The sequence below is a fragment of the Pezoporus flaviventris genome, unplaced genomic scaffold (genome assembly GCF_033815535.1).
Source record: "Pezoporus flaviventris isolate CSIRO_AGI_PZ_B2104156 unplaced genomic scaffold, CSIRO_AGI_Pfla_v1 ptg000101l, whole genome shotgun sequence".
NCBI lineage: Eukaryota > Metazoa > Chordata > Aves > Psittaciformes > Psittacidae > Pezoporus > Pezoporus flaviventris.
In genome coordinates this window covers 254,623-326,438 of record NW_026892649.1, presented here as the reverse complement: position 1 = coordinate 326,438, position 71,816 = coordinate 254,623, and positions in this window count along the sequence as shown.

The window sequence follows — 71,816 nt, the reverse complement described above, 5'->3', positions numbered from 1 at the left end:
GCGAGTGGCACTGCTGCTGGCCCGGCTCTTTTGGCCACTGGGGGTGTTACAGCTCCCAGATGACCTCTGGCTCTGGCAGCCTCTGCCCCTCTCCCACTGAACGGCCCCAGGGGACACAGCAGCGCAGCTCCTGGGAGTTGGTAAACCCCAAACGGGTGGGGATGGGCCACAGATGGAAAACAATTTGGATTTGGGGAGGATCCCCATCCCCTCTGGACTCCCCAGCCGGCTCCAGAGCACCCAAACATGGGGAGGGGCACCAGCAGAGAGGGGAAGAGAAGGGAGCGGAGGGAGTGCCAGGGCTGGAACAAAGGCTGGAATAAAGCCAGGAAGGAAAGGCTGCAGAGATGCAGAGACGTCCATCCAGCCTTGGGGGGGAACTCTTCCAGTAGGAAGAGTTTGCTTCACCCCCATGCCACCCTGGGCGCTGCCACCCAGCACGGTTTCTGCCTCTGAGGAGGGAAGAGGAGAAGGAAGCACAGTGCTGGGCGCCCAGGGCAACAGAGCTGCCAGGGCAGCACCCGGGGGCCTGTAGAGCCAGGGCCCTGGACTTGGAGTCCAGCTCTGTCAGAGGTGCGCCAAGCAGTGCCCCGGGGACAATGAAAGCCTAGGCAGGAAGCGTGCCTGGGCAGAGGGAAGCTATGGGGGGCAGCTTTTTTGTTGGGTAGCTTGGCTCTGCCAAAGCTCTGCTCAGGTTCCTGAGCCATTGCTTCAACACTTGCTGGTTAGAACGGCAGCGGGGAGTTGGGGGGACGTGGGGACATGTCTGAAAGTCCTCTCCAGATACGGGGAAGGGGGTGGGGGGGAAACAATGCCTGCCACTGGGGGCCTGAGAGCGGGCTGTGCAGGAGGAGGGAAGGAAGCCCGAAACTGCTGGCTCTTGGGCACCCACACCCTGCCCAGGCTCTGTGCGCTGGTGGCAGCGATGCTTCCCAAGCCCAGGCAGGCTGAACAGCAGCACCTGACATAGAGACAGTCTGTTAATCCTCTGTGTGCCATTTGTTCCCCAAAAGCCCTGATCCTGTGGGGCTCTGACTTGGCCTACATAGAAGATACTCTACTGGCATGGCTTCCTTGAGGACAGTGTCCAGACAGAGCTCTCCCCTTCTGCAAACTGCAGAGAAACAGCATCACAGCACTGCTACAAGTCCTTGGGACAGGCAGAAGTGATTAAATCAACTCCAGGTGGTGAAAGTCATAGAGAAAGGAAAAACCTTCCTGGGGCAGGACTGCAACTGCACAAGACACAGCTTCGTCTCCCCTGTGAGAGGAGCAGCTTCATTTCATTTTCTTTCTTTTTTCCTCTCTTAAAGGACACAGAAGTTGTTCCAGCTGCTATGTCTCGAACTGGGGCACCAACAGAGGCACCTTCCAAGGGAAGGCCCTGTGTTGAAGCACCCTCAGGAAGGATGAAGTGTGTGTGAAGGGGAGGGTGTAGGGTAGGAGGATGCTTCATCCTCAGCTGGAAACTTGGGCAACAACACCAGACGCTTTCTGGGATGTTCAAGTGTTTAATAAGAGATAGAGGAAGGTTTCTGGGTGATAAGTGGAGCCTTCTGATCCCGCAGGGTCAGCGAGTGGCCTGCTGCTGGCCCGGCTCTTTTGGCCACTGCTGGTGTTGCTTTCGAGCATCACTGGCAGAGCAGCTTCTTGGCGGGCGCAGAGGAGTTCTTGGATCTGATGGGCTTCCTCTTGTGAGGGCACTGGGTTTGGTATATTCAACCCAGTATACCATTTCACTTCTTGGTAGCAAGGGCATATTGCCATCTTCCTTTCAATTTTGTGTCCACCAGGACCCGCACATCCTATTCTGCAAAGCTGCTTTCCAAACAGTTATTACCCAACATTTCCTGGTTCGTGAAGCCATCTCTAGTGGGAGCAGAGCTGGGAAACAGGGCAAGTGCCCTGTGCCTCCATCGCCTCCCAACAGAAAAGCTGTGGATCCATAGCACAGGGCTGGTGCACCCCGGGTGCTGCTGGCACTGGCAGTCCAGAAAGACCTTCCTCTCGGGCGCTGAGTGATGCTGCTGCACGGGCTCCTCTGAGACCTCCTCAGAGTCGTCTCCCACAGCAAGTGCCCTGTGGAAGTCACTGGGTGGAATAGAAGCAGTGCCAGCAGCAACGTCACAGGGCGTGGCTGGGGGACGTCACAGGGCGTGGCTGGGGACTGTCACCATGGGCTCTGCACCGTATTTGCCGCTGCTTCGTCCTCACCTGGAAACTTGGACAACAACGCCAGAAGCTTCCTGGGATGTTCAAGTGTTTAATAAGATCTAGAGGAAGGTTTCTGGGTGATAAGTGGAGCCTTCTGATCCAGCAGGGTCAGCGAGTGGCCCTGCTGCTGGCCTGCCTCCTTTGGCCATTGCTGGTGTCACCTTCGAGCATCACAGCCAGTGACGTTTTGCCGCTGATGGCCCAAAAAGCCACTTGGTGTCGGCGTGGTCCTCCTCCTTGGGGAAGAACAAAAACCAAACAGGACAGGTTTAGTCACATTTACATGCATCACAATTTAGGAGCAGGGAGCTGCTGTAAGAGCTCAGATAGAAAACCAAAGTGGTATTCCATTAAAGAGCATATTAATGTTTGTGGGGTTTCTGTAATTTAGACTCCACCAGACACACACACTCACACAGCTCAGTGAGTAAAGGAGCCAGCAGCAAAGCCCTCCTGCGGGTGGTGGGGACACTGCGGGCGGGGAGGGGCAGATCCCTGATGACCCCTGGCTCTGGCAGCCTCTGCCCCTCTCCCACTGAACGGCCCCAGGGGACACAGCAGCGCAGCTCCTGGGAGTTGGTAAACCCCAAATGGGTGGGGATGGACCAAAGATGGAAAACAATCTGGATTTGGGGAGGATCCCCATCCTCTCTGGACTCCCCAGCCGGCTCCAGAGCACCCAAACATGGGGAGGGGCACCAGCAGAGAGGGGAAGAGAAGGGAGCGGAGGGAGTGCCAGGGCTGGAACAAAGGTTTGAACCTTAGGAAAAACAGCAAAATAAAGCCAGGAAGGTGAGGCTGCAGCGACGTCCATCCAGCCTTGGGGGTGGAACTCTTCCAGTAGGAAGAGTTTGCTTCACCCCATGCCACCCTGGGCGCTGCCACCCAGCACGGTTTCTTGCTGCCAGCAGAGAAGGGGCCTGACCTCATCACTCTGGTCCTGCCTCGAGCCTGCTCTGGACCAGAGCCCCACAGGTGGGGGGGCCAGCAGCACTGGCCGTTACTTATCATGGGAAAGATGGATGCGTGCCTTTAGCCGCTTGTGCGTTCCTTGGGTCCTGGATCTTGCCTGCATTGAAGAGGCAGGGGTGGATGAACCTGGAAGCACAAAGTTTTGCTCAGGTCTCTGCAGCCGCACTCTCAGCTGGCACCGGGGCTACCACAATCCCTATCCCAGGGGGAATGGAAGGTTTTATATCCCCAGAGCCAGGCAGCCACCACCCGAGCCGGCTGCTACAGCACAGCCTGGCCCTTCCGCCATCCCCCAGCCCAAGGGGACAACACGACAGCTCTTCGAGGCTGAAGCACCAACTCCCTCACTACCAGGGGAAGCAACACCTTCTCCAAGGCCTGAGGGGCGCTGGCCAAAGAAGGGTGCGGGAGTTCCTGGAAAGCAACACGCCACTGTAAGCCGGGCTCAGCAAAGGAGGAAGAGCCTGGCTTTAGGGAGCTGGAGGCACTCGCAGGAGCCGATGCATCCACTGCATCCAGAGGGGGCAAGGAGCAACATTTCAGATTCCCCTCCAACCCCAGGGGCTGGGGACTGGGGCAGCGAGTGAGGGAAGCAACTTGCCTTCGCATGGCAAGGCTCTGCACAGTCCCAGCACCAGCCCCTCAGGGCTGCCGAGCCCAGGCAGCACAGCCAGGTCTGGCAGGAAAGCAGCTGCCTAAATCTAACCCTGCCCTTCACCCCCGCAGAAGCCCCGTCCGCCCCGACTCACCTCCCAGCACGGGCGTGCTGCCACTTCTGGGCTGGCTGGTGTCAGTGAGACAGCAGGTGCTGGAATTGGCAGGCCCAGAAACCACCGATGTTGTGGTCGCGGACGCTGCCCCTGTGCGGCTGGTGCCCGAGGAGCCCTGGGCGTTGGCTGTGCCCAGGGACATACCTTCCCCACTGGTGCTGGGGACCTCATCTGCTGGGAGGGAGCAGGAAATCAGGACCCACAACTTGCTGTATGGGACTACCCCTCAGCAGAGCCTCCCAACAGGAACAGCTCACAGATCTGGCCCTGGGGATCCTTGCCCATCACCCTGGCGACTGTGGGGCACGAGCTCTCCCACCAGAGTCTTCACCAGGCTCTGAGTTTCAGACCCAAGGACCAGGAAGCACTGGCACAGGAGGTTCCTTAGCCTGCCCTGCACGGACACCCCACTGCCCTGCCAGCCCGCACCATGGCCGTCTCCTCCTTGCCGTGCCTTCACATTCCCACTCTGCCCTTACCCGTCTTATGCAACCGCTGCTGCGCTGCCTTCCTCTTCGCCTCTTATGATCTCTGCCATGATGGGGTAGCCGGAATCAGGCCCAGGAGGCTGCCAAGAGAGCAGTAGCTTAGTTCCTTCTCAGGGAAGCCGGCAGAGCCACTCTGAAGGAGGTGTGAAAGCAGGCTGGTGCCAGAGCCGGGAAGCCGTACCTGCTCTGGCAGCGGGCAGCACAGTCACGCACAGCCCACCACACACTGGGGCAGGGGAGAGCATCACTTCCCACTCAGCCGAGGATGAGACCTCCTGCCCCAAGGCAGGCAGGTCAGCCTGCCCCCAGCCCTGCACAAATTGCACTGGGCACATTCCGTCCCCAGACGACGGCAAAAGAGGCTGCGAGACAGCGACGTACCAGCACCAGTGGTTCATTACCCCAGGGCACCAGCAGGCAGATGCTCCTCCTGTGTGGCCTTCCGTTTCCCTGCGATGGTGGTGGGCTCGGGGTCTGGTGCCGCTTCTCCTCAGCCCTCTCGACAGCTACAGGAGGAGACAAGTCAGGAGCAGATCCCAGCAGGGGCGTTTGGCCTATACCAAGGGGGTTGTCCCTTCTCACTACTCTCTGGATCCCCTTCTTGGAGGGCAGAACCGGGGACACGGATTTCAGCCGCGGACAAGGCTGCGATGCCCTGGGGCAGCAGCTGGCCACCAGAGATCCACGGGGAAGCTGTCACAAGAGCCTGCTGGGGCTCCAAGGGCCAGCGGCCCCATCCCACCTCCACAGACACTCCTTGCCCACTGCCCACCCGAACCACAGACCACACAAACTGCCAGACGTGGCCACATCTTGCACTGTGCCACAGGACCCTAGCCACAATGGGCACACGGGAGAAAACGCCACTGCCTCAGCACCAGCACGTTCCTAGTTTCCAGGGACACCTCAAGCTCATCCCACCTGCAGACCTGAGCTACCTCGTGTCCCACAGCTGGCCGGCACCAGTGGCCCACCCAACCCTGGCACAGAGCTGGGCCCCACCTGCACTCATCTTCCTCCATCTGCACGGCCCTGGTCACTGTCACTGGCTCACGGCTCCATCGTCGCACCTCTCGTTCCCTGTGCAAGCAGGAGAGAGCCAGTTAGGGTCGCTGCTCCTCACAGGGACCCACCCTGTCCTGCTGTTCCACAGCACCGCAGGGGAACAAGGCTGCACCCTGCGCTCTGGCCCAGGAACCAAACACGGGGAAGGCAGATGTGAACACAGACCGTTTATTTGACGCGGGGGACATAAAAAGTGGGAAGGTGAGCGAGGGAAGATTGCACCTTCGCAGCAAAGCGATACTAAAATGGTAGTAAAATCCCAAGATGACAACTGCAGTAGAAGAGAGCAGCGACAAGACAGCAACAACAGCCTAACAAGAAGAGAACAGCAGAAGAACACTACCAAAACCAGAGCGTACCGAGGGCAGAGATGCACAACCATTCATCCAGCCTTGCCTGTGCAACTGTTCCAGGAGGAAGAATTGGATTCCCCCCGTTCCATCTCGGGCGCTGCCTCCCAGCAGGGTTTCTTGCCCCCATCAGTCCGGGCCCGCCTCCCACCGTCTCCCCGCACCTCGGGCCTTGCCTCGGCTCCACAACCGCTCCCACACGGCGCTGCCCCCGGCACAGCCACGTCTTCACACCGGATCCCCCACGGGCCTCCCAGCACAGACCGGAGCCGCACCCGGCCCTGACAGCGCCAGCTGTCACTCACTCGGTCACTCACTCACTCACTCACTCGGTCACTCACTCACTCCCGCTGCGCCTCCCCAGGACTTGGCTGCGCCTTGGGAGCGGCGATCTCGAAGCGCTTCCCGCCGCGCCGCGCTCGCACCACAGCCCCCTCAGGGAGGGGGATCCCGGCCGTGCGGGCTAAAATGGCCGCGGCCGCGGCTGCCACACAAGTGGGCGGGTGGGCGGGCAGCTGCGCTCCGAGCCGCCCCGCGCTGTTTGTCCATTGGCCCGGAGCGCTGAGCGCTGTGCTGTCATTGGCTGACTCCTCCGTGTCCGTCCCTGCGCATTGCCCGCCTCCCGTTCGCTTGGCAAAGTCCCTCCGGAGGGAAAGAGCGCGCTGTGGCCGGGGCCGGCGTCCCCTGGGCCGAGCGAGGCGGGAGCTCTCCGGCGGTGCGGGCCGCGGGAGCGGGTGTTGCGCTGTGGCCGGAGCGGAGGGGGGCGGGTGTCGGGTGTCGGGTGTCGGGTGTCGGGTGTCGGGTGTCCGGTGTCCGTGCGAGGGAGCGGGGCCGTGTCCGTGCGGGAACGGCGGAGCCGGGGTTGGCCGGGCAGGAGCTCGGGCGTGTATGGAAGGGAAGTGCAGCGGGGAGGATGTCGTGGGGGGTGCTGGCCGGGTGCGGGGTCAGAGGCGTGAGGTGTTTTCGGGGCAAGGGGACGAGAGGTTTGTGTGAGGATGTGCCGTGGTTCCGTGGGTCGGGCGATCTCGGAGCAGGAGTCAATGGTGCGTGCGGAGGGGCAGGGGTAGGGCAGGCCCAGGGGTGAGGGGCGGGGGGGCGGCTGCATGGGCGGTGAGGCCCGGGGGAGGTGGGGGTGTTCCATGGGGAATTGCAGGGGTTGCCCGGGGAGGGGGGGCGGAGCGGGGTTCCCGGGGTGCTGCAGGTTCCCGGAGCGCCCCTGGAGGGGTTCGCTGGGGCTGCCGCAGAGCCGCAGCGCTCCCAGCTCTGCTCTTTGGGAGGTTCAGTGTTGCTGGTGAAGGGCTTCCCGTCAAGGTTGTGACCTGAATCGAGGTTTCGGTGTGGCCTTGAAACTGGATCAGAGCTCTCGTAAGCAGAGTGGCAGCTCATGTGTACGAGCAAGGGTTGTGCTCAGCAGCAAGCCCTTGGAGGTGATTTGGCCCTTGCCACGGAGCTTTGTAGCTCGAGAGATTTGCGCGTGTTGGATCTGTGCAAAAGTAAGGAACTTCTTCCTTCTGTCCAATCTCAACTTCCCCTGTTTAAGTTTTAAGCCGTTACCCCTTGTCCTATCACTCCAGTCACAGTATCACACAGTATCACAGTATGTTAGAGATTGGAAGGGACCTCGAAAGATCATCTAGTCCAATCCCCCTGCCGGATCAGGAACACCTAGATAATGTTACACAGGAATGCGTCCAGGCGGGTTTTGAATGTCTCCAGGGAAGGAGACTCCACAACCTCCCTGGGCAGCCTGTTCCAGTGTTCCGTCACCCTCATTGAGAAGAAGTTTCTTCTCAAGTTTAAGTGGAACCTCTTGTGTTCCAGTTTGTACCCATTACCCCTTGTCTTATAATTGTTTGCCACTGAGTAGAGCCTGGCTCCGTCCTCGTGACACTCCCCCTTTATATATTTATAGACACTGATAAGGTCACCCCTCAGTCTCCTCCAAACTATAGAGACCCAGCTCCCTCAGTCTTTCCTCATAAGGGAGATGTTCCACTCCCTTAATCATCTTTGTTGCCCTGCGCTGGACTCTCTCCAGCAGCTCCCTGTCCTTCTTGAACTGAGGGGCCCAGAACTGGACACAATACTCCAGATGCGGTCTCACCAGGGCAGAGTAGAGGGGAAGGAGGACCTCTCTCGACCTACTAACCACCGCCCTTCTAATACACCCCAGGATGCCATTGGCCTTCTTAGCCACAAGGGCACAGTGTTGGCTCATGGTCATCCTGTTGTCCACTAGGACCCCCAGGTCCCTCTCCCCTACACTGCTCTCTAACAGGTCGTTCCCCAACCTATACTGGAACCTGGGGTTGTTCCTGCCCAGATGCAGGACTCTACACTTTCCCTTGTTATATTTCATCAAGTTACTCCCTGCCCAACTCTCCAGCCTATCCAGGTCTCGCTGGATGGCAGCACAGCCTTCTGGCGTATCAGCCACTCCTCCCAGCTTAGTGTCATCAGCAAACTTGCTGATAGTACACTCAATTCCCTCATCTAAATCATTGATGAATATATTAAATAATACCGGTCCCAGTACTGACCCTTGAGGCACTCCACTAGTTACAGGCCTCCAACTAGACTCAGCCCCATAGACTACAACTCTCTGGCTTCTCTCCTTCAGCCAGTTCGCAGTCCACCTCACTACCTGATCATCCAGTCCGCACTTCCTCATTTTAGCCGTGAGGATGCTGTGGGAGACTGTGTCAAATGCTTTGCTGAGGTCAAGGTAGACCACATCCACCGCTCTGCCATCATCCATCCACCGTGTTATTTCCTCATAAAAGGCTAAGAGATTGGTCAAACATGATTTCCCCCTGGTGAAGCCATGTTGACTGCCCCTCATAACCTTCTTATCCTTGATATGCCTTAAGATGGTACCAAGGATAAGGTGTTCCATCACTTTCCCAGGGATGGAGGTGAGGCTGACCGGTCTGTAGTTACCCGGGTCCTCCTTCTTGCCCTTTTTGAAGACTGGAGTGACATTTGCTTTCCTCCAGTCCTCAGGCACCTCTCCCGTTTCCCAAGACTTGGTAAAGATGATGGAGAGTGGTCTAGCAATGACTTCCGCCAGTTCCCTCAGCACCCGCGGGTGCATCCCATCTGGACCCATGGATTTATGGATGTCCAGATTGCTCAACTGGTCTCTAACCCATTCCTCATCGACTAAGGCAAACCGCTCCGTCGACCTGACTTCATCTAAGGTCTCAGGGGTACAGGGCTCTTCAGGACTGCCCGCAGCAGAGTCCCCCTCCAGCATCCTTGTAGGCCCCCTGGAGACTGGAGGCTCCCTTGTAGCCTGGAAAGACAGCTCAATCTAGACTTGTTTCCAGGGAATGAAATGGCTTTATTAACCTTTGTATTTCTAAACTGCAGGCATGAGTACTAGTGATGGTAATACCCTAGTTTTCTGTTGCTGGGCTGGGAAGCAACCAAATGGTCGTATTCTCTGGACATAGTTTTGAGATTAATGTTCTTGGTTTCCCAAAGGAAAATGTAATGATGCTGAGAGTCACATTTGCAATGTAAAGAAAAAGGGGGGTGTGTGTGTGAGAGAGACAGAGAGCAAGACTGAGATGGGGTTTACAGGAAACAATACATGGTCAAGAAGTTTGTTTCCTTCTGTGTGCTGTCATGGTTTAAACCCAGTCAGGTAACTTGTTCACTCACTCCCAGTGAGTGGTGCCGAGCTGACAACAATCAAGGTCCGTGTCCGTCTCCCCCCCCCCCCGCACCGGGGCTCTCCCCTTCCCCGCTCCCGGAGGAACGGGGAGGAGGATCGAGAGAGTGCAACTCCTACGGGTTGAGACAAGAACAGTCCAGCAACAAATCACCACCGCTACTATCAGCTAAAACAATGATAAGGGAAAATAACAAGGGAAGAGAATGCGATACCACCGGCCAAGAAAACGAGTTCCACCCGGAAGCTCCTGTCCTTCCGGGTAACTCCCAGTTACCCCCCACCCCGGGCATGACGTGCTGTGGTATGGAATACCTCCCCGGCTAGCCCGGGTCAGGCGCCCCGTCTCTGCTTCCTCACAGCTTCCCCTCCTCCCTGGCAGAGCATGAGCCTCACAGAGTCCTTGGTCAGGGTAAACATCACTTAGCAACAACCGACAACATCGGCTTCACCAACGCTGTTCTCAAACTAGAAGTCAAAACACAGCACTGCACCAGTTAACACAAAGGAAAAAACATGACTGCTACTGCTGAACCCAGGACAGTGCATTTGCCAGGGGGGGATGTTTCCTCATCCCCTTTGGCACTCTCCCCTGAAAAGGCATTCAATGGCCCTGGGAGTGTCCATCACCTCCTTTGTGAGCCTGTGAGGGCTGTGGAAGACCAAACAATGCTGACACTGGGTGAAGAAACTTCTGGTGAAGTCCTATTTGAAATGAGGCAGTGAGTGTTAAGATACAAGGTGCTTAAGGTATAAGGCTTACAGAAAAAGGGTTGTCTGCAATTTTGAGTTGCAGGCAGAAACTTGTTGGAGTGCCCAAGAATTGTTAGCTGTATTTTAAGCTACCTGCATGAGGCTGGGGTACTTAATGGTCAGATTTAAAATCAACTAAAATTGATACAGGGGTTTAGAGCTCTCCAAAAACTTCCTGGAACTTTTTAAGGTGTGGAAGATTCCTATAGGAGCACTGTGCTTTCATCTGCAGCAGCTCATTTGGCTGGGCTGGGCTGGGCTTTGACCTCTGCTGCTGTGGTTCAGAAAAAAACCTTCCTTAAATGTGGATTTGTCAGAGGGACACTTGTCCCTTTCCTTCAAATCTTTCTTCTCTAAATCTTGTCCATTGAAAAGGATTATAATTCATAAATAACATTACAAGAGCTCTTGAGGCTTGCCTTTTCTGGGTAGGACTTGGGAGTCCATGCTAAATAAGGGCGGAAGAAAGCAAAGTTCCTTTAAAGTTAAGCTCAGGCTGGACCTTGTGTTTGGCTGCAGTGGTGTTCTGTGAGACAAGCCCCGCAGGCTGGGCCTGCAGCTGCAGCAGCTCTCCAGGTTCTTGCTTGCAGTGGTCAGTGCAGTTTGGACTCACCTTGTCCAGTGTCCCCCTGCTCTGTGTGAAGAGCAGCTTTGGAGAGTGGGAGCTGCTTTTTCTTTCCTGTTACAAGGTGAGCCAGAGTTTTGCTTCCTTTGCTGATACTTGTGTTGCCAAAGCAGGCCCAGTCTTCACCTGTCCTTGTTTGTGTGTCAGAGGTGCTCTTCTGACATCCCTCTCTTGCTGTTGGGTTGCAGAGGCTTGGCATGGGATGGGGACTGGATTTTGGCAGGTGCTGTGGATGTGCAGGTGAGATGCAATCTTTCCAAAAAGCTCTCTCAACAGAAGAGAGTGGCACTAAGAGAACAGAAGTAGCATTCTCTCAGCTCTACAGAAAGAGCTGGATCCTATAAAATGTCATGAAACTGTTTCTGTTTTGCATGGAGTGCTAACATGTGTTCCAAACCATCTGGATTTTTTTTCAATGTAATTGTGAAAACCATTTTCTTGTAACAATGCAGTGAAGCTTTTGCACAAGGAAATGATGTTCCTCTTTGCCACTGGCAGAGCCTTTGCCAGTGTCTGGTGGCAGCCTGGGGCTGGATCTGTGCTCCCTGTGTAGGGCTCAGTTGGGCTGGTCCCTGTGAGCCATCAGCAGTGGCCAAACAAGGATGGGTTGGTAGGTTTTAAAGGAAGAGAACTGTTATGTCTCATCTGCTGTGAACAAACATGCAGGAGAAGCCTAGGTGTGAAGCACAAGGCTTTGCTGGCAAAGCAGTTGGTGTGGTTGTGTGCATGGAACTGGGCTGTGTCTCCCTTCAGAGGGTGAAGTGCCGAATTCCTCCATACTTTCTGGCCTGTGCTTTTGGCAAGTGGGTCTTTGGGTCGCTGCTTAAATCACATTTACCTGGATTTTAGTTGTGATTACCATAGCAGGGAAGAAAGCAGTAAAAGTGTGACTGTATGGCCCAATGTTCAACTGTAAGGGAGTGCCTTTTGGGCGGAGACAGGCGCATCCTTAGTTCTCTTTTCTTGCTGTTGGGGTGTTTGCTGGTTCACAGATGACTCAATCCAAGGTTCCAGTGTTTGTCTTTGTGCTCACTTGCAAATGCTCCAAGCCATTCTTCGTGTGACTGAGAGCAGTGAGAGTATCCTGTGCTGTGTAAGACTGGCAGGGCCTTTCATCTGCAGGCTGAGCAAACTGCAGCGCTGTCAGCATCTCTTCAGCTGGGTTGTGGCAGGCAGACTTTGTAGCTGGAGCAGGAAGATGCCCACGTGCACTAGCAGGCTTCTCCTCTTGCGTTGTGTTCAGGAGTAGCTGCGTGGAAGTCTGCTCCCTGTCCCGGTTTCTCCTGTATGTTTTAGTGCTGTAGAAAGCTGTTTTGCAAGGAGCCAAGTGCTGTTCCTGTGGGCAGCCTGATGTCTAATCCAGTTTTCTGAACAAGCCAGGTGGTTCTTGCCTGTGGTGCCAGTGACAGATGAGCCTGAAGTAAGGGCCAGGTTGTCAGCTTTTCTAGGTGTCCTCTTGCCCCTGCAGTACTGCTTCCAGAGCTCCGTGGGTGTGAACTTGAGCTCTTCATTCCTGTAATCCATGAACTTTAAGAGCTCCCCTGGGAATGTTGTAGCAGTGTTCCTTGCTGCCAGGCAGGCTTTCTGTCTGACAGCCTTGCCAAGGTTTTCCCTCAGCGCTGGTTCTGTTAGTCCTGGCTCCAGCCCTTGATTATTGTTTTCTTAAAGTGTGTGCCTTTCATTGCCTACAAGGCCCTGGAACTTTTTGCTGGATGGGGCCACGAGAAGGCGAGGATTTCCCTCCTGTTTGGTGTTCCTGCAGGCCGTTACCCAAGGCCCCTCTCCAGGTTTCCTGTAGCCCCTTTAGGCACTGGAGCTGCTCTAAGGTCTCCCCTTGAGTAGCCTTCTCTTCTGCAGGTGGAACCAGCCCAGCTCTCTCAGGCTGGCTCCAGAACAGAGCTGCTCCAGCCCTCGCATCATCTCCATTTCCTCCTCTGGACTCGCTCCAGCAGCTCCACGTCCCTCTTGTGCTGTTGCCCCAGAGCTGGATCAGGACTGCAGGGGGGTCTCCCCAGAACACAGCAGAGGGGGAGAATCCCCTCCCTGAGCTGCTGCTCATGCTCTGAGGTTGCAGCCCAGCACAGGGAGGGGATCTGGGCTCAAGCGCCCACTGAAGCAAGGTCATGGGGAGCTTCTCATAGACAACACCCCCAAGTGCTTCTTCTCAGGGCTACTTTCAATCTGTTCTCCCCCAGTCCAGAGGAGTCCATGGAGATGTTCTGGGGGTTGAAGCACCTGGTGGGAGCTGCCTCTGCCTGTGGGAGGGGCTTGGAGCTGCATGGGTTTTGAGGTCCCTTCAACCCAAACCACTCTGTGATTCCACGGTTAATATTTTACTGCTGAAGCATCTTGCTGATAAATCACGTCTCAAGAAACGAGCTTTTAAACCCAACAAATGACAGGTACTTTATAGCGCTGGTTTGTGCTCTGTGGAGAGATGAGGTTATTGTGCAGCCATGAAACTCTTGGACTTCAACCTTTGGGGTCCCACTCAACCTCACATGAGATTCAAACAGCTTGTTTCTTAACGTGCCCTGGAGAATGTTACTAAATCACAGAATCACGCAGTGCTTTGGGTTAGAAGGGACTTTAAAGCTCACCTAGTTCCACCCCACGTACCTTCCACTAGCCCAGGCTGCTTGAAGCCGGTTGCTGTGTTAGTAAAACAAATCCACCTGGTTCCTGGTGTGGTGTTTTATTTATTTATTTAAGTATATTTTCTGTCTTAAATCTAAAACTGAAAGGTCAGAGTCCGATGGGAAGAGGGGTAAAAAGCAGAATTACAGGAATGCAAGAATTAACGTGTGGACACTTGTGTGAGTTTTAAGCTCAGCAGGTAGGTGGCTGAACTGTGCCAATGGTTGTAATTCCTTGTCCTGAAACAGAGAGAATGTGAGGTCGAGGAAGGAGGTGTTGGAATGAGCTTGACTCAAGAGAGTGCTGGGAGGAAGGAGGAGGGTGGGAAGTGAGAGATGATAACCCCAGCTCTGAGAGAAGCACTCACAAATCAAGGTGAGGTTCTGCGAAGAGCAGATGGTGGCCCAGGCTTTGAAGTCTTAGTGGTGGCCTTTTAGCAAGCCAAGTGACAGACGGTGTTCTTTGTTAGAGGTACTGCTGCGGACCCTCAGTCATGGCAGGCTCTGAGCAGGGGCAGGACAGGGCTTAGGCCGGGGCTGTTGGTACCTGCTCATTTCAGGGAGGAACCTGCAGCTGGGTAATACACCTGAGTGTGATGCACTCTGAGTGTGGTGAGTGTATCAGAGTTCAAAGGGTTTAATGTAGCTGCTAAGCAGCTTGGGAGAGAAGATGATAGTCCCACATGCCTTTAGCTCCTTTAGGGTGTGTGTTCCTCTAAGACTACTTAAAGATCAGCTTTGCCCCTGCTTTTACTTCTGTTTCAGACTCTGATTTTGTTACTGAAACTTTATTTGCAGAGAAGAAGGTAGTTCAAATGAACTTTACGAATCCACTGCTGATCAGATGAGTGGCCTTCCAACAAGCTGTAGAGAACTCAATGGCCTTTTCAAACCAAAGGAGGGCAAGCTTGAGAAGAGCTGGACTGAGGGCCCTGCAGTTCAGAAGCCTCAGTTCTGAGTGGCAGAGCCAGGAGAAGGGTGATGGGAGTTTCTGTTCAGTTGGAGACAGAAGGCAGTTTAGTTTAATTTCTTTTATTTCTTAGGATGAGAATGTGTTGAATTTTTCTTGCTTGCTAAATCAATAGAATCTCTCCTGATACTGCTGAGACCACAGTTCTGCTATTGCGCTGGAGGCAGCTTGCTTCAGAGCTGGGCTCTGATTTTCTAACTATGTCCTGTGTGAGTCTAGCAGCTGTGGGATCCCAACACCTTTGCTCCTCAAGATTGGTCTGAGCTTTTGTCAGTGACTGGTGATGTGTTTGCCCACAGTCATTGGGTTTTTTTGCACTGGCATTAGTACAGCTATAAAATAAAGAGCCATTCATTACATTCGTAGTGCGAAGGAGCAAAGTGAAGGCTTGGCAAGGAGTGGCAGTGACTTTCGTCTCCTCTTTGTGTGCATCATGGTGCTCTTGGGACCAGTGGAGAGGTTATAGGGGGCTTGTTCAAAACATCTTTTCAGTTTCAACTCTGAAGGCTGCAATGTGGCAGGGACCCTGCAGCGTGCTGCAGAGCAGCCGCAGCACTGTTACAACCTTAGATTTCTTGTTTATTCATTTATTTAGTTACTAGTGTCTGTGTTTGATCCAGAAGTCTCATTGTTTTGCCTGCCTGCAGGCAGTTGAGGGGACTGGTGGTTCTGGCAGGCGTGGAGTAGGCTGCTGGAGACAGGGCTGTCTAGAAGTGGGCAGTGGGGAGGGAAGCGTTCTTGTCTGCAGCAAGTCCCCTGCTGCTTAGGTTGGAGGGGCTGCTGCCCCTATGGAAGGGTGCACCAAGTCCCCCCAGGCAGCTCAGGTGTTGCTTTGCCACAGAGGGGCCTGAGATGGGCTGGTGAGGCTGCCCTGGCTGTTCTGTGGTGCAGGGTCTGTGCTGGCTCTGCGTTGTGCCATGGCAGTCACAGGGGTGTTTCACACTGGTTCACTTTCTGACCGCATCTGTATTGGTTTGGTTTTGGGCGGTGAATGAAACTGTGCTTTTCTTATGGTCTTATTACTTATGGTAATAATTACTTATGGTTTATTACTTTTTCGAGTTCCCTTAGCTGTTTTCATCAGCAAATGTCATCTTTTGTCATGTGGACGCCAGATGTAATTGCTGAAAGGCCAAGTCTCCATTGTGCTTGTATTATTTAGTATTTTCCTTGCGTTAATCTGATGATACATTCTGAAATTGAGTTTCCCCTTTTCCCTCCCCCCCCCCCCCCGCAATATTTATCATCCTCTCTGTGTAGTAAGTAATATTTGGGTTAGTTGGCTTTAACTCAGGAGTAAGAAGGAGGCAGGGTTGGAATTGTTTTGAAAGCTATAGATGAGTTTTTGTCTGCCCTATAGAAGGGCATCACCTGCTTAGTGCTGTAGTGCAGTACTGGTTAATTTCAATCAATGGAGCTACAGCATTTTGCAAAGTGATGGGTACAGGTATTTTCAAGTCCTCATTCCAGGAGGCCACTTAGTTTTATGAAAGTCATTTGGACATATTCATAGATGTGAGGTTTTCTCTACTTCACCAATTCAGAATGAAATTAATTGTGCTGAAACACTGGACTGAATTTAAATTTTAGAGTAATTCCTGTGCCTCTTCCTTCATTGATGCATCTGTTAAAACTGTATGGTTTTGTTCTCTTGAATTTGTTTGGGGTTCTGTGTTGGGTTTTTTTCCCTCCCAGAAAGAGGCATAAGGTCACGGTTACTCACTATTTCATTAGAATTAGGTTTTTTTGAGGGACTGTGACCTTACCTTGTTGAAGCCACTTTGGCAGCTTTTTACCCGTACGGAAAACAACTTGTGTCATGACATGGCCAAGCCTGGGATTTTTCTTCCTCTTCGTCGTGCACTTGCAGAACTCTTCCTTGTTACAGAAAACAGAGTTAGTTCCTGTACTTGCACCCCTCCTCTCCCCAGTGCCCAGAATGATATGTAATTCAGTGTTAAATTAAAAGCAGTTTTCCTTTCCCTTGGCAAAGTTCATCAGAGCTTTAGAACCATTAAATGCTTCAGAAACATTACAAACTTTCTCTTGCGGAGTCTGGCAGCAAATTCTACTAGAGGGGCCATGCTGTTGCCATATCCATTGTGGAGCCTTATATAATAGTCATGACTCCTCCTTACGCACTTCAGGCAGCAAGCCCTAAAGCCACTCTTTATTCTGAGAGGAATGCTGCTTTAATAATTAATTTAAAGGTATTTAAATGTGCTTTTCCTTGAGTTGGTTTTGCACACTACGTAGGAACAGTCTGTAAGGAACTGATTTCTGTGTTCACAAACTGTGTTCTAGTCAGGGAGAGTCTTCTGTGTAGTTCAGATACCTTTGGTTCATGGGGACTACTGTAATGATCAGCATTTTAATGATAATTAGTTGGATGATATCTTTACTTGAAGTGTTGGTGTTCACTGAAGGCTTTGTTGCAGGAGCTTGGATCTCTACAAGAGTATTTGCTTGCCTTAAATACTGAAGATCAACTTCATCGCTGCACAGCACAGGTCATAAGATTGCTCAACCTCAGTGATGTGTGGTTTTGCAATATCTTTCTGACAGGCAGAGATAATGAATGGTTTCTGAGTGCCCAGTGGAGTTGTATAAAGTAGAGATAAATGTACTTTGACTTCCCAGTACCCTGAAAGGCTTCCAAAATACGTGAATGAACTACACGCAAATGTTCTCCTTTGATAGTCAGCTGATGTGCCCCAAAGTGGCTGTTGGGTGTCATCTGGTTTACCAAAGTGACCTCTCAAGTGCCAAAAGGTGGGAATGGGGATGGGGGCTGGTCTTTCAGTAGCTGGAAATGCAGTTGCCTTGCTGGAACTGCCTGGGTACATGACAATTGTTGCACTACTAACTTCTTAGGTTGGAGGGGCTGCTGCCCCTATGGAAGGGTGCACCAAGTCCCCCCAGGCAGCTCAGGTGTTGCTTTGCCTGGGAATCGAAGGAGCTGGGAATCGAATTTTCTGTTGTTTTTTCCTGTTATTCTGCTGTCTGCTAAAATAACTCCTGCCTCCTGAGGTACACAGCAGGAGCAGAACACCACACAGAGGAGTGGGAAGGTTTCATCAGCACTGTGAGATCCCTGAAAGAAAGATACTGCAGTCTGTCATTCCAGTGGAATGGGCAGACGAGGGCATTTGAACGTGTTGTTGTGGGACTGTGAGCACACTCTAGTGGGGATGGGATGGAGCAGCCCTGAGGAGAAGGACTTGGGGTTTTGGGTGACGAGAATCTCCCCGTGACCTGGCTTGAGTGTGCGCTTGAGCCCAGAACCCCCCTGTGTGCTGGGCTGCATCCCCCCCCCAGGGCGTGAGGAGCAGGTCAAGGGAGATCTCAGGCACAAGTTCTTCCCTGTGAGGGTGGTAAGGCCTTCAGCGTTGGTGTTCAATAAACTGTGGCAATCAGCACCTCGTGAAAATGCCAGCACATCGCTAATTTTTGTGGTGTGGCAGGGATGAGTTCCTTGTCTCTTGGCTTTGCTGCATGATTAACTTTGGTTTTGAACAGTTCTGTGAAGGGCAATCCCCAAAGAGAGTGGCTGCAGCGAGGCTTTCCTAGTGAAATGCTTGGCGTCAAGGAACTGGTTCATCATGAGCAGTTTCGTGAGCCCACTGCTGTGTTGTTCTGAATATTTGTGGGACATCCTGAGCCCACTGATGATTCTGCGGGTTACTCGTACAAATACTTCTCTCTTCTATCGTTTTTTAGCATCAGAGAAGGCCGTGAGATGTCTAAAGAAAATCTTGTCACGTTTCATCAGTGCTGTGACTAGGAGAGAAAAGCAGAGAACCCATTTTTATTAAAGAACAGGAATTTGATGCAGCACTGTAAAGCAATTTCATGAAGTAAATAGGAGCTCTGTGTGCTTAGATAGGAGCCTACTATGTTTAGCTAAAGCAGGAATTGAATGTAAAGTGCTCTAGACACTGACATTGGTTACAGGCAGTGGCTTTGACTCAGATTCACACCAATATGTGAGTATCTTCAGGAGATTTGTTTGAGGTTTGTATCGGGTGCAAGCAGGACCAGGGCTGGAAGCATTAGTTTTGAGTTTCATAGTGATAGCTCAGATTAAAAAGGTTGTGTTCTGTCATATTCTGGGAAGCAGCCTAAAAGCTGCAAATTTTAGGAAAAGTGTTGATTTGCCTGTCTTACGAAATCCAGAATATCATAGAATCATAGAGTGGTTTGGGTTGGAAGGGACCTTAAGGCTCATCCAGCTGCAACCCCCTGCTATGGGCAGGGATACCTTCCAGTAGAGCAGGCTGCTCCGAGCCCTGTCCAACCTGCCCTTGGTCTCCTCGAATTTGTGAATCTCCTGAAGTCTCTGTTGTTTGAGGAATGGGTGGAATAACCAGCATTTCCCATTTTAATTTTCCAGCTGTATAGCAAGGCTGTGCATATGTCGGGGGTCACCTGCGTGTTCTTTCCCCACTGCTCAGTGGAAACTTCCTTTTGGATGGCCAGGACGCCTCAGGTGGAGGAGGAAGGTAGATTGAAAGGTACCATTGTCACATGGTGGCAGGGGGTTTGAACTGGATGAGCTTTAGGGTCCCTTTCAACCCAAAGCAGTCTGTGATTCCATGATCTGTGTGCTGTGGATTTCTTACATCAGATGTCCCTGGGGAGCAGATTTAAACCTCTGCACTCAGCTTAATGTTCTTGGAATTTGTTTGTGTCTTTCTCTGCTGTTAGTTGATGCTCTGAGGCTGAGGAGGCTGCTACAGGCACACAGTTTATGGAATTGAGAGCCATTGCTGCATGGAGGCCACAGCGAGCCTGGCCTGTGCCAGCAAATGTGTCTTTTGCTGGAGGTCAACTCTGATGCAGTTCTACTGTGGGACAGGGGCTCTGTTCCACTCTGTCCCTGTGCTGTTCCTGAAGCCTGGGGCAGTGTTACTTGTGTGCCCCTTTAATTTGCAAGTCGGTGGAGGATGGGTTTGAAAGGGAGCAGGTTGCTCCCCCTTCCTGCCTGGACTCCTCCTCTTCCAAGAGCTGCTGGAGCCCATGGGTGTGGGATGGTCGGATGTGAGCTGGGTGGGTGGGCTCCACATCTGGGAGACTGAGGAGGTGCCACCTTCCCTAGAGCTGAGTCCTGTGTCAGACTGGCTGGGAAGCAGTGGAAGGAGGAACTGGGGAGGCAGGAGACACACACCTCTCTGTGTACTGCTCTGCAATTCCCACTTGGTAGAGGTTTGGTTCCCCCTGTAGATCACTGTCTGAGGTTGCGTGTGGCTTCTGGTGCTCTAGAGAACGTGGGCTGGCCCATCTTGTGCAAAGCCACCAAGGTGCAAAGCCAAATGAGTATCTTTGGTTTGAAATTGGACTGTTTTTCTTACTCCAGGTACCTTCATCGCCACCAATTCAGTTGCAATCTCAGTGAGTGAAAAGTGATGACTTGGTAACTGTTGCCTTCCTAAAGCAGTCTCTAATAGATGACTTTCCATTCTAGTCAGTAAAGTGACCCCTCTTCTTAGGGGGACAACTTTGTTAGTTCTCTAAAGGCAATGAGCTCTGCCTGGATGGGAGTGGTGAGCGGCTCCAGCGGTGCTTACTCACTGGGCTGCCAAGGGAGGGTTTTGCCAGGCTGGGAGAGCGCAGGATGGGGTTGGTGAGAGACACTCAGCAAAACCAAAAGCAGCGACGTGAAAGTGCGCTGTGAGTGGGAGAACGTGGAGGTTATTCTTTGAGCTCTTTTGTCTTGCCAGCTAATTCATACGATGGGGCTTGCGCTTCCTCTCGTATTCACGCCTTCCCCAGGGACCTGGTTGCCAGAAATACCCCTTCCATCCCGAAGCCTGAGTGTGCATGCAAACCCAGCCAAATTCCTCCTTGTCCTGGGTTCAGCAGTAGCAGTCATGTTTCTCCTTCTTGGTAGCTGGTGCAGTGCAGTGTTTTGACTTTTGGCCTGGGAACAGAGCTGATAGCGATGTTTTGGTTTGGCCAAGGACTTTGTGAGCCTCATGCTCTGCCAGGGAGGAAGGGAAGCCAGGAGGAAGCAGAGACAGGACACCTGACCCAAACTGACCAAAGAGGTATTCCATAGGGTTAGGGTTAGGGTTTTTCTTGTAAGTTCACAAAGTATGGGTCTATGATTTCAGTGTATTGTTATGTGAAGGTAATAAATTATATCTGCAGTCATGAACACTACAAGATTGTTGATGCAGGAGTCACGGACAACGCAGAGACGATCAATGTGATCAAGCAATTGCCAAATTTATTACAAAGCCTTAACTCCTTATATACTATTTCTTGCAGGCACTTACAGTGATTTGGCATATTATGATATGATACCTGTCTTGAAGACCTTTAGTGACTAACATATAATTGGTTAAGCACAGGTGTGAGAACTCGACCTCGAAAGCTTGCCAGCAGTCCACAGTTCTCAGTAACTCAGTGAATTCCAGCTTCTTATCTTGCTTGCTTAATCTTCTTCGGGCCTCTCATGGCCTTGCTGTACCTTTCAGGATTATTCAGAGTTTATGTACGAATTATGCATTCTCCTGTGAGAACACTGCCTCCACATCTCCCCCTTTTTGTTTTATATATATTTTGGGTGACCCTACTTGAGCAGGGGATTTGGGCTAGATCATATCTCCAATATATGCTGACTACAGGCTGCTGGGCATGCCCCTTTTTTCTGCTGTATGGCTCTCTGATAACAGGGGAGGCCATCCTTCACATCAAGGTCTGGCATGGCATATGTCCCCACCGCTCCATGCCTGCCAGGTTGCAGCCGACAGCGGAGCTAAAGGTTCTTCTTGGTGGCAAACACAGAGGCCATCCCAGTCTTGCTCTTGACTGTGGTAGCAGGCATTTGGTCAGCCTCAATCCTTGCACCTTGTTGTCAATGCAGAGTTTCACCTCCTTCATCCAGTACCAAGTCGCTACTACAGCAAGGCACACACAAATTTACATTAGCAGAGTAACAGAGTGCAGCAGCAGTTGAAGATGCTGATGGCAGCGAGGGACTAGCCAAAGAAATTTCTTACCAGTGGAATTCCCCCACCCTCTTAATTTATTCCATCACCTGCTTTATAACACTACCAGTGTGTTAGAATCTTTCTAGCTTTTGCCTTAGCATTTTCTAGCAGCTACTGCAAATTTGCATACTTTAACATCTCTTTTACAAGTGACAAATCTATATAATACAAGGTGTGGTTTCTTATTAGAGACTGGCTAGTAAATACAGGTGGTTTTATACACAAAATCACAGCCTCTAATAATAGCTACTCTATAAGCACACACACATATTCAAGCAGTTACTTTTCAGTAGCTCCCAAATGATGTTTTGCAATCATTAGATTTTCTCTTCCTCTATCTCATTCTGCTTGGGGTATTCATGGTCAGCTCCTGTAGCTGAGGCATCAGGTTTTTCCATTTGTCTGTCCAGCTCATGGCAAGGCTTGACAAACTTTGCAGGCAGTCGTCATGGACCTGTAGGCAGGAGGACACAAATATACCCCCTCCCCCAGGTTTTCCGTTCTTGAGAAGCAGACAGGTTAGACTGCACGTTGTTAACCGGCGAGGAGTTTGCTGCATCATTGCCTTTGGTTTTGTTTTTGTTTTTTTGATCCAAAGTCGCTCACCCTACAAACGCCGACCTGCTTGGCAGCAGTTACAGCTGCCTGCCTGCTTCAGCAGCAACCATAAATACCTGCTGGCAACCGCGCTTTTGCATTAACCCTTTCATGCCCGAAATGTTAAACTGCTCCCCGTTAAAAACTTTTACATGAACCAAACACCAAAAAAACCACACAGAACACGGTCTGCCCTTAACATACGCACACACACACTTGTGGGATCCCACAAGCACGCTCCACACAACTACAATATTTGAAGCACAAAATCCAGCCAATCATTACTCCCACTACAGTCCCACGTGCAGAACGTGGCACAAGGACCCTGTGGAGACTAACAGCAAACCAGCTCCGAGAAGCATCATTGCAGTGCGAGGTGGCAGGCTCAACCTTAGCGGGCGTCCCTGCAGAGGCTCTGCATCCCCCACATCGCATGAGGCTTGGGCTTTTATACTGACCAAAATGCACACTCATTCCGATACAGGTGGCCAGCCTGTGCTGGAAGAAGTGGCCAGCAGTATCTACAAAGGTCTCCAAGGGTCGATAGAAACCTGGACATACTTATATTTACCAACTTCTAGTGCATGAGTTTCACAGAGAGAGTGTATTAAATGAGTCACAGTATGCCCAATACCCCTGATAAGAACATATGAAAGACCTTCCCACCACCGAAAACGCATACAATATACCTGTATCCCGTGTTTGTCTCGCTGTAGGTTCGGTGGGGGTGGTGGTGGTGGTGGTGGTGGATGGTGGTTGTTTTTGTTTGGGTTTTTTTGTTTGTTTGTTCGTTTGTTTTGGTTTTGTTTTTTCTTCTTTAACGTAAAAAAGATTGCTCTCTTCACTTTAATAAGGGCTGAAACATCCATAAAACGGAAGTCCTAAGCTGAAATTTCAATTCATTCAATCACTGACAAGGGGGGTGTCCTGGGGCGGTGCTGACTCTTTCCAGGCTCTCACCCATCGAGCTGGGACCCACCGCAAACTGTAATCTATAATTATACACATATAACCTCAACCAGTTAGTTTTACTTCTGTGTTGCAGAATGGCTCCAAGAGCAAGGCCATGGATCCTTAGAGGCCTTGTGCGAGCAAAGCAAGGCGTAGACCTCACAGGTAACCGGATACCGGATGTGGGAGGAGAATGTGAAGGAAGCTGTGTAGAACTAACCAATACTGTTCTGACTCGTAGGCGTGGCTACACACCACGCGGATATAAGCGAAGTGCGCCACAAATAAAGTAGAAGTTTGCTTATCACCCATATTGGGTTGGCGTGTCTTGCTTCTCCTCACCGCTTACAAATGGTGCCCAAACAGGGACCATGGACTACAGGGCCCCGGCTACCGGGGACCCGGATTACAGGGCCCCGGTTAACGGGGACCCGGAATACAGGACCCCGGTTAGCGGGGACCTGGAATACAGGGCTCCGGTTAACAGGGATCCGGAATACAGGGCCCCGGTTAGCGAGGACCCGGAATACAGGGCCCCGGTTAGCGAGGACCCGGAATACAGGGCCCCGGTTAGTGGGGACCCGGAATACAAGGCCCCGAGTATCAAGGACCTGGAATGGTGAGTGTGCGGTGCTGGCGGCAGCGGCCGGGGAGCACGGGCAATGCTGTTGCGGTGGCGTGACGGACCCGGGTGCTTGGACTAACCGAAAGGAGTCCACCGCTGGGGTGAACCATACACTGCTGCGTCGGGAGGCCAATCCAGAGACCGAGGTTACAGGACGATCATTACTGGTGAATTTTCTGCAATGGGCATCTCTGCATATCCGGTGTTTACTACGCAGCAGGGGGCTAAAGAGTGGGAAGCTCTTGATCTCAAAATAGTTAAGGAGGCCTGACAAGCAGTGACCACGTATGGGTTAAAATCCTCTTATACTCAAGCTGTATATGTTATGATTTTTCTTGCAATTGACAGGGGGAGCCCATACAGTTTCTCTGTGATAGTCATGTACTAGAAGTTGGTAAATATGTCCAGGTTTCTATCAACCCTTGGAGACCTTTGTAGATACTGCTGGCCACTTCTTCCAGCACAGGCTGGCCACCTGTGTCGGAATGAGTGTGCATTTTGGTCAGTATAAAAGCCCAAGCCTCATACGATGTGGGGGAGGCAGAGCCTCTGCGGGGACGCCCACCAAGGTTGAGCCTGCCACCTCGCACTGCAATGATGCTTCTCGGAGCTGGTTTGCTGTTAGTCTCCACAGGGTTCTTGTGCCACGTTCTGTACGTGGAACTGTAGTGGGAGTAATGATTGTCTGGATTTTGTGCTTCAAATATTGTAGTTGTGTGGCGTGTGCTTGTGGGATCCCATAAGCGTGTGTGTGTGCGCGTTTGTTGAGGGCAGACGGTGTTCTGTGTATTTTTCTTGTTGTTGGGTTCATGTAAAAGCTTTCAACGGGTAGCTGTTTAACATTTCGGGCATGAAAGGGTTAATGCAAAAGTGCGGTTACTGGTGGGTATTTATGGTTGCTGCTGAAGCAGGCAGGCCGCTATAGTTGCTGCCCAGCAGGACGGCTTTCGCAAAAAAAAAAAAAAAGGGGGGGGGGCAGAGAGTAATGATGCTGCTTTTAACCTGTCTAACCTGTCTACTTCTGAAGAACTGATAACCTGGGGGAGGGGGTATATTTGTGTCCTCCTGCCTGCAAAGTTTGTCAAGCCTTGCCATGAGCTGGACAGACAAATGGAAAAACCTGATGCCTCAGCTACAGGAGCTGACCGTGAATACCCCAAGCAGAATGAGATAGAGGAAGAGAAAGAACGAATAACTGCAAAACATCACCTGGGGGCAACTGAAAAGTAACATCCTGCCTATGTGTGCTTGTAAAGTAGCTATTATTAGAGGTTGTGATTTTGTGTATAAAACCACCTGTATTTACTAGCCAAGTCGCTAATAAGAAACTGCATTTTGTATTGTATAGATTTGTCACTTGTAAAAGAGATGTTAGAGTATGCAAATTTGCAGTAGCTGCTAGAAAAATGCTAAGGCAAAAGCTAGAAAGATTCTAATACAATGGTACTGTTATAAAGCAGGTAATGGAACAAATTAAGAGGGTGGGAGAATTCCAGTGGTAAGAAATTTCTTTGGCTAGTCCCTCGCTACCATCAGCATCTTCCAACATGCTGCTGCACCCTGTAATAGTTACTCTGCTAATGTAAATGTGTGTGTGCCTTGCTGTAGTGGCAACTTGTTACTGGATAAAACAAAAGTGGGGAGATGTGGAGGCAGTGTTCTCACGGAGGAATGCATAATTGGTACATAAACTCTGAATAATCCTGAAAGATACAGCAAGGCCATGAGAGGCCCGAAGAAGCTTAAGCAAGCAAGATAAGAGGCGGGAATTCACCAAGTTAATGAGAACTGTGGACTGTTGGCAAGCTTTCAAGTTTGAGTTCTCACACCTGTGTTTAACCAATTACATGCTAGTCACTAAGGGTGTTCAAGGCACGTATCCAGTCATAATATGCCAAATCACTGTAAGTGCTTCAGCCGGGGCCTTGGCTCAGCTAAACAGACTGAATTGCTGAGTTGCTAAGCAGACAAATACTACATCGAAGGCAATTCCTGATTTGTTATTTAATGTTGACTCTCTAAGACATGCAACACTACAGAACCTTTTGTTGTTGGAACAGGGACATGGATGTGAAGAGTTTGATGGAATGTGTTGTATGAATCTTTCTGGTCATTCTAATTCGATACATGCACAGCTGAAAACCCTGGCTCAGCTTATCCAGCAACTGCAAGTGAGCAATGACTTAGGGATAACTAAATGGTTGTCCTCATGGGGCATTACAGGTTGGCTTAAAACACTGCTATTTGAAGGACTGCGCTTATGTATCATTGCTATTTTAATCACTGTAGTTGTTAGACTTGCTTATAGTTGCGTGATGAAACAGGTGAACAGAACAACCCACACTGTTTTGCTTGCACAAAGAAAAAGTGGGGAATTGTTGCAGAATGGCTGCAAGAGCAAGGCCATGGATCCTTAGAGGCCTTGTGTGAGCAAGGCAAGGTGTAGGCCTCACAGGTAAGCGGATACCGGATGTGGGAGGAGAATGTGAAGGAAGCTGTGTAGAACTAACGAATACTGTTCTGACTAGTAGGCGTGGCTAAACACCATGTGGATATAAGCGAAGTGCGCCACAAATAAAGTAGAAGTTTGCTTATCACCCATATTGGGTTGGCGTGTCTTGCTTCTCCTCGCCGCTTACACTTCTGCAGGACCTTTCCAAATGCCGGTTTCCAAATCCTTATACTGGACCAGAACACCCAGAGTTTTAGTCATATAACCTGAACCTAATGCCTGACCATGTATTATGGCCGGGGGATCATTAAAGTCTCCTGTCAATCGCAAAAAATTCATAACATATACAGCTTTCTATATCCTTGCTACCGGTGTAAGTCCTTCCCCCGTTTTTTGTTATTCCAACAGTTGTTTCAAAGTTTGATGTGTTCGTTCAATAATAGCTTGTCCTGTAGGAGAATAGTGTCAATAGTAACATGGGCATATTTCAATTTCCCGAAAGAGGGTACGTGAGTCACATCCATTTGCCAAAGCTGAAGAGGCTGGAGGCCTCGAGGGTTGACTCCAAGGCCTATACCTGCTGCTTGGCCTTGGCAATCGGGACAAGATTAGTGATTTTTGTCATGATGTGATCTAAGGCCTCATACTGAGCTTTTGATAGAACTCTTTTGTTCTGCCTTTGACTCACCCTTTAAAAGGGGCATGAGATCAGTCAGATCATCATTTGAGATTTGAGCTATTTTCGAATTTTCAGGGATGTTGACCGGAGGAGCATGCGTTTGCACCATGATCCCAATATTTCCAGTATAGTCAGCATCAATTACACTGGGTAATACAAAGATTCCTTTCCTTGATGTTGATGATTGTCCCAGTAGCAAAGCACATAACCCATGACCAAGGGGCCCATTTAATTTAGATGGAATACAATGAACAGAAGTATCAGTTATGGTAAAATCTATTGCTGTTGCCACGTCCACTCCGGCACTCCCTGTGGTGGCGGAGGGGATGCAGTCCAGACACCCTGATTTTGTGTTGTCGTGCGGGGTGGCATCGCACTCACATTCAAGTTTCCCAACAGGGTTCTGTCTTTTTTAAACTTTGAACAACATTCAATTGTCTTGTGGCCAAATTTGTCACATTTAATACATTTGTCTGCAAGACCAGTAACACCACCCTGAGGGGGTCGGGTTGCTGAACTAATTTTCTTTACAGTACACTGCTTTTTAAAATGTCCCATCCGTCCACAACTGTAACATCTCGTACCTTTAGGATCCCCACGATCACCCTGACCTTGTTGTAGAAGGGGTTTAACAGCAGCGGTGAAGGCAGTAGCCATGTATCCAGCCTTTTCCTCTGCTGTGCCCACTTCAGAACATGCATCCATCATTTCTTGAAGACCAGCAGATTTTGGCAAAACCTGCAAAATATGCTTACAAGCTGGGTTAGCATTTTCCATAGCCAGAGACATAAGCATCAATTCTTTAGCATTAGATGCCAGATCAATATTCTTTTCGATAGCCTCTGTCAATCTGTCAATAAATTGCATATGGGGCTCAGGAGGTCCCTGCTTTACTGATGTATATGAAGGATTAGGCTTTCCTGCTTCCGGCACAGCTTTCAGAGCAGCTAAAGCCAATTGCTGTGCTTGCTGTAAAACTTCAATTTTCATACAAGCTTGTACTCCATCAGGGTGAAATTGTCCCTTTCCCAATAACATTTCAGATGAAACACTGTGCAAAGGGCGATGAGGATTACACTCTGAATTCTCATCTGCAGCCCTTGCAGCAAGCTCCTCAAACCCACTTTTAAAATGCAGGAGCTGTGAAGGAGTTAATAAAATTGCAGCCACTCTGAGACAAACATTTGGAGTTAGAACATTACTAGAAAAGAAAGCAGACATCATTTGCTGGGTATATGAGGAAGACAACCCATACTAATTGCTCCCTTAATTTCTTTCACAGCTTTCCAGTCCATAGGAGTCCAGACAGACTGTCCCTGAGGATTTATAATAACAGGGAATGCAGTGGGAACATCTATCGGTAAAATAGTACCGTCTATAATTGCATCCTGAATGCAGCCTCGCCATCTCATGGCACTCGGATTGGCTTTATTAGATGTAGGAGTCGGTGGTAACGGCACATCACACGGACTGATTTTATCTGGGTTTTCCGGTTTTTCTGTTTTTTCCGTTTTTTCTGGGGCTTGCTCCCTCTCCTCCCCCAACTTGTCCAGACGATCCCGCAAGTCCTGCAATTGCTTATCTAAGGATTTCGTCCATTGTCGCCAGTTCCACTCATTTTGCAGCTCCAGTGGGAGCGATGCAAGCGGTGGTTTATGTGGTGGAGGTGGGTATTTATTCGGAGTTACACTCTCCTCCTTAGGAGACTCCCACCCCAGCAAAAATTCTTGGGGACTAAGTTCAGGGGCAGTAGCGGCACGAAAAGGGTTAACATCAGTTTGTTTCATTTCTTCACTAGCCACTACAGGCTCCCGAGTATCAACTGGAGCTACCGCCGATAAAGGCGTTGTCGACACAGGATAGGGGAAAGGCGCAGGGTCCTCAAACATTCGTACCTTACTGCGTGCTGGTTTTTGACCAGAATGTTTTATGCCCTAAACAGACGACACTACCATGGCTGTAGCACCGGGTGCTGAATCTAATGTAGGTGCCGAGCCCTGCTGTTGTGAAGGCGAGTCAGAGAGAGCTGTAAAAACAGATTTTGCCGCCTGTTTGCGGCTAGAGTCCCTTTTAGTAGTAACCAGGGGGCAGCAAGAGACTTCGCCTCCTTAAACCCACAAGTAACTTGATCCCACAGGCATGCCCCAATTGTTTTCCTTACTTTTTTCTTTACTTAATTGATTCCCCATCCTAACCCTCTTCCAGACCCCGTCGGCTCTTACCTTATTTGCACTGCGCAGTGTCTTCTGGGCTCACTAGGCTCTGTTCCGAGGCGTCTACCTCCCGATCCTGGTCCTGCCGGATCGAACCCAGCCGACGTCCCTGCGGCTCCGCGTTTTCCACTTTCTTCGGTGCCACGCACTTTAATTCTTTCAGCTTCAATATGAAAAATATGGGGAGTCCCTGTTTGGGCGCCAATTGCCGCAGAATATACATGGACTCAGTCAGAGATCAATATGATCAGACAAAAAGTCGTTTATTACAAAGCCTTAACCCCTTAAATACTATTTCTACTTGCACTCACAGTGATTTGGCATACTATGATTGGATACATGTCTTGAAGACCCTTTGCAACTACCATATAATTGGTTAAGCACAGGTGTGGGAACTTGACCTCGAAAGCTTGCCAACAGTGCACAGTTCTCATTACATCAGTGAATTCCAGCTTCTTCTTATCTTGCTTGCTTAAGCTTCCTTGGGCCTCTCACGGCCTTGCTGTATCTTTCAGGATTATTCAGTTTATGTACCAATTATCCATTCTCCTGTGACAACACTGTCTCCGCAGGGAGCCAGCGTGGGCCTGAATCTGTAATGACGCAAGCACATCTTCGTTCCCAAGTTAGCAGTGGTACTGGACCTTCCCAATTTCCTTCCCAAGCTTTTACCATAACCTTAATTTAACCTTCATATTCGAGTATTCCGGTTGACATGGTTTGCATGTGTTTCACAATGGGAGGAATCACACTGTCACCAGGCAAGCACAAAAAAATTCATGACATTTTGGACCTTTACCAATTTACTTACTGGCTGTTCTGAGTCCCCATTTTCTTTATTTTTGCAAATATGTCTTGATAGTCGGATGGGTGCGCTCGACAACGGCTTGTCCTGTGGGTGAGTGGGGAATGCCAGTGACATGTTGGATTGCCCAAGTTTGCAAAAAAAATTCAGTCGATTGTGAAACATATGCTGGACCATTGTCCGTTTTTATTTGTCCTGGGACTCCTAAAGTAGCAAAGGCATGATGAAAATGAGTTTGCACATGTCTAGAAGTTTTTCCTCCCAAAGCGGTCATACAAACTGCCAGAGAAAAGATGTCCATAGAAACATGAACGTATTTTAGTTTGCCAAATTCAGGGATATGTGTGACATCTGTTTGCCATATTTGAAGTGACTGAATACTTCTGGGGTTAACCGACAATGTAGGACCCTTAGTGAGTTGTTGACAATCAGGACAGGCTTGTATGATAGCTTTTGCCTCTGCCATCGACAAGTGAAACCACCGTTTTAGGACCTTTGCTGATTGGTGGAAAAATTCACGAGAAATTCGAGCTTGTTGCCATACGTTGGGCACAGGTGACACACTGACAGGTTGAGTTAAATGGTCTGCTCTATCATTTCCTTCTGCATAGAATCCTGGCAAGTTTGTCTGACTGCGATGGTGACATATATAGTGCACTTCTGTTCTTTGTTTTAACAACAACCATAACTGTTTCATATTGCTAAACAAGGTTTCAACTGCAACCTGTTTCAAATAAGCTTTTTCTAATGGTTGCGCAACTCCTACTACATACGCTGAGTCTGAAATCATATTGATTGGACATATGTTCCATCGTTTAAACACCTCAGTCACTGCCTTCAGTTCTACAATCTGGGGTGATCCCTCAGAAAAAACTATATGTGATTTCCACTGGCCCTGTTCCTGCCATATAGTAGCTGCTTTGCCTGATTTTCCACTCCCATCTGTAAAGACTGTGATACCATTCACAGCTTTGAGATTGTACTTGGGTTTTTCCTCTATACATTCCTGCTGAATAAAAGTCAATATTCGATGGCTAGGATGACGGACCTTGATTGCTCCATCAAATCTTGCTAGAGCTATCTGCAGTGCTACACTATTCTGCATACACCATTGCAAATACTGTTCTGTCATAGGAATAATTATGGTTTGGCGTTCTTTACCAGATAGGTCTATGATATGATGCCTTCGTTTCATATTTAACTTACTTAGCAAATGTTTCAGCTCTGGTCACGATGTTTTTTGATGGTTGATGTGACAAAAATTGGCACTGAAGAATTTTCAGTTTCTCCTTATCAGATTCAACCCATTGCTTGGTTAATCCTACTGGCTGGAAATCATTACTGACAATCAAAAATTCAGTAGGAACTCCATTCATCACACGATGTGCCTGTCTCTCAATGCGGCTTCTGCCATCACTATTGCTTGTTTTGGTGCTGGTGTTAATTGTCTGGGTGCATTGAAGTCTGTGTCACCCTTCAACAATGCAAACAATGGTTCTAAACTTTTGTTGTCAATTCCCAATACTGCTCGAATCCAATTGATATTCCCTAACAAGACTTGCACATCGTTAAGTGTATGGATATTGACCTTGATGGCTAATTTCCTGAGGTTCAGTGGTGTGATCTAAGATTTTCCAACCCAAATATTTCCATGGTGTGGTATCCTGAACCTTTTCAGGGGCAATTTGCAATTTATGTTGTTGCAACACTGAACACAATTCTTGTTTAGCAGCTTCTAGGTTACTTTCCCAGCCACCAGTATATCATCCATATAACGATACACTAATAATTGGGGGTGTCTTTCCCAAAATGGACGCAATGCTACATCAGCATAACCTTGACATATTGTTGGTGAATTTTTCATGCCTTGTGGCAATACCACCCATTGATATCTCTGCATGGGTCCTTGTTTGTTTGTTACAACATGCTTCCAACTCTTTGAATACCAAAGACGAATGAGAGAATTTCTTCAGACGTATTGACACAAACTGAAGACACGTGGCTGACTTTAAACTTCATCACTGATTGTGAATTATCTACATAATTTTAAACTTTCCTTATTTGACAGACTTTAAAAGTAGGAAGGTATATTCTTATTTTGAGTCATAAAAAATCAAGCGTGGTTTTCACTGTAGGTCAATTTTTTATTTCTTTCATTTTGAAAATTCTGGCAGTAGCTGTTCAGAAACATTCCAAACCACAATGAGCAGTGCTGGAGGTCAGGACTGCGGTGCGTTTGCAGAGCTGTGTGTGAAGAGGAGCATCCTGACTGTGCTGTTCGTGGCCATGCGCACCGAACAGGCTGGCTACCGTGAGCCGCAGTACCCGGCATGCTCTCTGCTGGCACTGGGCACTTGGGTAAGTTCATTTGGGAAACTGTTACCAGGGCATCTGCACTGTAATGCCGATGTTTCGGGATCTTACTTCCTAGCTTTGATTACCCATACCAGTACCACCTAGTTCTCTGGGTGTTCTTCAGAAGCAGAGAAGAGAAGGCTGTGTGGAGACCTCATAGCAGCCTTCTAGTATCTGAAGGGAGCCTACAGGGATGCTGAAGAGGGACTCTTCATTAGGGACTGTAGTGACAGGACAAGGGGTAATGGGTTAAAACTGAAACAGGGGAAGTTTAGATTGGATCTAAGGAGGAAATTTTTTCCTGTTAGGGTGGTGAGGCACTGGAATGGGTTGCCCAGGGAGGTTGTGAATGCTCCATCCCTGACAGTGTTCAAGACCAGGTTGGATGAGGCCTTGGGTGCCATGGTTTAGTGTGAGGTGTGAGGTGTGAGGTGTGAGGTGTCCTTTCCAACCCTAACTATTCTATGATTCTATAATTATTGCCTCATAGAACCCCATTATAGCTCCATAGAACCCCATTATAGCATCATATAGCCCATTATAGCCCCATAGAACCCCATTATTGCCTCACAGAGCCCAATTATTGACTCGTAAACCCCATTATAGCCTCATAGAGCCCCATTATTGCCTCATAATGCCACATTATAGCCCCATAGAACCCCATTATACTGCCATAGAATCCCATTATTGCATCATAGAGCCCCATTATAACCCAATAGAACCCTTTTACTGCCTAATAGACCTCATTATTGCATCATAGACCCCATTATTGCCTCATAGAGCCCCATTATTGCATCATAGAGCCCCATTATTACCTTACAGAGCCCCATTATTGCCTCATAGAGCCCCATTATTGCCTTATAGAGCCCCATTACTGCCTCATAGAACCCCATTCTTGCATCATAGAGCCCCATTATTACCTTATAGAGCCCCATTATTGCCTCACAGAGCCCCATTATTGCATCATACTGCCCCATTATAACCCCATAGAGCCCCATTATTGTGTCATAGAGCCTCATTATATCCTCATAGAACCCCATTATTGTGTCATAGAGCCCCATTATTGCCTCATACAGCCCCATTATTGAGTCATAGAGCCCCACTATAACCCCATAGAGCCGCATTATTGCACCATAGTGCCCCATTATAGCCCCATAGAGCCCCATTATTGCCTCATAGAGCCCCATTATTGCATCATAGAGCCCCACTATTGCCCCATAGAGCCCCATTATTGCCTCATAGTGCCCCATGATTGCGTCTTAGAGCCCCATTATTGCCTCATAGAGCCCCATTATAGCCTCATAGAGATCCATTATTGCCTCATAGACCCCATTATTGCCTATAGACCCCATTATTGGCCACTGGGGTTGATTGAAGATTGGGGTTAATTGAAAGATGGAGTTGATTAAGGGATGGGGTTGATTAAAGGTGGAGTTGATTGAAGGATGGGTTTGATTGAAGGACGGTGTTGATTTGTGACTGGGGTTGATTGATGTATGGGGTTGTAAATGATTAACTTCAAGGACGTTAGGCTTTGTTAGCAACTATTACGATGATGGCTTGACTTGATTTGGGAGGGGCTTTACCCACACTTACTACAAGCGTGCTGATGACTAAAAAGGCCAAGGAGCAGTGGGATTTTAGGTGAGGCACAGCATGCGCAGAACTGGCCCCGTCCTTTACGCCTGATGTTTGTCTGCCAGGGCCTAGCGAGCTTGGACGGTGAAAGCAAAGTCCTCCGGTCGCAGGTTTGGTTAGAGTGTCCTTTTCTGAGATGGATGGCCTTACAGGGCCCAATGAGCTCTGTCTGCCAGGGTTTGAAGTTAGAGCTGTCCTTCTCCTAGGGTGGTTGCCCAAGGCTGGTGAGCCCATCCTGCCCATGGACACACTTTGTCTGCCCCTTCAGTTGAGACCAGTCTGGAATGGGAGACCCTACGGGAGGCATGAGCCACCACCAGCGTAGCTCCCAACCTCACTGGGGCATGCAGGCTCTTCCCCCATGACAGGGGGGTGTCCGTGAAAGAGATAACCCCATTATACCCCATTATAACTGCATTATAATCCATTATAACCCCATTATCCCCCAATATACCCTATTATACCCCATAATAACCCCATTATAACCCATTATACCCCATTATAACACATTATACCCAATTATAACCTTATTGCAACACATTATAATCTATTATACTTTATTATACCACCATTATACCCCATTGTCCTGGGTTCAGCAGTAGCAGTCATGTTTTTTCCTTTGTGGTAGCTGGTGCAGTGCTGTGTTTTGACTTCCAGCCTGGGAACAGTGTTGGTGAAGCCGATGTTTTCAGTTGTTGCTAGGTGATGTTTACCCTGACCAAGGACTTTGTGAGGCTCATGCTCTGCCAGGGAGGAGGGGAAGCTGTGAGGAAGCAGAGATGGGGCGCCTGACCCAGGCTAGCCAGGGAGGTATTCCATACCACAGCACGTCATGGCCGGGGTGGGGGGTAACTGGGAGTTACCCGGAAGGACACGGGCTTCCGGGTGGAACTCGTTTCTTGGCCGGTGGTATCGTATTCTCTTCCCTTGTTATTTTCCCTTATCATTTTTGTAGTTGATAGTAGCGGTGGTGATTTGTGTTGTACATTGGTTGCTGGACTGTTCTTGTCTCAACCCATAGGAGTTGCACTCTTTCGATCCTCCTCCCCGTTCCTCCAGGAGCGGGGAAGGGGAGAGCCCCGGTGGGGCGGACACACGGCCCTCGATTGTTGTCAGCTCGGCACCACTCACTGGGAGTGAGTGAACAAGTTACCTGACTGGGTTTAAACCACGACACCCATTATACCCTATTATAACCCCATTATACCCCATTATAGCCCATTTTACCCCATTGTAACCCCATTATAACATTATACCCAGTTATAACCCCATTACAACCCATTATACCCTATTATACCGCCATTATACCCCATTATAACCCAGTAAATGACCCTAAAAGTGCTGTTTTCACCCCAAAATGATGTTGACGCAAAGGAGCCTTTTATGGGGGGAGCTCTCAGCCCGTGCCCACAGCAGCCCCAAGGCGCCAGGTAGGGGCAGCAGCTGCGGAGCTGGGATGGGTCCGGATGGAGGGCGAGGAGCCCGCGGGGGTGGAGCAGGAGGCGGTGCTGGGTGATGACCACGTGACGGGGGGCGGGGGGAGGGGGCTACGGGGGGGCGCAGGGGCCAGGATCGGGCCCGGGCCCCGCCCCCTCCTCCCCCCCCCCCTTCCCTCCTTCCCCCCTCCCCCACCGCGCCCGCCCCAGTTTGGTCCCGTCCAGTTCCCGCCAATTTCGCCCATCATGGCGGAGCTGGAGCTCCCCTCCGATCCCGAGCTGCGCAGGTTGGAGCCCGCGGGACCCCCCAGTTGGGGCTTTTGGGGTCCTGGGGGGGTTGGGGTGCTCCTGACCCCCTCTCTTTGTCTACCCCCCACCTCCAGGCTGTGCACGGGGCCCTGTGCCCCCATCCGGGAGTACATCGTGGGCCACGTGCGGCACCCGCGGTGAGGGGGGCACCCCAACATCTGGGGGGAGGAGCTGCAACATCTGGAGGGACCCCAAACCTCGGATCGGTCCCTAAAATACATGGCGGGGGGAGGAGGGGGGTGTTCCTATAGGAATGTGAAGAAGATCAAAGGGAACCTGCTGTGGTATCCGCTGCACCCCAAAGTGGGGGGGGACACCCAAGCTCATTGGGGAGCCTCCAAAACCCCTCAGGACCCCCTCAAACCCCTTTGCCTGTTAGGACCCCCCAAAGTTCCATTAGGATCCCAGCAACCCCCCAGCACCCCCCAGTTCCCCCTTGTGACCCCCCCCCAACCCCTTTTCTTCTCCCAGATCCATGCACAGGAGCCCAAATTCCTTTAGGACCCCTCCAAATCCCATTGGGATCCCCAGGAACCCCCAGTTCCCTCCCATGATCCTCCCCGATCCCCCCAACTCCTCCTTTAACTCCCACAGCCCCCAGGTTTCTTCCTTAACTCGGGGTTCAGGTACCAGCACCTCAAGGAGATTCAGGTTTGGGGGGCGGGGTGGGGAGCGTTAGAGGGTTTTGGGGGGGCTCTATGGGGTTTTGGGGGGTCCCACAGGGACCAAAACACCCCTCTGCACTCCAAAACCATCCCCCCTGCACCTCAAAACAACCCCCTGCATCCCAGAACGCCCCCCCTGCACTCCAAAACCATGCCCCCTGCACACCAAAACACAAACCCTGCACCCTAAAACCACCCCCATGCATCCCAGAAGCCCCATGGCACCCCAAAATCACCCCCCTGCACCCCAAAACACACCTCTGCACCCCAAATCTACCCCTACTGCAGCCCAAAACAACCCCCCGCACCCCAAAAGCACCCACTGTGCACCCCAAAACACCCCCCCGTGCACCCCAAAACACCCCCTCTGCTCCCCAAAAACACCCTATGGATTCCCCCATGCACCCAAAACCCTCTGAAGGACCCCCCCGAATACATCCTGCAGCCCGGTTTCCCCCCCTGCAACCCAAAACTGCCCCTGGGCCCTCCCCCATGATCTTTTCCTCCCCACTCCTGAACCCCAGAAACCTTTAGGGACCCCCTCTATACTTCAAACCCCTCTGGGTTTCCTTCTGAAGTGGGTGCTGAGCTCATAGGAGTCCTTAAAGCCCCCCCAGATTCTCCCGAAACCCAGTGCTGAGACCTTTTGGGGTGCCCCCAACCCCTCCATGGTCCCTGCAGCCCTTTTGGGGTCCCCAAAATGGGATCTGGACCCCTTTGGGCCCCCCAGACTCCCCTCAACGTTTGGCTTTGGGCCCCCCCTTGCTACCAGGTTGATGCTGGAGGCCACGGGGCTCTCAGGGGCTCGGGGGGCCCAGATCCAGCAGGGCCCAGAGCTACGGGGCAGCCCCATGGACTCCCCAGAAACTGCCCTGGGGCCACTGAGGAGGCAGCTGCAGGAGGGGAAGCAGCGGCTGGTGGGTGCCAACGGGGGAATATGGGGATTTGGGGGGGTCCTGATGGGCTTGGGGGGGGGGGGGGGGGTCTGGGAAGTGGAATTTGATGGTTATGGGGAGGGGTTGAGGTCCCTAAAGGGTCCCAGCGCCGCTTTTGGGGAGGGATGAGGGATATTTGAGGGTCCTGGAGGGGGATTTTGGGTCTATAGGGGATGACATGGGGGAGTTTGGGGCTTTAGGGGGAATTTTGGGGGTGCTGGAAGGGGGATCTGGGGGTTATGAATGGGTTTGGTGTTAAGGGAGAGGTTTGGGGGGGAAATATGGGGCGATATTTAAGGTGTTTGGGGGTCTTGGGGGGTATTTGGGTCCCTCCCATGGCTTTGGGGTCCCTCATTTCCTTGTGTCCCCCCCCTCCATCCCTTCCAGTCCCGTCGCTGGATCCAGCTCCGGGCTCTGGGCGCATCCAAAGGGAAGCTCCAGGCGCAGCTGCGCCCCCTGCAGGCCCAGGTGAGCAAAGAGGGGGAGGGAGGGGGCGGGGCTTAAGGGAGAGAGGGCGGAAACTGGGTATGCGGTGGGGGAGGGGAAGAGGGGACAAATGGGGGGCAGGGGTGAGGAAAGGCCCCATATTCAGCCCCATGGGGGGCAGCTGGGACGGGGTTAAACGGGGACACGAGTTGGGGAGAGCTCAGAGCTGATTGGCTGTTGCCTGGGCAACGGTCGCCAGAACGAGGCCGTGAGCGGGGCGCCGGGGGGGGGGGGGGGTGGAAGGTGGCCTGGCAACGCGCGGGAAGCGGTACGGGGAGACCCCGTTGCTAGGCAACGGCGGCAACAAACCCGGAAGTGCGGAGAGCATCGCGGAACGGGGATGGGGAAAGGCCGAAACACGGGGGGGGGGGAGAGGGGGCCTCGATTTCCTGTGAAATCTTTATTTATTGGTTAAGTTTCCTTTTCATACATTCTTAAGGTGACCCCTCCCCTCTCCCCTCCCCCCCCCCTTCCCCGCGCTATTTACATCGGTGTCAGTGAGGCTTCGGATATAGACCGCCCCTCCCATCTCCCCTTTATCCTCCCCTCTGCCATCCCGGGTATAAAGAGGGGGGAGGTGCCACCCCCCGACACCCCCGGGTGGGGGATGGGAGGTTCTGTCCCTTGGGCACCCTCCCCCACATCCACCCCCCCCGTTTTGGGGTGCTGGGGGGGAGGTGAGGTCCATCCTCCCCCTTCCCCACAGACAGTTCATCAACAGGCACTTAATGACCCCCCCCCCCCACCTTCCCCGCCCACCCCACCCCCGTTTTTGGTTACATGAAGCCGTTTCTACAGGGAACCCCCCAAAACCCACGCACGCACCCACAATGTGTTTGAGGCCAACACTAAAACAGGATTGCAAAGTCAAAGAACACGGACCTGGATGCGCAGGGCAGCCCCGGGAGATGCAGCCTCCCGAGGGAGGGGAGGGCTCTCCTCTGCACTGGTTACTGCAGGGCTCTCCCTCCTTAAAGAGCCCACGCTCACCGTGGGGGCCCCGTCACAATGGGCAAATCCACAGCGACCGCCACGGCTTTGGGATGGCGGCAGCATCGTGCCCATGGCCACTGGGCAGCCAGGGGTGCTCCGGGAGTCGCTGCGGGGGGACCAGCCTCTGCCCAGCCGGCTCGGGGAGGTCCCTCACGGGCTGCTCTTCCTCAGTGCCTTTGGTCCGGAGGTGGAGCATGCGAGGGGTCACAGCTCAACCTGGGCCATGGAACAGGGTGTCACGGCCACCTACGAGGAGTAGAGAGGGACCGACATTGGCGCAGCAGAGAATCATGGAATCCCCTTAAAGCTCACCCAGCTCCAACCCCCAAAGGCATGGGCAGGGACACCTTCCACTAGGGCAGCTTGCTCCACGGCCCTGTGTCTCTGTGCACTCCCAGGGCATCCTGGGGATACCCCTAGAGAATCCCTGGGGATACCCCTAGAGAATCCCAGAGAATGCCTGCAGCACCTCCAGAGCACCCCATGGACCCAGTCAGAGCTCCTGAATCACAATGACCTTGGGGACATGGAGACCACAGGGGTGGCTGATTCTGGAACTCCCCGTGTTCAGGTGTGTGAGGTCACAGAACCCCACGGAACCCTCCAGCAGAGGCACCGGGAGACGACAGCTGCCCCACGGAACACAAGCTACCGGTGGAGGAGGCAAGAGCAGCTCCTCTGGTGGTTCCCATCTTGGTGTCTCGGAGCCAGTGCTGCCTGTGGACAGAGGAGCGTGGAAGGAGGTGGGTGGCGATGGCGATCTTGGGGTGCTGTAGGAGTTGCCAGAACACCTCAAGAGACTTCCCCAGAGTGGCTGCTTTGGACTCGGTGTGTGAGTTGGGCTGGCTGAGCCGGCAGCGGAGCGCTGCGGCTGCCGAGGGATGATCCTGGGATCTGCCCTCATTTCTTGTGGGGAGAGCAAGGGCCTGTGGGGATGGGCCAAGGGGGAACGATTTTAACGTGACCGAGAGGGGAGACTGAGATGAGATCTTAGAAGTTGTTCCCTGTGAGGGTGGTGGGACAGTGGCACAGGGTGCCCGGAGAAGCTGTGGCTGCCCCATGGCTGGCAGTGTTCAAGACAGAGCTGAAAATACCCTGACCCTTTCCTTGGTCCATGGTTGAGTTGCTTTGGAGATAAATCTGACTTTACAGCTCTAACACCAAAAGGAACTTTTCCCCTTCACGTGCATCAGACACACAGATCTCTTCTGTGTCATGTGCACTTGAAAGTCACTGAAGAAACTAGCTATGGGTGGGAAAGGAAAGAGCACAGGAGGGAATTTTTAGTTCATTGTTGCTCTTCCTTGTAAAACCTGTAGGGCTCTAGCATCTTCTTCCGTATTTTCCATGGTAACTTGAATGTATTTGTGTTATTAAAGATAATATTTCATTCCCTCCTCACCTGTGTTCTGGGAGAAACAGCAGCAAGGGTCCCCCTCAATCCGTCCTTCTCACAGAGTGGTGTGGTCACCCCTCGCCTCTGTGCCTCGAAACAGAGTAGTAGTGTTGAGTTCCAGTTATAAACTGAGGGAAAAGTTGGGTTGGTTTACTCAGTGGTTAAGAGTTTGTTCCAGGTGTTTAAGTCCCATGATCTGTGCCAAGAGGTTTCTGCAGTACCGTAACTTGTCCAGCTGATTTCCATGCTCTACCATAGAGCCGAATGTTTAACAACAAACAGAATAGAATGGAAATGAGTGAAATTACGGTAAGCTGTAAAATTGGACTTAAAGTTGCTGTTGGTGTCCATCCAGACAGGGTATCCCACAGAGATGTTGATGTTGTCAGGTTGTTAGGGACAGGTTAATGGCTGGACTCGATGTTGTCAAGTGTCTTTTCAAATGAAATGATTCTGTGATGCTGAGAAAAGTTGATTTTTTGCCTTAACTCTGTCTCTCTCTGTCTCTCATCAGAGAAATGACACTGCAGGAAGGCAGTGTGTCTGCCAGCTGAGGGAGGGAACATCAGGGTTTGCTTCGGGCTGTTTCACTTTTGGGTTGCTTTTTCCTCCCCCTCCTCAGGAGAGCGATCCCCCTGGGATGGCATCTTTGCTGGTTTTGGGCTGGTTTGGGTGTATTTGGGCTGGTTTGGTCTGTTTTTGGGGTGCTGACGTGCCACCCCCCAGTGCAAAGGGCCGTGTCCCTGTTCTCCCTCACGGAGTCGGTGCTGAGTCCCGACCCCCCCCTACCCCCGGAGAGGCTGCAGGCTGGCGCCCCCCCATCAGGTCCCGGGACCCCCCCTATATGGAGACCCCCCACATGTGGGTCTGGTACCCCCCCAGTATGGGGACACCCCAGTGCCCCCCCCCCCTTGCCCTTTGCCCCCCCCCCCCCCCCCCCAGCCTTGGACCTACCCCAGAAGCTGTCACAGCTCGAGGCCAGGCTAAAGCAGCTCCACAGCGACCTCCAGAAGGTACCATTTTGGGGGGGGTTGGGGTGATTTGGGGCTGTTTTGGGTTCTCACTGGGTGCCACCCATAGGAGAAACAGGACAAGGTGGTTTGGGGTGCTTTGGGGGTGCTTTTGGGTGTTTTGGGGTGTTTTTGTTCTGTTTTGGGGCTCCTACCCTGTATCTCATACGAGAAGCAGGATAAGGTGTTTTTGGGGTGGTTTTGTCCTGTTTTGGTTTTTTTTGGGGGCTCTGACCCTGTATCCCATAGGAGAAGCAGCACAAGGTGGTTTTGGGTTGTTTTGGGGGTGTTTTGTTTCTGGTTTTGGGGTATTTTGGGTTGTTTTTTTTTTGCCTGTTTTGAGGCTGTTTTGGGGCTCTGACCCTGTATCCCAGAGGAGAAGCAGGACAAGGTGGTTTTGGGTTGGTTTTGTCCTGTTTTGGGGGTGTTTTGATGCTGTTTTTGGGTGGTTTTATGCTGTTTTTGTCCTGTTTTTGGGGGTGTTTTGGGGCTCTGACCCTGTATCATATAAGAGAAGCAGGACAAGATGATTTTTGGGTGCTTTTAACCTGTTTTGGGGGTTGGTTTGTGTCTTTTGGCCTAGTTTTGGCCTGGTTTTGGCCTGTTTTGGGGCTGTTTTGGGGCTCTGACCCTGTATCCCAGAGGAGAAGCAGGACAAGGTGGTTTTGGGTTGGTTTTGTCCTGTTTTGGGGGTGTTTTGATGCTGTTTTTGGGTGGTTTTATCCTGTTTTTGTCCTGTTTTGGGGGGTGTTTTGGGGCTCTGACCCTGTATCATATAAGAGAAGCAGGACAAGATGATTTTTGGGTGCTTTTAACCTGTTTTGGGGGTTGGTTTGTGTCTTTTGGCCTAGTTTTGGCCTGGTTTTGGCCTGTTTTGGGGCTGTTTTGGGGCTCTGAGCCTGCATCCCAGAGGAGAAGGAGGACAAGCTGGTTTTGGGGTGGTTTTGGGCTGTTTTTGTCATGTTTTTTGGCTCTGACCCTGTATCCCATAGCAGAAGCAGGACAAGGTGGTTTGGGGCTGGTTTTGGGGGTGGTTTTGGTTTTTTTTCATGTTTTGGGTCTGTTTTGGGGCTCTGACCCTTTATGAAAGAGAAGTAGGACAAGGTGGTTTTGGGGTAATTTTCACCTGTTTTTGGGGTGTTTTTGGGGTGTTTTGGGGCTATGACCCCGTATCCTATAGGAGAAGCAGGACAAGGGGGGTTGGGGCATGTTTTGTGGCTGGTTTTGGGTGTTTTGGTGTGTTTTTTGTCCTGTCCTGGTCTGTTTTGGGACTCTGACCCTATATCCCACAGGAGAAGCAGGACAAGGTGGTCTTGGGGTGGTTTTGGGGTTGTTTGGGGGGTGGTTTTGGATGTTTTGTTGTTCTTTTCTCCTGTTTTGGGTCTGTTTTGGGGCTCTGATGCTGTATCCCATAGGAGAAGTAGGACAAGGTAGTTTTGGGCTGTTTTTGTTCTGTTTTGGGGCTCTGACCCTGTATCCCCTAGGAGAAGCAGGACAGGGTGGTTTTGGGGTCATTCTGGGGTGTTTTGGGGGTGTTTTTGTCCTATTTTTGGGTTGTTTTGGGGCTGGTTTTGGTCTCTGACCTGTGTCCCATAGGAGAAGCAAGACAAGGTGATTTTGGGGTGGTTTTGGCCTGTTTTGGGGGTTGTTTGGGGTGTTTTGGCCTGGTTTTGTCTTGTTTTGGGGCTGTTTTGGGGCTCTGACCCTGTGTCCCATAGGAGAAGCAGGACAAGGTGGTTTTGGTGTGGTTTCTGGGGTGTTTTTGTCCTGTTTTGGGTCTGTGTTGAGGCTCTGACCCTGTATCCCACAGGAGAAGCGGGTCAAGGTGGTTTTGGAGTGGTTTTGGGTGTTCTTTTGTCCTTTTTTGGGGCTCTGACGCTGTATCCCATAGGAGAAGCAGGACAAGGTGGTTTTGGGGTGGTTTTGAGTTGTTTTGGGTGTTTCGAGTTGGTTTTTCATTGTTTTTGGCCTGTTTTGGGGCCTGACCCTGTATCCCATAGAAGAAGCAGGGCTAGGTGGTTTTGTGCTGGTTTTTGGGGTGTTTTGGGTTGGGTTTGTTCTGAGTCTGTTTCGGGGCTCGGACCCTGTATCTCACGGGAGAAGCAGGAGAAGGTGATTTTGGGGTGGTTTTGGCATGTTTTGGACCTGGTTTTGGTCTGTTTTGGGGCTCTGACCCTGTATCCCATAGCAGAAGCTGGACAAGGTGGCCTTGGGGTGGTTTTTGGCGTGTATTGAGGCTGATTTTGTTTTGTTTTGGGGCTCTGACCCTGTATCCCATAGCAGAAGCAGGACAAGGTGGTTTGGGGCTGGGTTTTAGGGTGATTTTGATTGTTTTTGGCCTGTTTTAGGTCTGTTTTGGGGCTCTGACCCAGGAGGAGAAGGTGATTTTTGTGTGGTTTTAGGGTGGTTTGGGGGTGGTTTTGAATGGTTTTGGGTTTTTTTGGTCCTGTTTTAGGGCTGTTTTGAGGTTCTGACAATGTGTCCCGTAGGAGAAGCAAGAAAATGTGATAAGGTAGTTTTGGGGGTCTTTTGGCCTTTTTTTGTCCTATTTTGGGGCTGTTTTGGGGCTCTGACCCTGTATCCTATAGGAGAAGGAGGACAAGGTGATTTTGGGGTGGTTTTGGCCTGTTTTGGAGTTTGCTTTGTGTGTTTTGGGCTGGTTTTCGCCTGTTTTTGGCCTTTTTAGGGGCTGTTTTGTGTGTGTTTGGGGGCTCTGACCCTGTATCTCATAGGAGAAGCAGGACAAGGTAGTTTTGGGCTGTGTTTTGGGGTGTTTTGGGTTGTTTTTGGCCTGTTTTGTGTGTGTTTTGGGGCTCTGACCCTGTATCTCACAGGAGAAGCAGCAGCAGATGATTTGGGGCTGTGTTTTGGGGGTTTTTTTGGTTTGTTTTGGCCTGTTTTGGGTCTTTTTTGTAGCTCTGACCCTGTGTCCCTTAGGAGAAGCAGGACAAGGTGGTTTTGGGGTGTTTTGGGTTGGTTTTGGCCTTTTTGGGGTCTGTTTTGGGGCTCTGACCCTGTATCCTGCAGGAGAAGGGTATTTTGGTGTGGTTTTAGGGTGGTTTAGGGGTGGTTTTGAATGGTTTTGTTTTTTTGTTTGTCCTGTGTTAGGGCTGTTTTGGGGTTCTGACCCTGTGTCCCATAGGTGAAGCAGGAAAATGTGATCTTAGGGTAGTTTTGGGGGTGTTTTGGGTTGTTTTTGGCCTGTTTTGGGTCTGTTTCAGGGCTCTGACCCTGTATCTCACAGGAGAAGTAGAAGAAGGTGATTTTGGGGTGGTTTTGGGGTTTGCTTTGTGTGTTTTGGCCTGGTTTTCTCCAGTTTTTGGCCTTTTGGGGGGCTGTTTTGGGTCTGTTTTGGGGCTCTGAACCTGTATCTCAAAGGAGAAGCAGGACAATGTGGTTTTGGGGTGGTTTTGTCCTGTTTCTGGGTCTGTTCTGGGGCTCTGACCCTGTATCCTATAGGAGAAGCAGGACAAGGTGGTTTGGCACTGGGTTTTGGGGTGTTTTGGGTTGGTTTTGGCCTGTTTTGCGTCTGTTTTGGGGGACTGACCCTGTATCTCAGAGGAGAAGCAGGACAAGGTGATTTTGGGCTGGGTTTTGGGGTGTTTTGGGTTGTTTTTGGCCTTTTTTTGGGACTTTTTGGGGGCTCTGACCCTGTATCCCATAGGAGAAGCAGGACAAGGTGGTTTGGGCTGGGTTTTGGTGTGGTTTGTTTTGTTTTTTTTTTTTCTGTTTTGGGCCTATTTTGGGGCTCTGACGCTTTATCCCACAGGAGAAGCAGGAGAAGGTGATTTTGGGGTGGTTTTAGGGCGGTTTAGGGGTGGTTTTGAATGGTTTGGGTTTTTTTTTGTCCTGTTTTAGGGTGGTTTTGGGGTTCTGACCCTGTGTCCCACAGGAGAGGCAAGAAAATGTGACCTTAGTGTTAGCGTGGGAACAAACACATAACCACCGGAATGGTTATATGAGGTGATTTATTGCAGCGCTGGGAAACCAGGGGTACGCACCCAAATCTGGTTCCAACCTCGTCGCATCGCGTTCCCAATTTATACACGTTTAACACGGATTACAACATTAGCTAATGCATATGCATTAAGGACTGCCACATCAGGAATGTGTGGACGCTAGCATTTTCTTATCAGCTTCTGCTATGCTCTTCTGGCTACCTTATGCATAGGTTCTACTTGGGTATAGTCTCCAGTACATGCCTTTCTAATCCACCCATACGCATAGGTTTTTGCTACTAAGATTATCGTTGCAACACTGGTTACAGAACAGCCGTGACACAAAATCGCAAAGTTACAACATTTTCTAATATACAAAACCCCAATTTACAAAACCCCAATACAAAACCCCACTATTGATTTATAAATTTCTCAAACATAATCATTTCTACTATTTTATATGATTGTTTTATCATAAAGGCTTTGCCCTTTTCCAACATTTCCCCCCATTGAAAATACTTCACTTAAGTAAGTAGTTTCATTCTCTTAGGTAGCTGTTTCCTGATAATTAGGAGGAGGTGTCAGATATTTTGAGTGGTCTCTGGTCACTGCTCCTGTAATTCGATGAGTCCATGCACTGTTTCGGGCTATTTCTTTTCGGATGCAAAGATACATTAGGGAGATCATCAGAAACACAATCAGCATCATGATTACATTCTGCACGAGGGAACGGACCCACCCGGTGAGGTGAAGGCCCGAATCATCATAGAGCGCCCCGATCCAATTTTGTTCAATATATTCTTTTTCCTTTTCTGCTTCTTGTTCAATTTTGGTCAGTTGAGAAATATTGTATTCTACGTCTGCAGTTACATTAGGAATATGAATACAACAGTGGTCTATTCTGTCTTTTAAATATTCACAAACACCATGTTCTTTAATCAGTAACATGTCCAATACCATTCTGTTCTGCAAGGTCATTTTAGTTGCTGCTTGCAGTTGCAAATTTATATCTCTGAATCCCTTCCTTGTTATTCTGGCTAATCTTTCTGTTTGACCAATCAGCTCATGTCCTCTGTTATGCTTTGTTTTCCGGTCCATCTTAAACACCAAGGCGTCCCTCCTCCATATTGAAATTTTTGCAGGATACCTACTGACCAAATTGTATCCCAAGTTTCCTGTGAGTTATTTTTCTCTTGGCACTCCCATGTCTTTTCTCTTGTTTGTTGAATTATTTTAATTTCTTTATCATAAATGCATTTTCTAATTCCTTCTTCATAGGTAGTGAATTGGGTGTTTAATTTCTCTTTGCACAATGATTCTGTTATAGAGGCACCTAGAACTCCTTCCTTTTGATATTCTGTCACTGTCACATTCTTTATTGTTTCTTTTTCCTGACAGGCCACTGTTTTATTGGTTTCTGGAAGTGGAAGTGTTATTATTTCCCATTCAATTGGTTCTCCTGCTGCTTTGGGTATCGGCAAACATGCTGTTATTCTGCTCGTGTTTTTCATTTTTGAGAAATATGATTGGATTATCTGTGCTGAATTCACTGATCTTTTAGTCCTTTTTCCCATAACTTCAATTTTGCTGTGGCCAATTGCAGATTCAGTCCTATAAGACCATTTACCTTTTCCCAAACTACCTTTATTAGTGTTGGTCTTATCAGAATGGTTTCTGTGAACTTGCAGGTCAGAATGGCATCTTGTTTTAAGTTTTGTCAAAACATTTTTCTGAGGAATTCCTAGGATAAGAATAGATACCAGCTGTGTTAGTGACCAAATGACAATCAAAGTTTTGTAACAGAACCCAGACATCTTATTTACATTTCAGCTTTAGTCTCGTAGGGCCTAATATCTGTGTTTCCCAAACCTTTGGAACTTTCTTTACTCGTGTATAATGTATCCAAGAATCCACCCCTTCTACCTTTACTGCTGTAAACATAGTTAGCAGTACTTGGTACGGTCCGTCCCACCGTTCTTTTAATGGTTCTTCGTTCCAGTTCCGGACGTATGCTTGGTCTCCTGGTTGGATGTCATGTGCTGGATTTTACAGGGACAGTGGCCTATTCCACACCAGAGTGCTCCGCAGTCGAGTTGAGGTTCTACCGAGAGACAGCACGTAATTATAAACATCCTGATTCCCTTTAATAGGGGTATTAGGGTTGGGTTCCGGCGCTTCATACGGCTTTCCATAGAGGATCTCATAGAGGCTTACTGACATTTTGCTTCTGGGTTTTACTCTGATTCTTAGCAGAGCTATAGGTAATGCTTGTGGCCATTTTATTTTAGCCTCCTGACATATTTTACTGATCTGTCTCTTTATTGTCTGATTCATCTTTTCTACCTGTCCACTAGATTGGGGCCTCCAAGGAGTGTGTAAGTTCCATGATATTCCTAACAGTTTACTAACTTCTTGTACTGTGGTTGCAATAAAATGTGGACCCCTATCTGATGATATCCCTAAAGGGACTCCAAATCGTGGAATGATTTCTTATTCAACCACTTCACCACTTCTTTTGCTTGATAGGTGCGACGGGGAAAGGCCTCCGGCCATCCAGAAAAAGTGTCAACCCCTACTAACAGATATTTGTATCCTTGTACCTTCGGTAGTTCCGCAAAATCAACCTGCCAATAATCTCCTGGTTCCATTCCTACTCTAATTCTTCCCATTTCAACTTGTCTTTTTACGACTGGATTGTTTTTCAAACAAATTTCACATTTCGATCCCACTGCTTTTGCCATAGTTAACATCTGTGTGGAAATTATTCCTTGTTTTAAATAAGTTACCAATGCTTCTGCACCCCAATGACATTTCTGATGTTCAGTTTGTAGAATTTTCCGCATTATTGTCGGTGGCGCTATTACTTGTCCTGTTGTTGTTACATACCACCCTTCAGAGTTCTTTTGGGCTTTTAAGAGTCCTGCTAACTTTTCATCTTCTTTTGAATAGTTTGGACTTTATGGAAGATAGGTGTGGAGCGGGCTTACCTTCAGAGGTATCAAAGCCATCATGTTCCATACCCTCCAGGCTATTTGTCGGGCCGTTTGATCTGCCAGTGTATTTCCTTCAGATATCTTTGAAGTTCCTCCTTGATGCGCCTTGCAATGCATGATGGCTACCTGTTTAGGTCTTTGCACAGCAATTATTAATTCTAAAATTTCCTTTTGATACTTTATGTTAGTCCCTTGTGAGGATAAAAGTCCCCGTTCTTTCCATAATGCTCCATGAATGTGTACCACACCAAATGCATATTTTGAGGCTGTCCATACATTTACCTTTTTGCCATTGCTCAGTTCCAACGCTCTTGTGAGAGCTATTAATTCTGCCCATTGGGCCGATGTTCCAGGAGGCAGTGCTTTGGCTCCGACTACCTCTTGTTGCGTTGTCACAGCATACCCTGCGTATCGTGTCCCGTTCTCCACAAAACTGCTTCCATCTGTGAAGAGTTCCCAGTCTGGTCGTTCAAGAGGTACATCCTTTAAGTCCGTTCTGGTTGCATATGTATGTTTGATGACTTCTATGCAGTCATGTTCAAGAGTTCCTTCTTCTAGGTCAGTTCCTAGAAAAGCTGCTGGGTTTAGCAGATTAGTAGTTCTCAAGTTTATATCATCCTGTTCCATTAGGATTGCCTGATATTTCATCATCCGGCTAGGGGACAACCAATGCCCCCCTTTTTGTTCTAGAACAGTGGTTATCATATGTGGCACAAACACATCGATATGTTTTCCCAAAGTTAATTTCCTAGCTTCTTGGATCAAAATGACAGCTGCTGCTACTGCCCTCAAGCATGAGGGCCATCCTGTACTCACCGGATCCAGTTGTTTTGAGAAATATCCCACCGGTCTTTTCCAGCTTCCGAGTTTCTGAGTTAATACTCCCATTGCCAACCTCTGTCTTTCGTGGACAAACAATTGAAAACCTTTTGTCAAATCTGGGAGTCCCAATGCCGGTGATTTTGTTAACTCCTCCTTCAGATTTTTGAAGGCCACTTTCTGTGGTTTGTCCCAAACAAAGGCATGTGATTTTTGGGCTTCATACAGGGGTTTGGCAATAAGTCCATAGTCCATTATCCATAATCTGCACCACCCTGTCATGCCCCAAAATATTCTTAGTTCATGCAAGTTTCGTGGTTCTGGGATGGCACAGATTGCCTCTATGCGATTTATTCCCAGTTTTCGCTGCCCTTGTGAATTCTCACATCCCAGATACAGCACAGTCATGCATGTAATTTGTGCCTTTTGAGACTTTATAACCATTCAAGCCTAGCTGATTCAGAATTTCAGTTGTCACCTTTATGCACTGGGACCTTTGTTCTGTTGCAATAAAAATGTCATCTACATATTGTAACAAAAGGTATTGTGATCTTGGTACCTGTATTTCTCCTTGGGTGGTCCATGCTTCCAATTCCTTGGCCAATTGGTTTCCAAATAGGGTCGGACTGTTCTTGAATCCTTGTGGAAGTCTGGTCCATGTCAATTGTGTTTTCCGTCCATTCTGTGGATTTTCCCATTCAAATGCAAACAGTTTCCTGCTATTTTTATCAAGAGGAATGCAGAAGAAGACATCCTTTAAATCAATTACTGTAAACCATTTATGTTTCTCCTTCACAGATGTTAGCAATGTATAAGGGTTTGCCACCACCGGGTGGATGTCTTTTGTTATTTCATTTATTGCCCTCAAGTCTTGTACTTATCTATACTCACAGTTTGGTTTCTTTACCGGGGAAATTGGCGTGTTATATTCTGATTCACATTCTTCTAAAATTCGGTATTTTAAAAATTTCTCAATTGTTTTTATAATTCCATATCTTGCTTCTAGTTTTAATGGATATTGTTTAATCCTTACTGGTTTATCTCCATCTTTTAATTCTACTACTATTGGCTGAGCTGCTTTTGATTTTCCCGGGATTTTGGTTTCCCAAACTGTCGGTATTACAGCCTGTTCCACTTCTTTTGGAATTTGTGGAATAGATTTGTCTTTGAGAACTAGAATCTGTCCTGCTTTGGATTCAGGGATTTGCATTATCAATTCGCTGTTTTCAAAAGCAATTGTAGCATCCAATTTACTTAATAAGTCCCGTCCCAATAGAGGAATGGGACATTCAGGCACATATAAAAATTCATGTGTCAATTGTTTTCCTCTAAATCGTAAGTCTAGGGGTTGCAGGGGTTCTTTCCCTGTGGCTCCCACAATTGTCATTGTTTTCTTTCCTATTCTTCCATGCAAATCATTTAAAACTGAATAAGTGGCCCCTGTGTCTATTAAAAATTTTACTTCTTACTCTCCTAATTGGATTTTTACAAGGGGCTCCTTATTTTCTACTTGGCCTAGTCAGCTCTGATTATCAAATTCCCCCAACACCATTGTTTTAGCTATGTCGGATCCTGCAAAAGGATTTCTTGGAGACATGAACTGCCCCCCCCGGATGGACATTCATTTTTCCAATGTCCTTCTTGCTTGCAAAGTGCACATTGATTATATCCTATTCTTTCTGTGCTCATTCCCATCCTTGGATTATAAAATCCTCTGCCTCGTCCCCGTCCTCGCATATTTCCTCATCCTCTTCCCCTAGGGTTAGGGAAACCTTGTTCTGTTCCCTGTATCACTGCCAGTAAACTCTGTTGTTGTCTCCAGGAGCTCTCTTTTTCCTCGATTATTATACACCTTCCAAGCCACCTCTAACAGTCTGTCCAGGTTATCTGCCCCTTCTAGTTTTTGCAGTTTCTTTCTGATATCATCTTGAGACTGCCCCAGGAAAATCAAGGCTAATTGTGCTTTAGCCTGTTCCGTTTCCACATCTAAATCTCTATATTTCTTTGCTGTCTCTTTAAGTCTCTCTAGAAAGGCAGATGGTGATTCTGCCTTCTCTTGTCTAACATTATACAATTTTGACCAAATTATCATTTTGGGCATAGCATGTTGTACTCCGAAAACTACCCAGTCTTGAAATCTCCGTAAATTTCTCATTCCTCCTTGTGTGTTATAATCCCACATCAGGTCTTCCATCAGGAAGTTTTCATCTATATTTCCCGTAACTAATCCCTGTCTTATATCTTCCCAGACCCTCTCCCAAGCACTTTGCAGCACCATCTCTTTTTCTGTCGAGTCCATAAGGGTATCTAAAAGCACTTGTATATCATCCCAGTCCAGGTTTTGAGTTTTCATAACCATTTTCATTACTCGAGCTACTTTATCAGGATTTTCTCTATATGTTCCTGCTGATTGTTTCCATATAACCAAATCCCTGGGAGAGAAAGGTACTTTAACGTACACTGGTCCCCCAGTTCCGACTCCTTGCCTTAAAGGAGCAAGCACCGCACTAGCTGCTTGAGGCTGTGCTTTTCCTTCTCGCCCTCCCCTCCGGCGAGTTCTGTGTGAGACTGGGGTGACAGGGGGATTTATTTCTTGACCTCCCCTATTTTCACACCCTTCCTCACTCTCAAGATCACTATCACTTTCCTCCTGCTCCCCCCTTTCTTCATTTGTCAATAGCGGAGCTACTAACAAACCGAAATCTTCCTCATCCTTTTGATGTCGACTATTCCCTAAGGCAAGGCATTTCACACATTCCTTTTCTCCAGCACAACCCTTACACTCTCCAGCATTGCTTGCCTTAACAACCATTATTCTGCAAGATTTCTGCCACTTATCATTGTTTCTTAAGGTAAAGAAAAGATCCACATATGGTACTTCATCCCATTTTCCTTCCCTTTTACAATACAACATCAACTGCAAGATAGTATTATACTGTAAAGTTCCATTCTCAGGCCATTTTTCCTGATCTTCTAGTTCATATTGCGTCCACCAGACATTACAATAATCAGTTTACTTTTCCGCATACTTTGCCCGAATCCACCCTCCTTCCAATGGTTTAAGATACAACCTAATGTAGACGACTTAAGAATCGACGGCATTTTGTAAATACAGAGATCTCTAAAACAAGTTTCTCTCACAACACGCACACCCCCCCCAGTGTTACACAATTTATACAGACAGATGCTGATCCTGCAGCACAAATACCAATACCAATACCAAACCACGTTTGCCGAACCTGCAGAGATTTCGCTACTGTCTAACGGACGGCGCCTAGGCTTTTACCCTGAGAGCTCTCTAGCCCCAACCAAGCGCAGCTTTCGCCGTGTCTAACAGGCAGGCTTTACTACTAGCCCAGCCAAACGCAGCTTTTTCGCTGCATATAACAGGCAGGCTTTTACCAGACCTTTACCAAAGGTCAATACCATACATTTACTAGAAATCGGTACCATAACCCAAATCAAAAGCACCTTTCTTACCGTGTCAGAGGTCCGTCGTGAGCAGCGGAGGTCGGTTGCGGTCGATGGCTCCCCGAGAATCTCTCGGTGCCGGCTGGAGCAGGATCGAGACGCGATCCACCTCAGCAATGCCCGCGAGGTCCCATCTGGGTCACCAAAATGTTAGTGTGGGAACAAACACATAACCACCGGAATGGTTATATGAGGTGATTTATTGCAGCGCTGGGAAACCAGGGGTACGCACCCAAATCTCGTTTCAACCTCATCACATCGCGTTCGCAATTTATATACGTTTAACACGGATTACAGCATTACCTAATGCATATGCATTAAGGACTGCCACATCAGGAATGTTACGACATCAGCCTCTTCTACGCTTGCACAGTCGCCTGGTGGTCGTTCCGATGAAGGAGTCTTCCTCAGATGAAGTAAGAAGTCTTCCTCAGGTTGTCCTCTTTTACCTTTTCCTTACTTGGATATATCCCAACCCTTGTGTGGACGCTAGCATTTTCTTACAGCTTCTGGTATGCTCTTCTGGCTACCTTATGCATAGGTTCTACTTGGGTATAGTCTCCAGTACATGCGTTTCTAATGCACCCATACACATAGGTTCTACTTGGGTATAGTCTCCAGTACATGCCTTTCTAAATCCACCCATAGACATAGGTTTTTGCTACTAAGACTATCATTGCAACACTGGTTACAGAACAGCCGTGACACAAAATTGCAAAGTTACAACATTTTCTAATATACAAAACCCCCCTATTGATTTATAAATTTCTCAAACATAATCATTTCTACTGTTCTATATTATTGTTTTATCATAAAGGCTTTGCCCTTTTCCAACATTAGGGTTGGTTTTGGGGTGTTTTGGGTTGCTTTTGGCCTGTTTTGGGTCTGTTTCGGGGCTCTGACCCTGTATCCCACAGGAGAAGCAGGACAAGGTGGGTTTTGCAGTGTTTTGGGCCTGTTTTGGGGGGTTTTGACTGTTTTTGTCCTGTTTTGGGGCTGTCTGTGGGCTCTGACCCTGTATCCCATAGCAAAGGCAGGACAAGGTTGTTTTGGGCTGGGCATTGGGGTGTTTTGGGTTCTTTTACCCCTGTTTTGGGGCTCTGACTCTGTATCCCGTAGGAGAAGCAGGACAAGGTGGTTTTGGGCCAGGTTTTGGGGCTGTTTTGGTGGGTTTTGACTGGGTTTAGCCTGTTTTGGGGCTTTTAGGGGGCTCTGACCCTGTATCCCATAGGACAAGCAGGACAAGGTGATTTTGGTCTGGGTTTCTGTGGTGTTTTGGGTTGGTTTTGGCCTGTTTTGGGTCTGTTTGGAGGCTCTGGCCCTGCATCCCATAGCAGAAGCAGGACAGGGTGGTTTTGGGCTGGTTTAGGGGGTGTTTTGGGGCTGGTTTTGTCCTGTTTTATGGTTCTGCCCTGTGTCCCACAGGAGAAGCAGGAGAAGGTGGCCTTGGGGTGGTTTTTGGGGTGGTTTGAGGCTGTTTTGGGTCTGTTTTGGGGCTCTGACCCTGTATCCCAAAGCAGAAGCAGGACAAGGTGGTTTTGGGTGTTTTGGGGCTCTTTTGGGGGTTTATGACTGTTTTTGTCCTGGTTTCGGGCTGTTTTGGGGCTCTGACCATGTATCCCATAGCAAAAGCAGGACAAGGTGGTTTTGGGCTGGGTTTTGGGGCTGTTTTGTGTTTTTTTTGGCCTGTTTTGGGGCTCTGACCCTGTATCCCACAGGAGAAGCAGGACAAGGTGGTTTTGGGCTGGTTTTTGGGGTGTTTTGAGGGTGTTTTGGGGCTCTGACCCTGTATCCCATAGGAGAAGCAGGACAAGGTGGTTTTGGGCCAGGTTTTGGGGCTGTTTTGGTGGGTTTTGACTGGTTTTAGCCTGTTTTGGGGCTTTTAGGGGGCTCTGACCCTGTATCCCATAGGAGAAGCAGGACAAGGTGATTTTGGTCTGGGTTTCTGGGGTGTTTTGGGTTGTGTTTGGCCTGTTTTGGGTCTGTTTGGAGGCTCTGGCCCTGTGTCCCATAGGAGAAGTAGGAGAAGGTGGCCTTGGGGTGGTTTTTGGTTGTGTTTTGAGGCTGTTTTGGACCTCTGACTCTGTATACCATAGGAGAAGGAGGACAAGTTGGTTTTGGGTTATTTTTGAGCTGTTTTGGTGGGTTTTGACTGCTTTTAGCCTGTTTTGGGGCTTTTTGGGGGCTCTGACCCTGTATCCCATAGGACAAGGAGGACAAGGTGATTTTGGTCTGGGTTTCTGGGATGTTTTGGGTTGTTTTTGGCCTGTTTTGGAGCTGTTTGGAGGCTCTGGCTCTGTATCCCATAGCAGAAGCAGGACAAGGTGGTTTTGGGGTGTTTTGAGGCTTTTTTGGTGGGTTTTGACTGGTTTTAGCCTATTTTGGGTCTGTTTTGGGGCTCTGACCCTGTATCCCATAGGAGAAGCAGGACAAGGTGGTGTTGGGCTGGGTTTTGGGGTGGTTTGTTTTTTTTTTGGCCTGTTTTGGGTCTGCTTTTTGGGCTCTGACGCTGTATCCCACAGGAGAAGCAGGACAAGGTAGTTTTGGGCTGGGTTTTGGGGTGTTTTGGGTTGGTTTTGGTCTGTTTTTCCTCTTTTGGGGGGCTCTGATCCTGTATCCCATAGCAGAAGCAGGACAAGGTGGTTTTGGGGTTTTGGGGGGCTGTTTTGGTGTTTTTTGACTGGTTTTGGAGCTGTTTGGGGGCTCTGAGCTTGTATCCCATAGGAGAAGCAGAACAAGGTGGTTTTGGGATGGGTTTTGGGGTGTTTTGGGTTGTTTTTGCTCTGTTTTGGGGCTGTGACCCTGTACCCCACAGGAGAAGCAGATCAATGTGATCTTGGGGTGGTTTTGGGGGTGTTTTGCTTTGTTTTTGTTTTGTTTTGGGTCTGTTTTGGTGCTCTGACCCTGTATCCCATAGCAGAAGCATGACAAGGTGATTTATGTGTGATTTTGGCTGGTTTTGGGGGTTGGTTTGTATCTTTTGTCCTGGTTTTCGCTTGGTTTTGGCCTGTTTTGCGGCTCTGTATCCCACAGGAGAAGCTGGACAAGGTGGTTTTGGGCTGGGTTTTGGCGTGTTTTGGGTTGGTTTTCGCCTGTTTTGCCTCTTTTGGGGGGCTCTGACCCTGTATCCCACAGGAGAAGCAGGACAAGGTGGTTTTCAGGTGTTTTGGGAGTGTTTTGGGGCTGGTTTTGGGTGGCTTTGTCCTGTTTTTGTCCTGTTTTGGGACTCTTACTCTGTATCGTATAGGAGAAGCAGGAGAAGGTGATTTTCGGGTGTTTTGGGCCTGTTTTGGGGGTTGTTTTGTGTCTTTTGCCCTGGTTTTGTCCTGTTTTTTGCCTGTTTTGGGTCTGTTCTGGGGCTCTGACCCTGTATCCCATAGGAGAAGCAGGACAAGGTGGTTTTGGGGTGGGTTTGGGCTGTTTTTGTCCTGTTTTGGGTCTGGTTTGGGTCTCTGTTTCTGTATCCCACAGGAGAAGCAGGACAAGTTGGTTTTGGGGCAATTTTGTCCTGTTTTTGGCCTGTTTTCTGGCTGTGATCCTGTATCCCCTCGGAGAAGCAGGACAAGTTAGTTTTGGGGTGTTTTGGGGCTTGTTTTAGAATCATAGAATAGTTAGGGTTGGAGAGGACCTTAAGATCATCTCTTTCCAACCCCCCTGCCTTGGGCAGGGACACCTTACACTAAACCCTATCACCCAAGGCCTCATTCAACCTGGTCTTGAACACCGCCAGGGATGGAGCATTCACAACCCCCCTGGGCAACCCATTCCAGTGCCTCAGCACCCTAACAGGAAAAAATTTCCTCCTTAGAACCAATCTAAACTTCCCCTGTTTCAGTTTTAACCCGTTACCCCTTGTCCTATCACTACAGTCCCTAATGAAGAGTCCCTCTTCAGCATCCCTGTAGGCTCCCTTCAGATACTGGAAGGCTGCTATGAGGTCTCCACACAGCCTTCTCTTCTCTGCTTCTGCAGAACACCCAGAGAACTAGGTGGTACTGGTATGGGTAATCAAAGCTAGGAAGTAAGATCCCGGAACATCGGCATTACAGTGCAGATACAGTTTCCCAAATGAAATTATCCAAGTGCCCAGTGCCAGCAGAGAGCATGCCAGGTACTGCGGCTCACGGTAGCCGGCCTGTTTGGTGCGCATGGCCACACACAGCACAGTCAGGATGCTCCTCTTCACACACAGCTCTGCAAACGCACTGCAGTCCTGACCTCCAGCACTGCTTATTGTGGTTTGGAATATTTCTGAACAGCTACTGCCAGAATTGTCAAAATGAAAGAAATAAAAAATTGACCTACAGTGAAAACCACGCTTGAATTTTTATGACTCAAAATACTTTTGAAGTCTGTCAAATAAGGAAAGTTTAAAATTATGTAGATAATTCACAATCAGTGATGAAGTTTAAAGTCAGCCACGTGTCTCCAGTTCGTGTCAATACGTCTGAAGAAATTTTCTCGTTCGTCTTTGGTACTCAAAGAGTTGGAAGCACGTTGTAATAAATAAACAAGGACCCATGCAGAGATATCAATGGGTGGTATTGCCACAAGGCATGAAAAATTCACCAACAATATGTCAAGGTTGTGTTGATGTAGCAACTGCGTCCATTTTGGGAAAGACACCCCCAATTATTAGTGTATCGTTATATGGATGATATACTGGTGGCTGAGAAAATAACCTAGAAGCTGTTAAACAAGAATTGTGTTCAGTGTTGCAACAACATAAATTGCAAATTGCCCCTGAAAAGGTTCAGGATACCACACCATGGAAATATTTGGGTTGGAAAATCTTAGATCACACCACTGAACCTCAGGAAATTAGCCATCAAGGTCAATATCCATACACTTAACGATGTGCAAGTCTTGTTAGGGAATATCAATTGGATTCGAGCATTATTGGGAATTGACAACAAAAGTTTAGAACCATTGCTTGCATTGTTGAAGGGTGACACAGACTTCAATGCACCCAGACAATTAACACCAGCAGCAAAGCAAGCAATAGTGATGGTTGAAGCCGCATTGAGAGACAGGCACATCGTGTGATGAATGGAGTTCCTACTGAATTTTTGATTGTCAGTAATGATTTCCAGCCAGTAGGATTAACCATGCAATGGGTTGAATCTGATAAGGAGAAACTGAAAATTCTTCAGTGCCAGTTTTTGTCACATCAACCATCAAAAAACATCGTGACCAGAGCTGAAACATTTGCTAAGTAAGTTAAATATGAAACGAAGTGATCGTATCATAGACCTGTCTGGTAAAGAACGCCAAACCATAATTATTCCTATGACAGAACAGTATTTGCAATGGTGTATGCAGAATAGTGTAGCACTGCAGATAGCTCTAGCAGGATTTGATGGAGCAATCAAGGTCCATCATCCTAGCCATCGAATATTGACTTTTATTCAGCAGGAATGTATAGAGGAAAAACCCAAGTACAATCTCAAAGCTGTGAATGGTATCACAGTCTTTACAGATGGGAGTGGAAAATCAGGCAAAGCAGCTACTACATGGCAGGAACAGGGCCAGTGGAAATCACATATAGTTTTTTCTGAGGGATCACCCCAGATTGTAGAACTGAAGGCAGTGACTGAGGTGTTTAAACGATGGAACACATGTCCAATCAATATGATTTCAGACTCAGCGTATGTAGTAGGAGTTGCGCAACCATTAGAAAAAGCTTACTTGAAACAGGTTGCAGTTGAAACCTTGTTTAGCTATATGAAACAGTTATGGTTGTTGTTAAAACAAAGAACAGAAGTGCACTATATATGTCACCATCGCAGTCAGACAAACTTGCCAGGATTCTATGCAGAAGGAAATGATAGAGCAGACCATTTAACTCAACCTGTCAGTGTGTCACCTGTGCCCAACGTATGGCAACAAGCTCGAATTTCTCGTTAATTTTTTCCACCAATCAGCAAAGGTCCTAAAACGGTGGTTTCACTTGTCGATGGCAGAGGCAAAAGCTATCATACAAGCCTGTCCTGATTGTCAACAACTCACTAAGGGTCCTACGTTGTCGGTTAACCCCAGAAGTATTCAATCACTTCAAATATGGCAAACAGATGTCACACATATCCCTGAATTTGGCAAACTAAAATACGTTCATGTATATGTATACGTTCACTGTGGGATCAAGTTACTTATGGGTTTAAGGAGGCGAAGTCTCTTGCTGCCCCCTGGTTACTACTAAAAGGGACTCTAGCCGCAAACAGGCGGCAAAATCTGTTTTTACAGCTCTCTCTGACTCGCCTTCACAACAGCAGGGCTCGGCACCTACATTAGATTCAGCACCCGGTGCTACAGCCATGGTAGTGTCGTCTGTTTAGGCATAAAACATTCTGGTCAAAAACCAGCACGCAGTAAGGTACGAATGTTTGAGGACCCTGCGCCTTTCCCCTATCCTGTGTCGACAACGCCTTTATCGGCGGTAGCTCCAGTTGATACTCGGGAGCCTGTAGGGGCTAGTGAAGAAATGAAACAAACTGATGTTAACCCTTTTCGTGCCGCTACTGCCCCTGAACTTAGTCCCCAAGAATTTTTGCTGGGGTGGGAGTCTCCTAAGGAGGAGAGTGTAACTCCGAATAAATACCCACCTCCACCACATAAACCACCGCTTGCATCGCTCCCACTGGAGCTGCAAAATGAGTGGAACTGGCGACAATGGACGAAATCCTTAGATAAGCAATTGCAGGACTTGCGGGATCGTCTGGACAAGTTGGGGGAGGAGAGGGAGCAAGCCCCAGAAAAAACGGAAAAAACAGAAAAACCGGAAAACCCAGATAAAATCAGTCCGTGTGATGTGCCGTTACCACCGACTCCTACATCTAATAAAGCCAATCCGAGTGCCATGAGATGGCGAGGCTGCATTCAGGATGCAATTATAGACGGTACTATTTCACCGATAGATGTTCCCACTGCATTCCCTGTTATTATAAATCCTCAGGGACAGTCTGTCTGGACTCCTATGGACTGGAAAGCTGTGAAAGAAATTAAGGGAGCAATTAGTATGGGTTGTCTTCCTCATATACCCAGCAAATGATGTCTGCTTTCTTTTCTACTAATGTTCTAACTCCAAATGATTGTCTCAGAGTGGCTGCAATTTTATTAACTCCTTCACAGCTCCTGCATTTTAAAAGTGGGTTTGAGGAGCTTGCTGCAAGGGCTGCAGATGAGAATTCAGAGTGTAATCCTCATCGCCCTTTGCACGGTGTTTCATCTGAAATGTTATTGGGAAAGGGACAATTTCACCCTGATGGAGTACAAGCTTGTATGAAAATTGAAGTTTTACAGCAAGCACAGCAATTGGCTTTAGCTGCTCTGAAAGCTGTGCTGGAAGCAGGAAAGCCTAATCCTTCATATACATCAGTAAAGCAGGGACCTCCTGAGCCCCATATGCAATTTATTGACAGATTGACAGAGGCTATCGAAAAGAATATTGATCTGGCATCTAATGCTAAAGAATCGATGCTTATGTCTCTGGCTATGGAAAATGCTAACCCAGCTTGTAAGCATATTTTGCAGGTTTTGCCAAAATCTGCTGGTCTTCAAGAAATGATGGATGCATGTTCTAAAGTGGGCACAGCAGAGGAAAAGGCTGGATACATGGCTACTGCCGCTGCTGTTAAACCCCTGCCACAACAAGGTCAGGGTGATCGTGGGGATCCTAAAGGTACGAGATGTTACAGTTGTGGACGGATGGGACATTTTAAAAAGCAGTGTACTGTAAAGAAAATTAGTTCAGCAACCCGACCCCCTCAGGGTGGTGTTACTGGTCTTGCAGACAAATGTATTAAATGTGACAAATTTGGCCACAAGACAATTGAATGTTGTTCAAAGTTTAAAAAAGACAGAACCCTGTTGGGAAACTTGAATGTGAGTGCGATGCCACCCCGCACGACAACACAAAATCAGGGTGTCTGGACTGCATCCCCTCCGCCACCACAGGGAGTGCCGGAGTGGACGTGGCAACAGCAATAGATTTTACCATAACTGATACTTCTGTTCATTGTATTCCATCTAAATTAAATGGGCCCCTTGGTCATGGGTTATGTGCTTTGCTACTGGGACAATCATCAACATCAAGGAAAGGAATCTTTGTATTACCCAGTGTAATTGATGCTGACTATACTGGAAATATTGGGATCATGGTGCAAACGCATGCTCCTCCGGTCAACATCCCTGAAAATTCGAAAATAGCTCAAATCTCAAATGATGATCTGACTGATCTCATGCCGCTTTTAAAGGGTGAGTCAAAGGCAGAACAAAAGAGTTCTATCAAAAGCTCAGTATGAGGCCTTAGATCACATCATGACAAAAATCACTAATCTTGTCCCGATTGCCAAGGCCAAGCAGCAGGTATAGGCCTTGGAGTCAACCCTCGAGGCCTCCAGCCTCTTCAGCTTTGGCAAATGGATGTGACTCATGTACCCTCTTTCGGGAAATTGAAATATGCCCATGTTACTATTGACACTATTCTCCTACAGGACAAGCTATTATTGAACGAACACATCAAACTTTGAAACAACTGTTGGAATAACAAAAAACGGGGGAAGGACTTACACCGGTAGCAAGGATACAGAAAGCTGTATATGTTATGAATTTTTTGCGATTGACAGGAGACTTTAATGATCCCCCGGCCATAATACATGGTCAGGCATTAGGTTCAGGTTATATGACTAAAACTCTGGGTGTTCTGGTCCAGTATAAGGATTTGGAAACCGGCATTTGGAAAGGTCCTGCAGAAGTGTAAGCGGCGAGGAGAAGCAAGACACGCCAACCCAATATGGGTGATAAGCAAACTTCTACTTTATTTGTGGCGCACTTCGCTTATATCCACATGGTGTTTAGCCACGCCTACTAGTCAGAACAGTATTCGTTAGTTCTACACAGCTTCCTTCACATTCTCCTCCCACATCCGGTATCCGCTTACCTGTGAGGCCTACACCTTGCCTTGCTCACACAAGGCCTCTAAGGATCCATGGCCTTGCTCTTGCAGCCATTCTGCAACAATTCCCCACTTTTTCTTTGTGCAAGCAAAACAGTGTGGGTTGTTCTGTTCACCTGTTTCATCACGCAACTATAAGCAAGTCTAACAACTACAGTGATTAAAATAGCAATGATACATAAGCGCAGTCCTTCAAATAGCAGTGTTTTAAGCCAACCTGTAATGCCCCATGAGGACAACCATTTAGTTATCCCTAAGTCATTGCTCACTTGCAGTTGCTGGGTAAGCTGAGCCAGGGTTTTCAGCTGTGCATGTATCGAATTAGAATGACCAGAAAGATTCATACAACACATTCCATCAAACTCTTCACATCCATGTCCCTGTTCCAACAACAAAAGGTTCTGTAGTGTTGCATGTCTTAGAGAGTCAACATTAAACAACAAATCAGGAATTGCCTTCGATGTAGTATTTGTCTGCTTAGCAACTCAGCAACTCAGTCTGTTTAGCTGAGCCAAGGCCCCGGCTGAAGCACTTACAGTGATTTGGCATATTATGACTGGATACGTGCCTTGAACACCCTTAGTGACTAGCATGTAATTGGTTAAACACAGGTGTGAGAACTCAACCTTGGAAGCTTGCCAACAGTCCACAGTTCTCATTAACTTGGTGAATTCCAGCCTCTTATCTTGCTTGCTTAAGCTTCTTCGGGCCTCTCATGGCCTCGCTGTATCTTTCAGGATTATTCAGAGTTTATGTACCAATTATGCATTCCCCCGTGAGAACACTGCCTCCACATCTCCCCACTTTTGTTTTATCCAGTAACAAGTTGCTACTACAGCAAGGCACACACACATTTACATTAGCAGAGTAACTATTACAGGGTGCAGCAGCATTTTGAAGATGCTGATGGTAGCGAGGGACTAGCCAAAGAAATTTCTTACCACTGGAATTCTCCGACCCTCTTAATTTGTTCCATTACCTGCTTTATAACAGTACCATTGTATTAGAATCTTTCTAGCTTTTGCCTTAGCATTTTTCTAGCAGCTACTGCAAATTTGCATACTCTAATATCTCTTTTACAAGTGACAAATCTATACAATACAAAATGCAGTTTCTTATTAGCGACTGGCTAGTAAATACAGGTGGTTTTATACACAAAATCACAACCTCTAATAATAGCTACTTTACAAGCACACATAGGCAGGATGTTACTTTTCATTTGCCCCCAAGTGATGTTTTGCAGTTATTCGTTCTTTCTCTTCCTCTATCTCATTCTGCTTGGGGTATTCACGGTCAGCTCCTGTAGCTGAGGCATCAGGTTTTTCCATTCGTCTGTCCAGCTCATGGCAAGGCTTGACAAACTTTGCAGGCAGGAGGACACAAATATACCCCCTCCCCCAGGTTATCAGTTCTTCAGAAGTAGACAGGTTAGACAGGTTAAATGCAGCATCATTACTCTCTGCTCCCCCCCCCCCCCCCTTTTTTTTTTTTTTTGCAAAAGCCGTCCTGCTGGGCAGCAACTATAGCGGCCTGCCTGCTTCAGCAGCAACCATAAATACCCACCGGCAACCGCACTTTTGCATTAACCCTTTCATGCCCAAAATGTTAAACAGCTACCCGTTGAAAGCTTTTACATGAACCCAACAACAAGAAAAATACACAGAACACCGTCTGCCCTCAACAAACGCGCACACACACACGCTTATGGGATCCCACAAGCACACGCCACACAACTACAATATTTGAAGCACAAAATCCAGACAATCATTACTCCCACTACAGTTCCACGTACAGAATGTGGCACAAGAACCCTGTGGAGACTAACAGAAACCAGCTCCGAGAAGCATCATTGCAGTGCGAGGTGGCAGGCTCAACCTTGGTGGGCGTCCCCGCAGAGGCTCTGCCTCCCCCACATCGTATGAGGCTTGGGCTTTTATACTGACCAAAATGCACACTCATTCCGACACAGGTGGCCAGCCTGTGCTGGAAGAAGTGGCCAGCAGTATCTACAAAGGTCTCCAAGGGTTGATAGAAACCTGGACATACTTATATTTACCAACTTCTAGTACATGACTATCACAGAGAAACTGTATGGGCTCCCCCTGTCAATTGCAAGAAAAATCATAACATATACAGCTTGAGTATAAGAGGATTTTAACCCATACGTGGTCACTGCTTGTCAGGCCTCCTTAACTATTTTGAGATCAAGAGCTTCCCACTCTTTAGCCCCCTGCTGTGTAGTAAACACCGGATATGCAGAGATGCCCATTGCAGAAAATTCACCAGTAATGATCGTCCTGTAACCTCGGTCTCTGGATTGGCCTCCCGACGCAGCAGTGTATGGTTCACCCCAGCGGTGGACTCCTTTCGGTTAGTCCAAGCACCCGGGTCCGTCAAGGCACTGCCACAGCATTGCCCGCGCTGCCCGGCCGCTGCCGCCAGCACCGCTCACTTGCCGTTCCAGGTCCTTGATACTCGGGGCCTTGTATTCCGGGTCCCCACTAACCGGGGCCCTGTATTCCGGGTCCTCGCTAACCGGGGCCCTGTATTCCGGATCCCTGTTAACCGGAGCCCTGTATTCCAGGTCCCCGCTAACCGGGGTCCTGTATTCCGGGTCCCCGTTAACCAGGGCCCTGTAATCCGGGTCCCCGGTAGCCGGGGCCCTGTAGTCCATGGTCCCTGTTTGGGCACCATTTGTAAGCGGTTAGGAGAAGCAAGACACGCCAACCCAATATGGGTGATAAGCAAACTTCTACTTTATTTGTGGCGCACTTCGCTTATATCCGCGTGGTGTGTAGCCACGCCTACGAGTCAGAACAGTATTGGTTAGTTCTACACAGCTTCCTTCACATTCTCCTCCCACATCCGGTATCCGGTTACCTGTGAGGTCTACACCTTGCTTTGCTCGCACAAGGCCTCTAAGGATCCATGGCCTTGCTCTTGGAGCCATTCTGCAACACAGAAGTAAAACTAACTGGTTGAGGTTATACGTGTATAATTATAGATTACGGTTTGCGGTGGGTCCCAGCTCGATGGGTGAGAGCCTGGAAAGAGTCAGCACCACCCCAGGACACCCCCCTTGTCAGTGATTGAATGAATTGAAATTTCAGCTTAGGACTTCCGTTTTATGGATGTTTCAGCCCTTCTTAAAGTGAAGAGAGCAATCTTTTTTACGTTAAAGAAGAAAAAACAAAACCAAAACAAACGAACAAAAAACAAACAGAAAACAAACCAAAAAAAAACCACCATCCAGCACCACCACCACCCCCCCACCCCCCCCACCGAACCTACAGCGAGACAAACACGGGATACAGGTATATTGTATGCGTTTTCGGTGGTGGGAAGGTCTTTCATATGTTCTTATCAGGGGTATTGGGCATACTGTGACTCATTTAATACACTCTCTCTGTGATACTCATGCACTAGAAGTTGGTAAATAAAAGTATGTCCAGGTTTCTGTCGACCCTTGGAGACCTTTGTAGATACTGCTGGCCACTTCTTCCAGCACAGGCTGGCCACCTGTATCGGAATGAGTGTGCATTTTGGTCAGTATAAAAGCCCAAGCCTCATGCGATGTGGGGGACGCAGAGCCTCTGCAGGGACGCCCGCTAAGGTTGAGCCTGCCACCTCGCACTGCAATGATGCTTCTCGGAGCTGGTTTCCTGTTAGTCTCCACAGGGTCCTTGTGCCACGTTCTGCACGTGGGACTGTAGTGGGAGTAATGATTGGCTGGATTTTGTGCTTCCAATATTGTAGTTGTGTGGAGTGTGCTTGTGGGATCCCACAAGTGTGTGTGTGCGTATGTTAAGGGCAGACCGTGTTCTGTGTGTTTTTCTGGTGTTTGGTTCATGTAAAAGTTTTTAACGGGGAGCAGTTTAACATTTCGGGCATGAAAGGGTTAATGCAAAAGCGCGGTTGCCAGCAGGTATTTATGGTTGCTGCTGAAGCAGGCAGGCAGCTGTAACTGCTGCCGAGCAGGTCGGTGTTTGTAGGGTGAGCAACTTTGGATCAAAAAAACAAAAACAAAACCAAAGGCAATGATGCAGCAAACTCCTCGCCGGTTAACAACGTGCAGTCTAACCTGTCTGCTTCTCAAGAACGGAAAACCTGGGGGAGGGGGTATATTTGTGTTTTCCTGCCTACAGGTCCATGACAACTGCCTGCAAAGTTTGTCAAGCCTTGCCATGAGCTGGACAGACAAATGGAAAAACCTGATGCATCAGCTACAGGAGCTGACCATGAATACCCCAAGCAGAATGAGATAGAGGAAGAGAAAATCTAATGATTGCAAAACATCATTTGGGGGCTAATGAAAAGTAACTGCTTGAATATGTGTGTGTGCTTATAGAGTAGCTATTATTAGAGGCTGTGATTTTGTGTATAAAACCACCTGTATTTACTAGCCAGTCTCTAATAAGAAACCACACCTTGTATTATATAGATTTGTCACTTGTAAAAGAGATGTTAAAGTATGCAAATTTGCAGTAGCTGCTAGAAAATGCTAAGGCAAAAGCTAGAAAGATTCTAACACACTGGTAGTGTTATAAAGCAGGTGATGGAATAAATTAAGAGGGTGGGGGAATTCCACTGGTGAGAAATTTCTTTGGCTAGTCCCTCGCTGCCATCAGCATCTTCAACTGCTGCTGCACTCTGTAATAGTTACTCTGTTAATGTAAATTTGTGTGTGCCTTGCTGTAGTAGCGACTTGGTACTGGATGAATGTCCTGGGTTCAGCAGTAGCAGTCATTTTTCTCCTTCTTGGTAGCTGGTGTAGTGCAGTGTTTTGCCTTTCAGCTCGGGAACAGAACTGATAGCGATGTTTTCGTTTGGCCAAGGACTTTGTGAGCCTCATGCTCTGCCAGGGAGGAGGGGAAGGCAGGAGGAAGCAGAGACAGGACACCTGACCCAAACTGACCAAAGAGGTATTCCATACCACAGCACGTCATGCCCAGGAGGTAACTGGGAGTTAGCCGGAAGGGCTGGGAGACTGCAGGGTTGGAGGAGGTATCGGTCGGTGCTTGGTCGGGGCTGGGGGGGCAAGTTATCGGTCGGCTGGTGCTGAGGTGTTGTATTCTCTTCCCTTGTTATTTCCTTTATCATTATTGTCATTGGTGGTAGCAGTAGTGATTTGTGTTATACCTTAGTTACTAAACTGTTCTTATCTCAACCCGTGGGAGTTGCATTCTTTTGATTCTCCTCTCCGTCCCTCCGAGAGCAGGGGGAGGGCAAGAAAGGGGGGGGAGGTGAGTGAACGAATTACCTGACTGGGTTTAAACCACGACAATGAAGGAGGTGAAACTCTGCATTGACAACAAGGTGCAAGGATTGAGGCTGACCAAATGCCTGCTACCACAGTCAAGAGCAAGACTGGGATGGCCTCTGTGTTTGCCACCAAGAAGAACCTTTAGCTCCGCTGTTGGCTGCAACCTGGCAGGCGTGGAGCAGTGGGGACATATGCCATGCCAGACCTTGATGTGAAGGATGGCCTCCCCTGTTATCAGAGAGCCATACAGCAGAAAAAAGGGGCAGGCCCAGCAGCCTGTAGTCAGCATATATTGGAGATATGATCTAGCCCAAATCCCCTGCTCAAGTAGGGTCACCCAAAATATATATAAAACAAAAAGGGGGAGATGTGGAGGCAGTGTTCTCATGGGAGAATGCATAATTCGTACATAAACTCTGAATAATCCTGAAAGATACAGCAAGGCCATGAGAGGCCCGAAGAAGATTAAGCAAGCAAGATAAGAAGCTGGAATTCACTGAGTTACTGAGAACTGTGGACTGCTGGCAAGCTTTCGAGGTCAAGTTCTCACACCTGTGCTTAACCAATTATATGTTAGTCACTAAAGGTCTTCAAGACGGGTATCATATCATAATATGCCAAATCACTGTAAGTGCCTGCAAGAAATAGTATATAAGGAGTTAAGGCTTTGTAATAAATTTGGCAATTGCCTGATCACATTGATCGTCTCTGTGTTCTCCGTGACTCCTGCATCAACAATCTTGTAGTGTCCATGACTGCAGATATAATTTATTACCTTCACATAACAATACACTGAAATCATAGACCCATACTTTGTGAACTTACAAGAAAAACAGCCATAGAGACTACCAAATATTTTATGCAACCAGCAAATTCAAAGAAATGTCAAAGGAGGTAAAATTAAGTACCAAGAAGCATATTTTGGTGGCTTCATCCAAACCCTCCAGAGGATCAAGTTTGTTCTGCTCTAGATCTACAGAACCAACAATGGGTGGCTCCACATCTTGATCTTGTTCCCTTTCTTCCAGTTCAGTATGCTCACATTCAGCCAGGGAACTGATCTCTCTCTTAGAGGAATACAGCATTATTGACAAAACCTAGATAGAAAAAAAGGCAGCATATGCTGTGACAGCTGTAGATATTATTAGTGTATCTGCAATCAGCATTTTCTATGAACATTTTAAGACTTGGACCGTGCTCAGCCCCCTACTCCAGAGACAGGCTGCTGCTACTGCTAAGAAGTACCGAGTGGTCATTTTGAAGGGGAACAGTGTTAAATGGTCTGCAGTGCAATATCAGGAGCAAAATTCCACGCTCCGACAACGCTATCGCTTTCTATTTGCTGTTTATGATGTACCTGCTCTGTAGGGACAGAGGGACAAAATGCACGGCAAGCCTCTCCCTACCAGTCCAGCCACCACTGCAGAAGTAAATGCACCACTGCTACCTGATACATGAAAAAAAAAAAAGGAAGACAAAAGACACAAGCAGTACATTTTCCTTCCCAGCCATTAAATTGCTCTGAAGAAAAGCAGCAAAAACTTACACACTAAACCTGCTATTTGCTGTGTTCGTTCAAGCCAGGATGTGATGAAAGCCCATCAAGAGCCCCGGTTAACATTTCAGAATGCAAACTTCACAGGATGACCAGTGTCTAATGCTTACATCTAACACCAACATGGGACACAGCTTCTCCAAAATTCTGCTGTCCTTCTGCACTAATGCTGCCATTTCAATATCCTCATGAAGTATTTCCATTGTTAAAACTTGAAGACTATGAAATAGGAAAAGTGGGATTCAGGAGTGTCGTGGTTTAAACCCAGTCAGGTAACTCGTTCACTCACTCCCCCCCTTCTTTCCCTCCCCCTACTCCCAGAGGGATGGAGAGGAGAATCAAAAAGAACACAACTCCCATGGGCTGAGATAAGAACAGTTTAGTAACTAAGGTATAACACAGATCACTACTGCTACCACCAATGATAATAATGATACAGGAAATAACAAGGGAAGAGAATACACCACCTCACCACCAGCCAACCGATAACTCGCCCCCCAAGCCCGACCAAGCACCGACCCTCTTCCAACCCTGCAGTCTCCCAGCCCTTCCAGCTAACTCCCAGTTACATCCTGGGCATGACGGGCTGTGGTATGGAATACCTCTTTGGTCAGTTTGGGTCAGGTGTCCTGTCTCTGCTTCCTCCTGGCTTCCCTTCCTCCCTGGCAGAGCATGAGGCTCACAAAGTCCTTGGCCAAACCAAAACATCGCTATCAGCTCTGTTCCCAGGCCGAAAGTCAAAACACTGCACTGCACCAGCTACCAAGAAGGAGAAACATGACTGCTACTGCTGAACCCAGGACAAGGAGGAATTTGGCTGGGTTTGCATGCACACTCAGGCTTCGGGATGGAAGGGGTATTTCTGGCAACCAGGTCCCTGGGGAAGGCGTGAATACGAGAGGAAGCGCAAGCCCCATCGTATGAATTAGCTGGCAAGACAAAAGAGCTCAAAGAATAACCTCCACGTTCTCCCACTCACAGCGCACTTTCACGTCGCTGCTTTTGGTTTTGCTGAGTGTCTCTCACCAACCCCATCCTGCGCTCTCCCAGCCTGGCAAAACCCTCCCTTGGCAGCCCAGTAAGCACCGCTGGAGCTGCTCACCACTCCCATCCAGGCAGAGCTCATTGCCTTTAGAGAAATAAGAAAGTTGTCCCCCTAAGAAGAGGGGTCACTTTACTGACTAGAATGGAAAGTCATCTATTAGAGACTGCTTTAGGAAGGCAACAGTTACCAAGTCATCACTTTTCACTCACTGAGATTGCAACTGAATTGGTGGTGATGAAGGTACCTGGAGTAAGAAAAACAGTCCAATTTCAAACCAAAGATACTCATTTGGCTTTGCACCTTGGTGGCTTTGCACAAGATGGGCCAGCCCACGTTCTCTAGAGCACCAGGAGCCACACGCAACCTCAGACAGTGATCTCCAGGGGGAACCAAACCTCTACCAAGTGGGAATTGCAGAGCAGTACACAGAGAGGTGTGTGTCTCCTGCCTCCCCAGTTCCTCCTTCCACTGCTTCCCAGCCAGTCTGACACAGGACTCAGCTCTAGGGAAGGTGGCACCTCCTCAGTCTCCCAGATGTAGAGCCCACCCACCCAGCTCACATCCGACCATCCCACACCCATGGGCTCCAGCAGCTCTTGGAAGAGGAGGAGTCCAGGCAGGAAGGGGGAGCAACCTGCTCCCTTTCAAACCCATCCTCCACCGACTTGCAAATTAAAGGGGCACACAAGTAACACTGCCCCAGGCTTCAGGAACAGCACAGGGACAGAGTGGAACAGAGCCCCTGTCCCACAGTAGAACTGCATCAGAGTTGACCTCAGCAAAAGACACATTTGCTGGCACAGGCCAGGCTCGCTGTGGCCTCCATGCAGCAATGGCTCTCAATTCCATGAACTGTGTGCTTGTAGCAGCCTCCTCAGCCTCAGAGCATCAACTAACAGCAGAGAAAGACACAAACAAATTCCAAGAACATTAAGCTGAGTGCAGAGGTTTAAATCTGCTCCCCAGGGACATCTGATGTAAGAAATCCACAGCACACAGATCATGGAATCAAAGACTGCTTTGGGTTGAAAGGGACCCTAAAGCTCATCCAGTTCAAACCCCCTGCCACCATGTGACAATGGTACCTTTCAATCTACCTTCCTCCTCCACCTGAGGCGTCCTGGCCATCCAAAAGGAAGTTTCCACTGAGCAGTGGGGAAAGAACACGCAGGTGACCCCCGGCATATGCACAGCCTTGCTATACAGCTGGAAAATTAAAATGGGAAATGCTGGTTATTCCACCCATTCCTCAAACAACAGAGACTTCAGGAGATTCACAAATTCGAGGAGACCAAGGGCAGGTTGGACAGGGCTCGGAGCAACCTGCTCTACTGGAAGGTGTCCCTGCCCATAGCAGGGGGTTGCAGCTGTATGAGCCTTAAGGGCCCTTCCAACCCAAACCACTCTATGATTCTATGATATTCTCGCAAAACTGCTCATGATGAACCAGTTCCTTGACGCCAGGCATTTCACTAGGAAAGCCTTGCTGCAGCCACTCTCTTTGGGGATTGCCCTTCACAGAACTGTTCAAAACCAAAGTTAATCATGCAGCAAAGCCAAGAGACAAGGAACTCATCCCTGCCACACCACAAAAATTAGCGATGTGCTGGCATCTTCACGAGGTGCTGATTGCCACAGTTTATTGAACACCAATGCTGAAGGCCTTACCACCCTCACAGGGAAGAACTTGTGCCTGAGATCTCCCTTGACCTGCTCCTCACGCCCTGGGGGGGGATGCAGCCCAGCACACAGGGGGGTTCTGGGCTCAAGCGCAGACTCAAGCCAGGTCACGGGGAGATTCTCGTCACCCAAAACCCCAAGTCCTTCTCCTCAGGGCTGCTCCATCCAATCCCCACTAGACTGTGCTCACAGTCCCACAACAACACGTTCAAATGCCCTCGTCTGCCCATTCCACTGGAATGACAGAATGCAGTATCTTTCTTTCAGGGACCTCACAGTGCTGATGAAACCTTCCCACTCCTCTGTGTGGTGTTCTGCTCCTGCTGTGTACCTCAGGAGGCAGGAGTTATTTTAGCAGACAGTAGAATAACAGGAAAAAACAACAGAAAATTCGATTCCCAGCTCCTTCGATTCCCAGGCAAAGCAACACCTGAGCTGCCTGGGGGGACTTGGTGCACCCTTCCATAGGGGCAGCAGCCCCTCCAACCTAAGTTAGTAGTGCAACAATTGTCATGTACCCAGGCAGTTCCAGCAAGGCAACTGCATTTCCAGCTACTGAAAGACCAGCCCCCATCCCCATTCCCACCTTTTGGCACTTGAGAGGTCACTTTGGTAAACCAGATGACACCCAACAGCCACTTTGTGGCACATCAGCTGACTATCAAAGGAGAACATTTGCGCGTAGTTCATTCACGTATTTTGGAAGCCTTTCAGCGTACTGGGAAGTCAAAGTACATTTATCTCTACTTTATACAACTCCACTGGGCACTCAGAAACCATTCATTATCTCTGCCTGTCAGAAAGATATTGCAAAACCACACATCACTGAGGTTGTGCAATCTTATGACCTGTGCTGTGCAGCATGAAGTTGATCTTCAGTATTCAAGGCAAGCAAATACTCTTGTAGAGATCCAAGCTCCTGCAACAAAGCCTTCAGTGAACACCAGCACTTCAAGTAAAGATATCATCCAACTAATTATCATTAAAATGCTGATCATTACAGTAGTCCCCATGAACCAAAGGTATCTGAACTACACAGA